This window comes from Corylus avellana, chromosome ca7, assembly GCF_901000735.1.
Source record: "Corylus avellana chromosome ca7, CavTom2PMs-1.0".
Lineage (NCBI taxonomy): Eukaryota > Viridiplantae > Streptophyta > Magnoliopsida > Fagales > Betulaceae > Corylus > Corylus avellana.
The window spans coordinates 17353357-17406082 of NC_081547.1; the positions used below are offsets into that span (position 1 = coordinate 17353357).

The window sequence follows — 52726 nt, forward strand, 5'->3', positions numbered from 1 at the left end:
TGTTGTGCAAATTTATTTAACTCGCAAGTGCACGAATCAATTATAGTTTAATGGATTGCAAGTGCGAGGTCGAACCCACAGAGAATTGTATTTTTGAAAGAACAATTTAAATCTAAACTAATTAAATCCTAACCTAGTTCCAAAAATGTTTGAATTTTGAGTTTTGAAAATTAAAGGATAAACATAAACTAAATAAAATAAGTAAATCTAAGGATAAAGGTACTAAGGTTTGAGAATTCACACTCACCAAATCATAACAACATACTTTATGTTCATCAATATTAATCCGAAGTTCTCACAAATTAAATCATAGATATGTTTTACTATACTTCAAAGAATTAATCAAAACCATCCTATGTATCCATTCATTGACCAAATCACAAAAGGAATCCAAATTAAATTGAAACACCAGATGTATCCGTAGAACAAATCACAAGGGATATCCAATTTTTATGAGTTAAAAGCCAAGCAATCAATCATATGAAATTATCTCAAATCATCAAATGTATCCTTGAATTACAAGAGATATCCAAGAATCACTCCATACAATTGATTAGAAGTAAAACAATTGAAATATAAAACCCAATAAAATCAGAATAATAAAAACTTACATAAAAGTGATGTTGTTCTTCATCGGTGAGGCTTCATCCCCAACCTTAGTTGGAAATTTAGCTCCACATAAAAATAAAATCTAAACCTAAACCTAAGCCCAAAGAAAAAACTAAACTAAAGAATTTTGCTCTCTGGGATTGTCTATCTTTTCTTGAATGCAAAGAAGTCTATTTATAGGCTTAGGGAAGTCCTAGAAGCCCAAGTAAACCTAGATAATTCGGAGGTCTGTCTCCCAGTCAAAATAGAAGTCTGAAATCGGACTAGGATTCGTCCAGATTTGTGTCCTTTAATTGCGGGGCGATTTTGACATAGTAACTGTACGAATTAAGAAAATCCTATTTCACAACAAATTGTAGTATTTTGAGCTAGCTTTCCAATGCCGTTTGAATCACTTCAATCCGATATTTGAACGGAGAGTTATGGTCAAAATACTAAGATATGTGCAGAATCTGAATTTGAATCCGATCCAAAATCTTATTCAATCTGAACTTGAATCTGATTTAACCTTTTCTTGGATTTGGTTAGACTTAACCACATCATCTAGGTCTTCTCAAAGTATGCTTTCTTCCAAACTTCGCATTTTTCCCTTTAAAGCTGCAGTTTTTCTTCAATGACCTACAAAACACTAAAAACACAAAACTAACACAAAATATTAAATAACGACACAGCTAAAGGATTAACTAATATAAATAAAGGGGTCCAAATATGCCATATTTGACACTTATCAAACACCCCCAAACTTACATTTTGCTAGTCCCTTAGCAAAACAAAACAAAAAATAAAATGAAAGCAAGAAACATAAATCCTCTTTCGTGGGAGAGACGATTGCATTTAGCATATGCAACAAGCCTTTTAAACCCCTAGGCATCCCTAGTGGACGAGTGAAGTCTCGTGAGGGCTTAACAGGAATGATACCCACAAACATTGTGCACTATGTTGTTAACAAGAAAGAAGTTTCACATAAACCATGGTTCTTATTCATGAGCAAACTTAAAAAGACAAACACCATCATAACAGTCAAAAGGAAATCCAAAATCAAATTACTCATAAATGGACAATTGAGACCTCATATGTTCTAAAATGTGTAAAGTGTAATTAGCATATAATCATGAAGCTTTCAGTTTAAACTCAAGATAAGTTCCATAAAATTTGTAAAAATCCCTAACAGATGAAACAACCAAGGCAAGATATGCATTTTTTTTTTTTTTTATAGGCTTTGCAATGTCTAACTCCCTTAAGCTTTCTAATTGACTCATGTAACAAGTGTTAGGCCAATGACTCCCAAGCCAGGTGGCTTTAGGGCACTAGATGTAGAACATCCCAAAGGGCTTATTAACTTAAGTCAAAAAGGCTACGAAGTCAGATTAGCCATATCATAAATCAACACTGAACTTCACACCTTTTGACGCGAACACTCGATGCTTAATGAGGCAAGAGGTCCGGTTACTCAGCGGAAAACTCAACTTGATCTTTCTTTTCTTTTTCCTTCTCTTTTTTTATTTATTTTTTTCTTTTTATATCTTGCAAGCCAATGGTTATTCATCAATAGGTCATCCAACAAATCTCAAAGAGAACAAGCTTAAGCTCAAACATCATACCTCACAGAAAACATGCTAATGTGCTCATAAAAATTTATTTCAAAATAAGTGAAATCTCTTTTACCCAAAAATAAGTCAAAGGACTCAAACTTCTAATGACATAATGATGATGTTCAACCCTTTAAGCAAGCTAATGAAATGCAAATCACAGTTATAGTTTAACTCAAACTTGACAACAACATAGCACAATTTTTTTTTTTTTTTTCAATTTTTTTAACACAAAATGACAAATAAAAATAAACAAATAAAAACAAAAATAAATAGACAAAGTGTTTTTCCATACCCCCAAACTTGAATTACACATTGCCCTTAATGTGTAGTATAGAAATACATTACCGGAAATAAAGAAATCTGAGTGTGAACAAGGCTAGGGCGTCCCCCAAACTTAAACACCAAAACACCTGTCAATAAAAACTAACAGCAATATTTTTTTCATAGAAACAATATCAAAAGATTAATTGCTGTTAGAAATAAAAACAAATAAAATTAACATGTAATGAAAAAGGAAAGAAAGAATTTTTGGAGTGAAGTGCAGAAAATAAACTGGAGGAGAAAACTTTACAGTGCTTCCCCCTATCATGCGGATGTCCAACCAATCCCTTCCACCCCTTCTTCTTCAAAACTTCATATCCCTCTAGAAGGATGTTTCGCCATCTTATGTAGAATTTCTTGCTTTGAAGGATCGTCTTAGGAAAGTGGTTCCTAGATTTGTGTGCTTGTGTGCACAAGTACTTGAGTATCTTGACATAAGATGGCTCTTTGAGATATTTAGGCGCTGAAGCTTTGGGCTCTTGATGTATCTCAAGAGGGACAGTGATGCAGGCAGGAGCTTCAGTACTCACTTCCATGTCACTGGGCAGATTAGGATCCATTGGGAGTTCACTATTTTCATGGTGCTCAACTTGCTCAGAGTGCTCAACTTGCTCATCCTTCTCTTCCTCCTCTTTGTTATCTACAATTTTCTCACTCTCAAGTGTGATGGTGACTTGGGCATGCTCATGATAAGAATTTTCAGAATCATCCTCGTCCATCATGTAGTGCCTTTCAGCCATCAGCTGACTTTGAAGCTCTTCTTCCTCTATTCTGTTGAAGTCAGCAACTAGATGACCGATCTGTCCTTCTATCTTGGTCATGGCCTGCTTAAGTTCTTGTATGTCTCTACCATTAGCCATGTTGGAATTCTTCATCTCCTGTACGGCTTGATTGGTGAAACCTTTTAGCTCTTGTATATCTTGGGAATTGCTCAGGGTAGTATTCTTCATATCTTGCTTTATCTCTTTCATGTTCTTATCCATTGATTGCATGAATGCTTTCATCGTGTCTTCTAGTGATGACTGTGGTGCAGGCACTTGAGTGGTAGACTGATAAATAGGAGGTTGAGCTTGATGATCGAACTGTGGATATTCTGAATGATGCAATTCATCAAATTGGTGAGCATAATTTCCTGTAGCCTGAGCTGATCCTGAGAAATCATATTGGTTGCTCCAGTCCAGGTTATAACAATTGAAATTTGAATCAAACCCCGGGCTAGAGAAACTGGTGTTCATTTGTTCATATGAAAAGTTAGATCTAGCTGCTCTGATTTGATCTAATTTGTCCCATAAGTCGTTGAGCTCAGTTCGCAGATCTAGACAATTGTTCTCCTCATGATAAGGATTGAAACAAAATGAACATGGTTTATTTGGGTAAAAATTTTGAGGGTAGTTGGTAGGAGCTGGTGTCCTACAACTAGGAGATGCATTAAAATCATTAAAATGAAAATTCATGCTTCCCCTCACTTTTTAACATGCAGATATCCCACATAAAACATTAACCAATATATATATATATTTTTTTAATTTTAATTTTTTTTTTAAAAAAATAAACTAAAATAACAACTAACACAACAAAAAAAAAAATGAAAACTAAAATTTAAAAACTCACAAAAAAGGACCAAAAATAAATTTTTGGCAAAGATCTACGGAACTGCTGCTTTTGCTATGAGTGCGCTTGATCACGCTGATGTGCGGAAGGTGCTGCGGCAGAACTATAAAACAAGCCAAACAAAACAAAAAACAACAAGAACAATCTTTTTTTTTTTTTTTTTATTAGTAACACGAATAAAACAAAACAAATTGCAGAAAAATAAAATCCTAATTATAACTAGTAGAAGAATAAAACTAATTTAGAAATAAATTGGTTTCAAAAATTGAACAATTCCCCGGCAACGGCGCCAAAAACTTGTTGTGCAAATTTATTTAACTCGCAAGTGCACGAATCGATTGTAGTTTAATGGATTGCAAGTGCGAGGTCGATCCCACAGAGAATTGTATTTTTGAAAGAGCAATTTATATCTAAACTAATTAAATCCTAATCTAGTTCCAAAAGGGTTTTGATTTTTGAGTTTTGAAAATTAAAGGATAAACATAAACTAAATAAAATAAGTAAATCTAAGGATAAAGGTACTAAGGTTTGGGAATTCACACTCACCAAATCATAACAACATACTTTATGTTCATCAATATTAATCCGAAGTTCTCACAAATTAAATCATATATATGTTTTACTATGCTTCAAAGAATTAATCAAAACCATCCCATGTATCCATTCATTGACCAAATCACAAAAGGAATCCAAATTAAATTGAAACACCAGATGTATCCGTAGAACAAATCACAAGGGATATCCAATTTTTATGAGTTAAAAGCCAAGCAATCAATCATATGAAATTATCTCAAATCATCACATGTATCCTTGAATCACAAGAGATATCCAAGAATCACTCCATACAATTGATTAGAAGTAAAACAATTGAAATATAAAACCCAATAAAATCAGAATAATAAAAACTTACATAAAAGTATTGATGTTCTTCATCGGTGAGGCTTCATCCCCAACCTTAGTTGGGAATTTAGCTCCACATAAAAATAAAATCTAAACCTAAACCTAAACCTAAAGAAAAACTAAACAAAAGAATTTTGCTCTATGGGATTGTGTATCTTTTCTTGAATGCAAAGAAGTCTATTTATAGGCTTAGGGAAGTCCTAGAAGCCCAAGTAAACCTAGATAATTCGGAAGGTCTGTCTCCCAGTCAAAATAGAAGTCTGAAATCGGAATAGGATTCGTCCAGATTTGTGTCTCTTAATTGCGGGGCGATTTTGACATAGTAACTCTACGAATTAGGAAAATCCTATTTCACAACGAATTGTAGTATTTTGACTTAGCTTTCCAATACCGTTTGAATCACTTCAATCCGATATTTGAGAAGAAAGTTACAGTCAAAATACTGAGACGTGTACAAAATCTGAATTTGAATCTGATCTTTAATCTGATTTAACCTTTTCCTTGAATTTAGTTGAACTTAACCACATCATCTAGGTCTTCTCAAAATATGCTTTCTTCCAAACTTTGCATTTTTCCCTTTAAAGCTGTAGTTTTTCTTTAATGACCTACAAAACACTAAAAACACAAAACTAACACAAAATATTAAATAACAACACAGCTAAAGGATTAACTAATGTAAATAAAGGGGTCCAAATATACAATATTTGGCACTTATCAATAGGTGATAACGATCATATATGGTTCACACGAGATATTACCCTTCTCAACTAGGTTGGCGCTGTCTCGAGGGATCTGTAATAGAATGCTGGTGCCCCGACCATTGTATGCTACTGTCCATAACACTAGCAGCCTGACCAAGTCCGACCTAGGGTGGCCCACGCTACTATTGATGTTCATCCTATAATGACCTGCCCATTAAGGCTACGCCGATCATGAAATAACCATTGGATCTAAGGCTTATATAACACATACATACAATTTGACCATAAAATCAAGTCTATATAGTAAGCCCATGGCCAATATACCGCACATACCGATGTACCATGTCAATGATGTCATACAATGCATCTTATCAACCAAATATTAAAGCAGTTACCAAGTTATACAAAATATTGGCATGCTCATATCATATGCCTGCTCAGTCAGCTGCCATATCGCACGTGTTTAAGGAAAGTGTTCTTAAGTGTTTACTTACCTCACGCACTCGCTCGAGTCCTCCGACATCACAAATCTCTGCTATAACGGAACACGACACATCATTATGCGCAGTACTAGAGAACTCCTATAAGTATGGTACTAAGTCCTATCTAACAAAAAAGGGTCGTTGAACCCTAATATTGAACACTTGGAGTTAAAGGGCGGATGCCTTGCTTTTTGGTCGACTGCTCAGGCTCGAGAGCGAATGTTCAACTAGTGAGTTAGGTTTCTTGGCCAAAAGCTCCAAACTGTGTTTTGAGGCTTCTATCCAAACTAAGGGTTGATATATCTCATCCTAGGCTACTAAGTAGACACATGAAAAGTACATATCATGTTATCATGCAACTCAAAGCGATAAAAGGAACATTCTTGGCCCTTGTAAGCAAATACGTGTAAGGGCTTGTCAAAACATCTTTAAACTTGTAATACTAGTAACAACAATAAAAACACAAGGGAATGGGTAAGAAGATTACTTAGAAAATGGTAAAAGCACCAAGCTTTCTTTAGAAGATGGCAAAAGCACCAAGCTTTCTTCCTTCTCTCTCTCCAAGTCACTTCTCACACTAAGGTTAGAGTTTTTCTAAGGTTATGGGAGGTTGTGGGTCGAAACCATGGCTTATAGAGGAGCTTGGGGTGTGCCTTGCTTTGAACAAGTGGAGAATGGCTTAAACTGCTTTTCAAGGTGTTAAGGAACGTTCATGTACTATAGGGAGAACGTTTGGGTACTATTATTGTTAAGTGCTAAAATATTCATATTTTTAGCCCTTAACTTATATGTTTTAATCCTTTAGTTTTAGTTAATTTATGTCATTTTAGCTCTTTTATGTGTTTTCCTTGATTTTGTAGTCATTGGAAGAAAAAGAAGCAATCTCAAAAGTTTTGGATTTAAAAGAGCTATTTTGGAATATGGAAGGCTCTAGTAGTGCGATCAATTGTAGGGGAGCTGCGATCAAGCACACTACAGGTGAGGACCACAAAGCGCAAGGCACCCACGATCGAGCGCCAGCACAAAGAGGATTGATCGTACACGGGCTGCAATCAAGAGCACCTGTGCGTGATGGGCAAGTCAGCCGCCAACCATGTTATGGAAAGTGCAACTTTTAGGGGTTTGTAACTTAGTGCGAACTAGGGTTCAAACCCTATGATTTTTAGGGTTTCTAAAGTATTCCTAAGGCTTATAAATAGACCCTTCAGCTTCTAGAATAAACACAATTTCCAAGGAGAAGAATTGGAGCTCTTCAAGTTCAAGTTTCGGTTTTATTCTTTTCCTTTTTTTTATTTTATTTTATGAAGGTGTTTAACATCAAATTTATGTGTAACTAATTTATTTAGTAGGGCTAGATTGAAGCTCTGGTTATGTTTAGTTAATATTCAACATTGGCACCTTTTGTGATGATCATGTTGTGGTATTTAACACAATTAATTCTTGTTTTCATGAATTCCTCATATGTGTGTGCCTAATCAACATAAGCATGTGGTATAGAGTAGTTAGTTAAATCAATTTGGATGACCGAATCCTGGGTTTAACAAAAGTAACAAAAGAAATCCACACTGGGTTCTTGGGTTAATCAACATGGGGAACCGGGAGTAAACACTCATGCCCTAAGCCTCATGTGTTGTATATATATATATATTTTGCAAGCCAATGGTTATTCATCAATAGGTCATCCAACAAATCTCAACGAGAACAAGCTTAAGCTCAAACATCATACCTCACAGAAAACATGCTAATGTGCTCTTAAAAATTTATCTCAAAACAATTGAAATTTCTTTTACCCAAAAATAAGTCAAAGGACTCAGACTCCTAATGACATAATGATGTGTTCAACTCTTTAAGCAATCCAATGAAATGCAAACCATAATCATAGTTTAACTCAAACTTGACAACAACATAGCACAATTTTTTTTTTCTTTTCTTTTTTTTTCTTTTTTATTTTTTATTTTTATATCTTGCAAGCCAATGGTTATTCATCAATAGGTCATCCAACAAATCTCAAAGAGAATAAGCTTAAGCTCAAACATCATATCTCACAGAAAACATGCTAATGTGCTCATAAAAATTTATCTCAAAACAAATGAAATCTCTTTTACCAAAAAATAAGTCAAAGGACTCAGACTCCTAATGACATAATGATGTGTTCAACTCTTTAAGCAATCCAATGAAATGCAAACCATAGTCATAGTTTAACTCAAACTTGACAACAACATAGCACAATTTTTTTTATTTTTCAATTTTTTTTTTTTTAACTCAAAATGACAAATAAAAAAAAATAATAATAAGAACAAAAATAAACAAACAAAGTGTTTTTCCATACTCCCAAACTTGAATTACACATTGCCCTCAATGTGTAGTATAGAAATACATTACCGGAAGTAAAGAAATCTGAGTGTGAACAAGGCCAGGGCATCCCCCAAACTTAAACACCAAAACACCTGTCAACAAAAACTAACAGCAATATTTTTTTTTCATTGAGACAAACATCAAAAGATTAATTGCTGTTAGAAACAAAAACAAATAACATGTAATGAAAAAGGAAAGAAAGAATTTGTGGAGTAAAGTGCAGAAAATAAACTGGAGGAGAAAACCTTACAGCGCTTCCTCCTATCATGCGAATGTCCAACCAATCCCTTCCACCCCTTCTTCTTCAAAACTTATACCCCTCTGGGAGGATGTTTCGCCATCTTATGTAGAATTTCTTGCTTCGAAGGATCTTCTTAAGAAAGTGGTTCCTAGATTTGTGTGCTTGTGTGCACAAATTCTTGAGTATCTTGACAAAAGATGGCTCTTTGAGACATTCAGGCGATGAAGCTTTGGGCTCTTGATATGTCTCAAGAGGGATAGCGATGTAGGCATGAGCTTCAGTACTCACTTCCATGTCACTGGGCAAATCAGGATTTGTTGGGGGCTCACTGTTCTCATTGTGCTCAACTTGCTCCTCTTTCTCTTCCTCCTCTTTGTTATGCACAATTTCCTCACTTTCAAGTGTGATGGTGACTTGGGCATGCTCATGATAAGAATTTTTGGAATCATCCTTATCAATCATATAGTGCCTTTCAGCCCTCAGCTAACTTTGAAGCTCTACTTCTATCTTGGTCATGGCCTGCTTAAGTTCTTGTATGTCTCTGCTGTTAGCCATGTTGGAATTCCTCATCTCCTATATAGCTTGATTAGTGAAATCTTTTAGCTCTTGTATATCTTGAGAATGGTTCATGGTAGTATTCTTCATATCTTGTTTGTTCTTATCCATTGATTACATGAATGCTTTCATCATGTCTTCCAGTGATGACTGTGGTACTTGAGTGGTAGATTGATAAACAGGAGGTTGAGCATGATGATCGAACTGCGGATATTCTGAATGGTGCAATTCATCAAATTGGTGAGCATAAGTTCCTATAGCCCGAGTTGATCCTGAGAAATCAAATTGGTTGCTCCAGTCCAAGTTATAACAATGGAAATTTGAATCAAACCCAGGGCTAGAGAAACTGGTGTTCATTTGTTCATATGAAAAGTTAGATCTAGCTACTCTGATTTGGTCTAATTTGTCCCATAAGTCGTTGAGCTCAGCTCACAGATCTGGACAATTTTTTTCCTCATGATAAGGATTAAAACAATATGAACATAATTTATGTGGGTAAAAATTTTGAGGGTAGTTAATAGGAGCTGGTGTCTTATAACTAGGAGAGTCATTAAAATCATTAAAATGAAAATTCATGCTTCCCCCTCACTTTTTAGCACGCAGATATCCCACATAAAACATTAACCATTTTTTTAAAAAAAAAATAAACTTAAAAAAAAAAAAAAAAAAGACTAACACAAATAAAAAATAAAAATAAAAATAAAAATTGAAAAACTCAAAAAAATGACCAAAAATAAATTTTTGTCTTAAATCTACGTAATTACTACCTTTGCTGTGAGTGCGCTTGATCGCGCTAATGAGTGGAAGGTGCTGCGGCAGAACTGTAAAACAAGCCAAACAAAACAAAAAACAACAAGAAAAATCTTTTTTTTTTTTTTTTTATTAGTAACGCGAATAAAACAAAAAAAATTGCAGAAAAATAAAATCCTAATTATAACTAATAGAAGAATAAAACTAATTTAGAAATAAATTGGTTTAAAAAATTGAACAATTTCCCGGCAACGGCGCCAAAAACTTGTTGTGCAAATTTATTTAACTCGCAAGTTGCACGAATCGATTGTAGTTTAATGGATTGCAAGTGCGAGGTCGAACCCACAGGGAATTATATTTTTGAAAGAGCAATTTAAATCTAAACTAATTAAATTCTAACCTAGTTCCTAAAGGGTTTCGAATATTTTTTTGAAATTAAAAGACAAACATAAACTAATTAAAATAAACTAAGAGATAAAAAATTAAGGTTTGGGAATCAACACTCACTGAATCATAACAACATACTCCATGTTCATTAATATTTATCTGAAGTTCTTACAATTAAACTCTTAGATATGTTTTACTATGCTTCAATAGTTAATCAAAATCATCTCATGTATCCATTCATTGCACAAATCACAAAAGGAATCCAATATCAATTAAATTATCAGATGTATCCGTAAATCACAAAAGATATCCAATTTTAATTGAAACACCAAATGTATCTGTAGAACAAATCACAAGGGATATCCAATTATTTAGGCAAATAAAATCAAGCAATCAATTATGTGAAATTATCTTAAATCATCAAGTGTATCCTTGAATCACAACAAGATATCCAAGAATCATGCCACATATTAAAAAAAAGTAAAACAATTGAAATAATAAACCCAATAAAATCGGATAAATAAAGACTTACATGAAAGTATTGATGTGCTTCATCGGTGAGGCTTCCTCCCCAACCTTAGTTGGGAATTTAGCTCCACATAAAAATAAAACCTAAACTAAAGAAAAACTAAACTAAAAGAAAAGCTATGGATTACATTCTGTCTCTAAAATTGTATCCCAAAACTAGTCTTTGAAATTGTGTCTCTTTTTTTGAATGCAAAGAAGTCTATTTATAGGCTTAGGAAAGTCCTGGAAGCCCCAATAGACCTAGATAATTCGGAGGTCTGTCTCCCAGTCAAAATAAAAGTCTGAAATCGGAATAGGATTCGTCCAGATTTGTGTCCCTTAATTGCGGGGCAATTTTGGCATAGTAACCCTCCGAATTAGGAAAATCTTATTTCATAACGAATTGTAGTAGTTTGAGCTAGTTTTGCAATGCCACTTGAATCACTTCAATCTGACATTTGATCAGAAAGTTATGATCAAAATACTGAGACATATACAGAATCTAAATTTGAATCCAATCCGAAATTTTATCCAATCTGATATTTTCTTGGATTTGGTTAGACTTAACCACATCATCTAGGTCTTCTCAAAGTATGCTTTCTTCCAAACTTTGCATTTTTCCCTTTAAAGCTGTAGTTTTTCTTTAATGACCTACAAAACACTAAAAACACAAAACTAACACAAAACATTAAATAACAACACAACTAAAGGATTAACTAATGTAAATAAAGGGGTTCAAATATGGAATATTTGGTACTTATCAGTCAATTTTCACAAAATTATGCTTTCTTAAATAACAACTTAGTAGACACCCATGCTAAATCCTTTAAGAAATAAAAGAATTAGAGTAGACACCCATACCTAATTCATTGCTTAGGGAAATCAATAACTTAAGGAGTAGACACACATGCCCTTAGGTTGACAAACATTAGAGATACATAACATGATCAAAGCATTAGCATATTGATATATTATCTAAATATAATTAGTGGTGGATGTCAAAGCTCTACCTTTTTATTATCATCAAATCAAAATTCAATCTTTGTCTTGTTTTACTTTTGAAATTAATTTTAAGCAAAATTTAGCAATCGTCGTGGGAATAACCTCGTACTTGCACCTTATACTACTATGTTGACCTCGTGCACTTACGGGTAAAACATACAATTATTTGCCTATTAATTTAGATAGATATTTGTAACAACAATTATATGTTAGATAAAATGGTCCAGGCATATGTTCTGGGGTATTTCCACTGGGTCAAAGACTGGTCAACGAACGCTCGTGTGGTCCCACAGCAAACACTTGTACTTAAGTTAAGGGCAAACGTCCGTGTGGTCCCTAGCGAGTGTTCGGTTAGAGAGTGGGATTTCTAGATTTAGTTTGGAAACTTCTAAGGAATGGGCTACTCACAAGGGGTTTAGATCTTTTATTTTAAAACTATGTTTTATGAAAGCATTAACCGTTTTCGTAGTAAGTCGTTTAATCTTTTAAAATAGGTGTTTTTATCGGGGTATTACAAAATGACTACCTCACTTTCTTATGAGATGTGTTTATCTCTTTACAGATGTATGTTTGTGTCTTCGACTGTGAAATGAGTCACACACAACGCTTGACATGCTTTATACTTGCCATTTCTACAATTGCATTGAGTGTATTGGAAAACCACCATGTTTGTGAAATTCTGTGCATTTTGGTACACCTTGTGATGCCGGGCAAAACTAGGATTGTTCCGACAGTGTATAATAGCAGTAAAAACTAAGAATTGAAGATTGAAAAGGAAATTTAGGAAGAGAGAAAATAACAAATAGGGAAGAGAAAGTCCTTAATTGCCCCAAATAAGCAAACAGAGAAATAACTCTGAAAGACTTAAATTTAATTGATAATATAAATTGTAGATGCCTTTATAAAGGCTAGGCACCTCCTAAATTAACAAGGAAAAGGAAAAGCAAACCTAACTCGAAAAGGAAAAACAAATCCTAATAAGAAAAGGAAAACAAATCCTAATAGGAAAGGAAAAACCTAATCCTTATTTAAAAAAAAGAAATTATAATCCAAATGGAAAAGGGAAAACCCAATCCTTATTCTAAAAGGAAAATTAAAACACAAATGCATAATTAAAATAACAGTTTTCTCAATTTTCTCCTGCATCAGTCTCTCTGGGTTGGAAAGCACCTGCCCTCGAGTTCAAATCATATTTTCCTCGATCTTTCGGATGTCCAATTAATCACTTTCATCCCATACTTCTCAACATCAAAGTAACTTGATACTAGAAGATAAACAATTTGCAAGCCTTCAAAACATGACTTCGAGTATTATATTTGAAGTCACTCGCACCAACTTGAGATAAAATAATCTTCAGAAGCTCATGATTGACTGTCATAAATTCACCATTCGTAAAAATTTTCTAAAAATGATGAATTTTTTCCTGGCCATGAAAATTTAGAGTTTCCTCCAACATGCTGAAACCAACATCAAGATTTTGTTTAGTAAAAGTTGAAAGAAAATTTTCAATCCCAAGAAAATCAACATAATTAATTTTTTCAAGACCCCATTGAGATATTTCACTCTTTGGACTTTCGTCAAACACACGGTGGACATCATTCTCTTCAACAATTTTTATGGTATCAAGAAATAAATTTACCTCCTCCAATAGATCTTCCTCATCAGGATAAATATCATAGATTGCTGGAGAGGCTTAATCTACAGAAAAATCTTCCTCAATAAATTCATTTTCCTCATCCACATAATATGAATTTCGCAGATAGGCTTGAGACTTACTAACAATAGTCAACGAGGTGAGAGTACCAGAAATTTTTGGAAGCTCAACTCTAAAGTCTAAGTCTTCATGCCACTCATCTCGAACACACTGTTCCCAGACCAGAACAGGCGTGTGATACGGGTTCTCGAAAGTGGATTCTAAATTGCAACCGTTAATATCACAATACATCTCCAAGTTTTGCGCCACTAGACGTTGGTTTAACTCAGCAACCTGCCTTTGCAAATCTTCAATCATCACGTCTTGCATACTGTGCTCATGGTAAGGGACTTCCTCCTTCGTAACCTATCCACGTTGACGACGACCACTAGTCATGAAAAACTAATGAAAAAAATTCATCCCAAGAAGACACTAAGCTTTGATACCAACTAACGTCGGGCAGAACTAGGATTGTTCTAACAGCGTATAATAGCAACAGAAACTAAGAAAATAACAAATAAATAAGAGAAAGTCCCTAATTGCCCCAAATAAGCAAACAGATAAATAACTTTGAACGACTTAAATTTAATTGATAATATAAACTAAATTCTTAAAAAATAACAAAGACTAGATGCCTTTATATAGGCTAGGCACCTCCTAAATTAACAAGGAAAAGGAAAAGCAAACCTAACTCGAAAAGGGAAAACAAATCCTTATTAAAAAAAAAAGAAAATATAATCCTAATGGAAAAGGGAAAACCCAATCCTTATTCTCAAAGAAAAATTAAAACACACATGTATAATTTAAATAATAGTTTTCTCAATTTTCTCCTACATCACATTGTGTCATGATTGGTATTATTATTATTATTATTATTATTATTATTATTATTGTCACAAGTGTGTTTTTTAATATCTTTAAAAGGGGCATGTGGTTATTTATGAAAAGCAAAAAAGTTGTTTTTCAAAACATGATTGAGATGTGTCTTTCCTCAATCTTGGTCTTTCTGTCACAAAAGGATGTGTCCTTATTTCAAAACCTTTTTGTGCATGCATTTAGAGCATTCGTCTTGTCTTCCATATTTCTTCATGCTTTTTAAAGTCTAGGTTTGCATTCATTTTTGTTTTTCATTTCCTAAGGGTTGCAAAACTCAATCTTGAAGACTTGATGATCTTTGTTGCTCTTAAATTTGAGTTTGTGTTGTTGTTAGAGAATTGCATTCAATGACATGCTAGTATGCATTAGGTTTTCAATGAGCCTTCATTCTAGCTTATAACTTGCTTCATGTGCATCCATTCCTTGATAATCTCATTTACATGCATTCCTTCCTAGGATGGGTGGTGAGTTCTAGTTTAAGAGGTTGACATACTTAGGGTTGTCTTTACCTAAGTATGTCATTAGTTGTCCACACAAGTATGCAATTGATCATGTTGTAACTATGAGTCTGTGCCTTATTGTTAGAATGTGCTTGAAATTTGCAAATGCCATGTTGTTTGTGATCATTTTTTTGGATTTTTTTATCCATCTCAACCTTGTTTGGATGACATGAATTGGGCATTTGAGTAAAAATGTGTTTCGTTTGACCCATTTGTATTTCTCAAGTGCATAGTTTGAAGCTACCGTACTCTCATGGTTTTGTTTTGTATTCATAGTGTTTGTTTTTACTTGAGCTTGTTATGTCTTGTTTTTCGTATTGGTCTTTTGTTCCTCCTTAAATGTGGAACACTTGCTAGGGAGATGTTGCTTATGTTTAGGAGAATTTACATGATACTTTAGTTCTATTTTTATGACACATGTATGTTTTTATTTGTTGGTTTGTTGTGAGTTTTAAAATGATACTCACAAGCGCACGAGTCATTTGCAATATAGTGTGTGCAAGTGCGAGGTCGATCCATAGGGAATTGCGTTGTAAAAATCAATTTCTATTTAAACTAATCCTATTTTAACCTAGTTCCGAAATTGTGTATTTTTTTGTCGTGCAAAATAACATAAACTAAATGAAATGATTAAATCAAATAAATTAAAAGACTAAGGTTTCCAAATTCACTTCGACAAATCTAAACAACATATTCTCGTATTTGCTCATACAACTGAAAAACTATAAAGCTCAATGTGTTATTTGATGTTTCACAAAAATGTAGATTAAATCATTCAATGAATCCATCATTTAACAAATCACAAAGAATACCCCATTGAATACAAATCATCTAATGTATCTGTTAAATAAACGAATCATAAGGGATATTCAGTTTCAATTGAATGATTCAATGTATCCGTTGATGAAACATATCGAATATCTAATATTTTCACAAATAATAACCAAACATTCAATTAAAAGATATGAATCAACTAATTGAATTGAAATGAAACAACACATTTATTCAATAATCAAAATTGTACGAACAAATAACGAGAATAAAATTGTTTATCATTGGCGAAGCTTCATTTTCAACCTTAGTTGAAAGTTTTAGCCACTCATGATTACAAAAGTCATAATAATATGAATTGAAATCATCAAAAGCATAAAACTTACAAAGAGAAATGTACGTAAAGGCTCAAGAATGACCACAGGTAGAAAATATGCTCTCCATGGCTCCTCCCAACGTATTGTTACAAGAGAAAATAATGCAATATATACTAAAACCTAGGGCTTCGGTGCAGCCATGTCAGCGTGAGTGTGCTTGATCGCACACTAGGTGCGCTTGAGCGCACTCGAGTCTTCAGGTCTTCTGCGGTGCAGCACTTAAGCATTGCGTGTTAGGGCTGATGTTGACGTGCGCTCGATCGTGGTCTTCCTGCACTCGAGCGCAGTTGAGAAATCTTTAACTTCTTTGCAATTTCCCCCTTCAAACCGCAGTTTTCTTTTAACAACTTGCAAAATGCTAAGACACCAAAACTAACAAAAATATCAGAAAATAATAAAGCTAAGGGCTTAACAAATACAAGTTAAGGGGCCTAAACTTACAATATTTGGCACTCATCATGGTTCATTTAATGTTTTCACATGTATCATCCTTGTTGTCGTATTGTTATTTATTTTCTTTCTTCTTGTCCTATATGTTACATTGTTAATATGGGGAGAACCATTGGCTTAGTTCTTTTATATGTCCTTTTGTCCTTCGTGCCAAAATGGGGGAGAGAAATTTTGGAGAGATTATGAGATTGTTACCTTTGACTATTTTTGTTTCCCATGCGTTCAATGAGTTTGTTCAATGTCCATAGAGAACACATATGTTAGACATTCATTCAACCTTTGTCTAGTAGTGGCTTTTTAGGCTTGGGTGAGATTGTAATTGGCTATTGTTCTCCCTATATTTTTGTTGGTTGTCTAATGTTGGATTTTTGTCACCGAATGACCAAAGGGGGAGATTGTTAAATTTTATAAATTGGCCTTATTCGGTGTATCAAAACTTGTCTAGGATATCGTTTCATATCCCAAAGGTTCGGTGTGGAAAAGGTAGTTGATTCAGGGTTCTAGAAGTTTTAGTCATGAAGCCATTATGAAGATGTCATAATGAAGTTGGTCTAAAAGGGTTTTTGAAGCTACTATGAGGTTTCGTCATAAAGCCGTCTTTAACTCCTCATGACAAATTTGGTATGAAGCTATGTATACTTACTATGTGTTTTTGTCATGACGACGTCACTATTCCGTCATAACACAATCTATTGAAAATCCTTCAAGCTTACTGTGTGTTTTCATCATGAAGACATCATCATTCCGTTGTGACAAAATCTGTTCAAGAATTTCTTAAAGCTCACTATAACATTTCGTTATCACAACGTCAGCATCTCATCCTGACGAAAATTTCAAGATCTGAGAAATGCAGAAGAGTTTTTTGTTTTAGGAAAAATTGATAACTAGACATCACCTCGGGGTCTCTTGGAAGTTGTGACATCATCTAGGATGTTTTCAGACATCATTTGGACGTCATGATGAAGTTCTAATATCCCTAGGATGATTATGGACGTCATCATTTCATCATGATGAGTTCCCGATGAAATTAAGTAGTAAGTTTAAGAGGATTTTCGTCATGATGAAATTGTAGTATTTCTGGAACTTGTGAGCGATACAATTTGAACTATGACTTGAATCTCATATTACAGCATATATTATATCTATATTCAATTCATGATAAACTCTCACCTCATAATGCTGCATGTAATTTATAAACAATTGAGTTCATTATTTAATGACACGTAAGTTGTGTGCATTTTTACTCACAAAGTTGTTAGATTTACCCTTGTAATCTTTTCCCTCCATTATGTATAATTGTATTCTTTAGCTAGTTTACCTGAGGATAGATCCAGTGAAAGATCTGGTCATTATGAAGAATTTGCTCATGATCAATTTTTGTGGACTTGGACCCTGTTTGGCTCAAGTCAATGTGAGATGCTGACGAATCTATTCGCCAGGAGATGCCCGAGATCATCTTTATGTTTTATTTGGTTAAACATAGGCCTTAGTTTATTCAAAATAGTTCATACTGATGTGTATTATATTTTGATGACAAGTCTCTGACTAATACATTTGGAGACTTATCCATGTTATGATGCTTTCAATTTCACTTTCGTTGTTATGATTATGGTTTTAAATTATTACTATACACGTCCTATAGTCAAAGTCTTCTATTGCAGTCTCTCTTAAGGTCTGTTTGGGTGTGCGTTTGAGTGGTCTAAAAGTGCGTTTAATACTCAAAAAGTCTATTTGAAGAAAAAAGTACATGTTTGGTAAAACAAATTGAAAGCACTTTTAAGGGTTCAAAAAGCACAAAAATGGCCAACGCTCTTTTGGCAAAAGCTTTAAAATGAAGTTTTTGCCAAAAAAAACTTTTTGACTTAAAAACTCTATTTCTCAATTGCAATTCCAAATAGGCTCTTAGAAGAGGATGAGATCCCTAAGTCTTGTTCTGAAAGGAATAAGGCTAGGAGGCGAACCATTGACTCAATTATTAGTTAATTGATTTCAGTGTGGCATTACAGAGATGGACTGGAAGAGTCTGATCTCATAACATATTACCTTGTGATGAATGCAAATCCTATCACAATACCTGGCAATCAAGTTGATGAAGTTTTTAGATTTCTAGGTGACCTTGACCATGAGGAGGAGAAAGAACATCCTGTTCCGAAAAATTGAATGGGATGAGATTCCGCAAGAAATCACCGATCATACATTTCATGAGCCATCCAATAATTAGGCAACGAATCTTTAAACCTTTATTTTGAGTATTTATTTTAAGAGCATGCATATGTTAACGCTTAGAAATTAGAAATATACAATGACATAAAATAATAGAATAACAATGTAATACCGCTGAATTTTATTTTCTTGATATATATATATATATATATATATATATATATATATATATATATATATATATATATATATGAAATAGGTAATGGGACAAGAGAGGTGTTTTTGTGGTTTAAAAGACAAAGAAGAGCAATTTTGTAAAATAGGAAAGTAGGTATAGGGCTTTTTAGGAAACGCATCCTAGGAAAAAACATAAATAAAAAAGAAAATAAGTTCACACCATTCACATGAATGTTTGAAGTTTGAAGTTTAATGTTTTGAAAGCTTTGTAAAAAAAAGGTGAAAAGCATGAAAGACAAAACAAGCTTTCCAAAGGGGGAGAAACTTCTCATTCCTTGTTGTTAAAATAGGGAGCAAGTAGCAACGCTCCTTGCATGTGTGTGAGAGAGAAAAAGAAATAGAGAAAGGGAAAGAGAAAGAGAAAGAAGAAGAGGAGGAAGAATATAAAGAAAAAGGGAGCAAACCTTCAGGTATTTTCTTTTTTTTTAAAAAAAAAAAAAAAACCAAATATTTATTTTGTGATTTTTGCTTATATGTTATTGTTTTATTGTAAGAATGAAGTGGGGAAATGTTAATCATGGGTCTCTTAGTTTTGTTTAAGTATTATGAAAATAGGGTTGTTAATTAGTGAGATTTGTGGAATGTGATACATGGATCTACTATTTCGAAATTAGGGGAGTGTGAATGTGTTTTATTGTGGATTAATGATGATTTTATAGTTAGAGAGTTGGAGTTTATAAATGTTTTAAACTATCTATTTTTCATATTTTTCAAGAGTATATATACTACTTTTTAAGGTGTTGATATGTAGATGAGTTTAATTTTTGAAGTGTAGTAAAGGAAGCCTTGTCTTTTGAAGGAAAGGTTGGGCCTTAGGTAAAACGATGTGGGCTTTGATGTTTGAATGCCATTTTAAGTATTGGGTTGTGCTTAGAATAGTGCCAGGAATCATTTTAGGCTAAAAATCATGTTAGATGGGCTAAAAATAGGACATTTTGGAGCTTTAGAGTTTTTGTCCATAAGGTTCGATCGACCCAAGCATCAAACGATCGAGAGCTTTATCGAGTGATCAATGGTCGAGTAGAAAGTGCAACATTCTGGTCCAATATTAAGACAATACCACATGATGTATTACTAAGTGGCTCTAATACCATTTGTAATGACTTAAAAAAAAGTGCTAACCACATCTGCTCTATAATCCCAAAAGAACTAAGTTAATTTGAAGCTTCCAATTACTTTTAAAGTCCAGTTTCACCTAATAAATAAGTAATGTGCGACTTATCACTCATAAGAATCTCTTATAAACCATCCATACTCTACATGGGCTACTCATCTTCTCAATATAAAACGGGGGTATTACAAACAAATTTCAATATGCTCATAGCTAATATAATCAACCATATATAAATAAACATATTTCACGAATCAAAACCACAATTTCCAACATATCGTACAAAACACATAAGTGAGTTTTCAATTACCTCAAATTATGAGTAAATACTTACGACACATCTTTGATTCTCTTTACCAAAATAGAGCTTGTCGCACAATTTGTTTGACTTGTACAAAAAAATCATAATTAAACACATAATATCAAGATTACACAATAATTTTCCAGCAACTACTAATTCTTAGGGATAATTACCTTTTTCCCCAATGCACTACCACGCTCCATCAATATACCCCCAGGAACAACCAGCGTTTACTACCCGACCATATCAAACTATCATTTACTTCCCAAAAACCCCATTCCGTTAGTTAACCTCGTTAAAAAAACTTGGGGTAATTACATTTTTCCTCCATCAACTATAACGCATTGTCAATTTTCCCCCATGAACTGCGAACCTTACTGCCCAACCCTATGAGACTACCATTTTCTTCCAAAAATCTCCCTTCCATCAATCAACCACGTTAACTTGGACGAAATATTCTCTTTTAGATGTTAAATCACATTAAAAGACAGAAATACCCCCAAATAAAAACTTAAAACAAAAAATATAAAAATATAAATTAATTTTTTTAAAAAAAAGGTGGCTGTAGGTTCCTTAGGGGAGGGGGTGGCCAGCAAGCCACCTGCAGCCACCCTAAGGTGGTTCGCGTGCCACCCTTGAGGTGGGATGGCTGTCGGGCCACCCCAGATTTGGCTGGGGGTGGCGCAATGGCCACCCCTAGGCCATGGGGATGGCCACGCACCACCCCCAACCACATCTGGGGTGGCGCGTAGCCAGGGTTGACAAAATAAGTACCTAACATGACCCGTTTACAATCTGCGACGACCTGTTACATGATTAACCCATACACAAACACGACCCGTTTAGCTAAACTGGTTAACGGGTATGACACGACTATTACACGGAAAATAGCCGAGTAATCCGACACAACTCGTTTGACTCGTTAAAAATAACCAGGTCATATCGGGTAGACACGTGTCGTTAAAAATAACCGGGTCATATCAGGTAGACACAACCCGACACGTCACCTCTGTGTAGTGAGATAAATAATAAATCTCTATTATTAGGTTTTTGCTGAAACAAATACCACCTGCCGACAAGAGAGAAACTGAGAAGAAAAAGGGCAAGGCGAGCGGAAAGGGTTCCAAGGGCTCGCAGGAGGAAAAATCCATGGCACAGAGCTTCAAGGAGTGGAGCACCTGGACCGTAAAGCAAGCCAAGGTCATCACCCACTACGGATTCATTCCTTTGGTCATCATTATCGGCATGAACTCTCACCCCAAGCCCCACATCTCCCAGCTTTTCAGCCCGGTCTGATCGCTGTTTCTCTATTTTCTGCAGTACCTATATCAGGATTCGGGCTTCCCTTTCATGAGTTTGGGTTTTATGTTATGTTAATGGGGTATGTGTGTTAATGTAATGTTTGGATGCCGAGAAAATCTAGGGAACAGGAAAGAAGTCAGTTTTGAATATTGACTCTTTATTTTAATGCATTTTCCCTTACTACCTGCATCTAAATTCTAATTCTTGATTATGTTTATCATTTATGCGATAAAATAACCTAATTTTTACAACTTGACGAGTAGGTTTTTCTTATAGTAATCGAGCGGCCCGATTATGATCCAAACCCAATAAGGCCAAACTTAATACATGTTTTTTCGTGTCGTGTTCGTATCGGGTTCACAGGTTGTCTCAAAATTGCCAACCCTATATACGACCAACCCCCAACAAGGTCAATGGTGGCCCGAAGGCCACCCCCAACTTAGGGGTGGCCCTCAAGCCACCCCAGAAGCGGTTGGGGTGGCTGTGCGCCACCCACATGGGCCGGGGTGGCAGGGAGCCACCCCTAGCTACCTCTGGGGGTGGCTCGCTGGCCACCCACTCCCCCGATGGGGTGGCTGCCAACCAGTAGCAACCCCTTAAATTTATTTGTTTATTTTTAAAATAACTTTTATATTTTTATATTTTTAATTAAGAATAACATATATCATCATTCTATTGGTGATGACATGATACATTATTGGAATCCGTCAAGTATTTTGAAGAAATTTGATTACAGAGACTAAATTGTTATTTTAGCATACCCCAGATAATCTCTGAATTATTATTATTATTATTTTATATCACATATGGATTTTTAATTTAGCACAACCACATAGACTGATTTTTCATTTATATTTTTTTAATTTAAGTATTTTTTAACTGGCTTTTATGTTTTTATATTCACTTTATATATTTGTTTAATTTTAAGGGTATTATATGTAATTTTTGTACATAAAGTTAGGGTATTTGAGTCATTTCAAGTTTTTTAACATGGTTGACTGAAAAAAGTGGGGTTTTTGTAAAAAAATGGTAGTCCGATAGGCTGGGTAGTAAGGTTGGCAATTCATGGGGGGAAATTGACCGTGCGCTATAGTTGATGGGGAAAAGGTAATTACCCAAAAAAACTTAAAATGACCCAAATACCTTAACTTTCTAAACAAAAATTACATATAATACACTTAAAATGAAACAAACTATATATATATTATTGTATCGGTCCAAGTTTCAAAAAAATCAAAAATCAAAAATCAAAATTGAAAAACCAAAAAATTAAAAAATTTAAAAAAAAATGTTAAAATATTAAAATAAAATAAAAAAGCTTATAAATTAATTTATGAAAATAAAAAAGTCAATATAAAAAACTAAAAAACAATTAAAAAAGACTTAAAAAAATTAAATGCGAAATCAATCCGTGTAGTTGTCGTAAATTAAAAATCCATCTGCGTGATATAATAATAATAATAATAATAATAATAATTCAAAGATTATCAGAATAGTGTAAAATAAAAATTTAGTCCCTATAATCAAATTCTATCAAAAAACTTGACGGATTCTATTTGTGTATCAAGTCATCATCAATACAACGATGATACGTGTCATTTTTAATTAAAAATAAATAAATATATTAAAAATATAAATATATAAATTAGTTTTTTTAAAATAATAATAATAATAATAATAATAATAATAATAATTGATGGTTGGTTGCCAACCAGCAGCCATCCCATTGGGGGAAGGAGTGGCTAGCGAGTATAACGCCTCCAAATCTGACCTTGACCAGCCTGGTAAGGTTACTGGCTATTACCCAAGTTTAGTTAACTGGTAGCTAAATGAGCAACCACCCCTCTAAGCATTATCAGAGTTAATGTATAGGAAGGTGAAATAAATATGAGAAGTCTATTAATCATCAAAGGAACAAGTATAATCTTCAATACATAGACACGGAGCAACTATTAACAACTTACGCAAACCTTATACTAGTGTGAAGATCTTTCTTAAGCAAAGTCTCTGATGGCAACCGTAGCACTCTTTGGTTCTAGAAATAGGTTTCCTACAAGATATAATAACCACGTAAGTCTAAGGACTTAGTAAGTAAATCTCACAGTTAGGTTCAACATGAGCCAGTTATCATTAAGCAGAAATAAATGTGCAATGTTGGTAAACATTTGAAATAGGTGTTGTCTCCATTGATACACCGTAAAAGTCTTGTTCAGTTGATAAAAGATGGTGTACTTCCGGTGGCAACCGCTTAAGTATTTTAATGCAAAAAACTAATGCTTTATAGGTCATAACTATCATATATGGTCTACCTAAGATAATACCCCTTCTCAGTAGAGTTGGCGCTGTCCCGAAGGACTTGTAAAACAATATCGGTGTCCAGACCATTGTACACTATTGTCCATAACACTAGCAACCCGATCAAGTCCGACCTCCGGTGGCCTACACTACTAATGATGTACGTCCTATAATGGCCTGCCTGTTAAGGCTGTGGCGATCACAAAATAACCATTGGATCTAAGGCCCATTTGTCACATCCATACATAATTTGACCAAAGAATCAAAGTCTATATAGTATGCACATGACCATTATACCGCACCTACTGGTGTACCATGTCATACGATGCATCTTATCAATTAGTTATTAAGACAGTTAGCAAGTTATACAAAAACATAGGCATGCTCATATCATACACGTGCTCAATCATTTGACATATTGCACGTTTTGAGGAAAGTGTTCCTAAGTGTCTACTTACCTCATGCGCTCGCTCGAGTCCTCCGAGATCACAAATTCTTACTATAACAAAATGTGACCCATCATTGTAAGCAGTATTAGATAACTCTACAATGTTCTATTTAACGAAAAGAGTTGCTAAAAACCCTAGTATCACATATTTGGACTAAGGGGTGAATGCCTTGCTCTCTAGGCGAGGGAGAGCGTTCGGCTAGAGAGTTAAGACTCTCAGCCAGAAACTCGAAACTGTGTTCTAGGCTTCTATCATGAACTTTGGGTTGATACATCTCTCCCTAAGCTCTAAATAGACATATTCAGGTATAAAACATACTATCATGGAAACTTTAAAGAAAACAAATGCGGATTGAAAGCTTTTCAAAATCATTCTTGGTTTTGTAAGAAAATGGGTGCAAGAGTTTGCAAAGGCATTCTTAAAATGTGTAACACTAAGAAATCAATAATAGCAGCATGAAGAATAAGAAATAAACTACAGATTACCTTGATGATGGCAAAACTTCACCGAGGCTTCCTCCTTCTCTCTCAAAATCACTCCTCACTCTAGGGTTAGGGTTTCTTGGTGTAAGAACAAGTTGAGGTCTTTCTATAGGAGCTTAGGCATGCTTTGAACTGAAAAGGCGGAGAATAGGTTAAAATTGCTTTTCAGAAATGTCAGCAAGCACTCGGGTATTGTTGGGTAAGTGTTCGGGTACTATTACACAATGGGTAAAAGAGTTCAAACGTACATTTGGTTACTGCCTAATGGCTCGAAGACTAGTCAACGAGTGCTCATATGGTCCCATAGCGCGCGCTCGCACCTAAGCCTACATACGCTCGGTGGTCCCCTCCTAGCACGCGTTCATCCAGTGAGGGTGGATTTTTGGGTTTTTGTTTTTTGAAAACATTCACCGTTTTAGTAAGAAATCTCTAACTTTTTAAAACGGGTGTTTTGTTGAGATATTACAGCTAGCCACCCCCTACCCATGAGGGTGGCGTGTGGCTACCCTTAGCCATCTCTAGGGTGGCTCGCGTGCCACCCCTAAGGTGGGGTGGCCTTCGGGCCACCCTTGAATTGGTTGGGGTTGGCCGCTCGTCACACCCATGGCCTAGGGGTGGCCTATAGGCCACCCCACCTCAGGGCTGGCACGTGAGCCACCCAAGGGTGGCCATGCGACACCCTTGTGGGTCGAGGGATGGCAGCTAGCCACCCCTGGCCACCTCTGGGGGTGGCTCGTTGGCCATCCCCTCCCCTAAGGGGGTTGCCACCCCCTATTTTTTATTTAATTTTTTTTTTTAAAGTTTGATATATTTATATTTTTTGTTTTAATTTTTTATTTGGGTGCATTTCTATCTTTTAATGAGATTTAACATCTAAACGAGAATATTACATCCGATTTAACGAGGTTGACTGACGGAATGAGGTTTTTTTATAAAGTGAATGGTAGTTTGATGTGATTGGGTAATAAACGTGGTAGTTCATGGGAAAAAAGGTAATTACCCCTAATTATTATAAAAACTTCTCAGTGATTTGATAAATACCCAAATTAACCAATTCTACTTACCTTCAAGTACAAATTCTAATATCCAAGAATCTCTTCGTATTCCATAATAATTTAAATTTGTTCCTATTCAAATATAAAATTAACATTGTTCCTCTTATTTAATCCAAGTCTCCCTTGCTACAGATTTGTTTGATCCATAGAACACTCATCATATGAAAAATCAATTTAAACCAATTAAAAATCAAAACCTTAATCCCCAATTTTTTGAATAAACAAACCTAAATCTCAATATTCTCAAATTAGTCGAATCCATTACAATTTGAATAAACCCAGAAGTTATTTTAGCCTCTATAACCAAAAATAATACTTCAATTTGGAAATATTAAGATTGAATAATAGAAATCCCCAAATTCGTCACCTTGGAAACCCTAATTTTAAAAATGCTCAACACACCACGATCTAGATAGAATTTCCTCAAATTGACATCACAAACTGAAAAAACACATACCTCTATGTGATCATTTGAAACAAAAAACACAAAATTGACTGGGTCGCTAGTTTCTAACGGGTATGACTCGAATTTGAGTTTTTCAGAGAGTTTCAAAGCCTATTAAGATTAAGTTCAATCAAGATTGTATATAAACATTAAAATCAATTCTCTTAGTTATACAACCATCATGCATAAAGAAAAACCCTAAATTAAAATACAATCAAACCATTGTTACTTGGAGATGGCTATATCAATACCCTATTACAAATTTAGCTGCTCATGGTGGTGCTGGAATGTCCTTCTGTCATGGTAATCTTTTCTTCAACTCTTCAAGCCTCCAAGAAGATTTTTGTGCGAAATGTCTCTATACTAAGCACCCCCTTCTCTTGAGAGGTTTATGACATATTAATAGGGTTTTAGTTGAGCAGACCAATCTTCGCAAAGATGAGTTGAGCAGACCAATCTTCGCCGTAAGGTGTTGTGCGGGACATGCACAACCTTACTCTAGGAGTTAAGCATAGCTAGAAATGTTTATGTGGTAGTCTAACCTTGTTTTGTAGATGAAACAAGTAGTTGCAAGCAAAGCAAGGATTAGCCTTACATTGTAGATGGCACAAATGGCGGCAAACGAAGCGAGGGCATGGGAAAATGTTTCTATAAATCTACTATGTATGAAATGAATATGCTTCAAAAAGAATGATCATAGTAAATGTTTTAAGAGAAATGATTTCAACCGTTAATAATTTTATTTGCATATCAACTGTTCGCAATCACACACTAGCACCAACTTACTTGCTTACTAAGTGGTGAACTGACGCTTACTTTCTCCACCTATAAAACATTTATGTTTTGCAACATAGATCTTTTACAGAGATGCCAATTAGGTTTTATAGTAAGAAAGACCTTGAGGTAGATGCACCCATTTCGAGTAGTGTTATTGATAACACTTGAGAACCCATTGCAAAATCTTGGAGGATGCTTATGGCAAAATAGTACTTTTGGATAATATTATGGATCTAGTGTATTTGTGTATTAAAGTTTAGCATAGATATTTTTTATGAGAATGTGATATAAAATTTAATGATTTAATTTATGTGGTGATTCTTATTAAATGTTCAGGTTGTAGTAATAAACGTTTATATATAGAATGAAAGAAAATTCATGTATTTCCACTATTTCGTTTTCTCTTTTGAGTAGAGATCGCTTGGGATTTATTTTCTTGGTTAATAGGTTTGGGGAGGCACAAATGAGTTAATTACCATTTATTTAATTTTTCAGGGCGTTACAAACATCCTCAAAATGCTTGGAGTAAAATACTGCAATATTGTTCTATGAGATATATTTACCATAGAAATATGAGATCAATAAGAATTCAATTAAAGGTTGAAAATGAATTAAGGAGAATATTGTGCCCTTAAACTTTGATCACATGAAATGATGGGAAAATAATCTCGGAATCTTTGAATAATATACCACAATTTCAACTACAAGTCATCTAATTATCCTTAAAATCTCAGATCAATCAAAGTTCATTTAAGGGTAAAAAACGAATCGAGAAGACAAATTTATATTCAAACTACCATTGGAAGGCTACCATGTGGCAGCATGAGAAAGAAGGGCTGATGTCAACAGGATGACGTCGTCGAAGTGTGGGCTGCATATGATGATGCCATCGTGATAACGTGGCACTTCTAGAGAACGAGTTAGTCACCTGCTGACATGTCATGTGTAGGTCATGTTTGCTAACGTCAATATCAACCCTTGGGCTACAAGATGATGACACATGTCACTCATCCAATAACTCACCAAATTCTATAAAAATCGACCACCCTTCTTCCATTTCACAAATCTTCACTTTAATCTTCTTATTTCTTTTTAGTAGTTCCAAAGAGTTTTGAGAGATTTTGTGAGAATTAAGATTCTCAAGAAGCTGGGAAATCTTCATTTTGAAGATTGGGAGTGTTTTAAGTGGACTTGCTCGATATAATTTATAAACACTAGCTTTAAGTATTTCATAATTTAGAAGTTTAGATATACCATTGTAATGCTCAATTAGCTTTAAATAATTAATTAAATATTTATATGAAGTGGTCATAATTCTTTAGAATAATGTTTAAATATTACAATAAATCATTATAATGCCTAAACAAGTTCAAGAAATATTATAATTGCGCCATTGTAATGGCTGAATATTTTTTTAGGAAATGCTCGAATATAATAATAATACCTTAATAATGCCCGTATAGATATACATGGAAAAGCTACATAGCAGTTGTAATGCTCAAACAATATTATAATATTTTAAGTTAGGACTGACAATTTTTGATTTGACCAACAAACTTGACACAAAATTAGAGGGTTAAGATTTGGCATAAATGGGTTTGGGTTATAAACAGTTTGACCCACTTGACCCAACAGTTAGCCTGCTTGAACCATTTATGAAATTATATATATATATGTTGAAACAGGTCAAATGTGTCAAACAGGTTGTGTTTTGGTCAAAATGAGTCAAATTGGTCGTGTTAGGTTATGTCAAATGGGTTTAAGAAGTCGTATTTGAGTGTAAATTGGTCAAATAGGTCGATCCGTTTGTTACCCAATTATTAAACAAGTCAAGACAGTCGTGTCGGGTCACTCGTGGGTCATATTCGGTTTTAAGGGTCTGGCCTGTTTAGCTAAACTAGTCATGTTCGGGTTTACCCTTATCAGGTTGGCGAGTTAAGCAGGTTGATTCAAACCCGACCCGCCAACCCATTTTCCAAACCTAAGTTTCAATATAACATAGTAATACCAAAAAATTAAGGAGGCTAAATTAATAAAACTAATTTGGTCAAATAATTTAACTATCATTTCCATTAAAAAAATAATAATAATAAAATAAAAAATAAAAAACACCTAGAAAAGAGCATGTTTGCAATATGGATACACATGTAAACACGTATAGTTGTACTGTTCTAATTTTTTTAAGATAAAAAGAAAGTTGGATTAGCTGAAACAAGAAATTGGAGTTTAAGAAAAGAATAAAGGTTAATGTCCAGACACACTATAAATGCAGTGTTAGATAGTTCACCCAACAATATATTCATAGACCGTAAGTATAATACTTACTTACAACTTATTTTAAGAGCATGAGATATATGTTTTAATTGAGCCTTGTTATTTTACAGATAAATATGATTATAGTTTTGATGTTCTTAACATGTGTTAAGACAAGTATTATTTGTAAAGGTTGAGTTTTGGAAGAAAAAAAAAAGGCTTAAGAAATGTCGCGTTATTGCATAATGGTAATAAAGGAAAACAATATTACTATTAGAGTTATCAAAGATTAAAAGTTAATGAGTACTCTTTGGCGAAGTAAGTTTACAATCACTTGGCACCTCTAGTGTGGTCAATCACCCAAGTACCCTACTTTTATGGGGGGCAAAATTTGTAGACTCCATGGAGCAAGTGGGAGATTGATATCTGTCAATAGATTAAGAAGAACAAATAGACAAATGGAACAAAACCATAATTAATGCATTGCAGATTTGATTATAGCATGAGATTTGCTATGTTTTATATGCCATATGAACTGTTTTATTACTTCATATTGTGAGATATGGAGTTATAAGCTATAAAGATAATGCCAAAAAATAAACATAAGATAATTTTGTATATATTATTACAAACTTCTCTACAATGGCTATCTTATCAGCCGTGACTTTTTAGTAGTAAAACCTCTGTTTCGAAAATTATACCAACTATTATCACAAACACATATATAGATTTTTTAAAAAAAGGGGCTCATATTACAAATGTTAGATTTTACTATACTTAGTCGGACTGTGGACTCATATATCTGCCTGTGAAATTATGGTAATTCTATAATGGATGAGGCTAACAGTAGCCTCAATTTCGTTATATACTAACCTATACTTTGTCTATTTTAACTATATATATTTGATTTGCCGCATGTGCCACTTTTGCAAAATAATAACATAGTGTATATTTAAAGTTGTAACAACACAATGTTAATATTTATTTCACTTGGTGTTTATATAGCAGCTTTGGTATATTTATTAAGATGAGATTATGTTATCAAAAGAAAAAAAAATTATGCACTACAAGATTTTTGATGTATTATATTATAGTAGTAGCATCACGTGAAAAATCTAGATGTTTTCTGCTTGTGACTTGGTTAATAAGTCGGGACGTCACAGTCATAGACCAAATAACATATCTATATATGTCATAAAATGATATAGATTAGGTCTACAAGTTAGGAATACCTCAAAAGCTTAGAAACATCATAGAGTCATAGGTAAATTCTCAATGGCTAGGATGAAGACCCTATACCACTAATATAAAAATCTTAGCCAAGATGAAATGAAGAATTTGGTTGAAACCTCTTATGTCATTGACATAAAGATTCATAAAGATAAACCAACAAATAATATTAAAATTGTCTCAAAGGGCCTACATTGAAAAGTTTTAGAGAGATTTAGAATGGAAGACTCTACAACTTTTGTAGCACCACTTATTAAAGAGAAGAAATTCAATAAAGATTAGTATCCCGAAAATGCATTGGAACAAGAGTTGATAAAAAGTATTCTATATGCATTTGTTGTAGGTAGCGAAATGTCATGCACAGGTCTACAGTAAACCTAATATTGGACTGGCAGTAGGAATATGGTGTCTATGCCGAAAGAACCCATGTTTGGAACACTGGAGAGCTGCAAAAAAAAATTATACTGTATTTACAAGGAACCAAGTACTACATCTTAACCTACAGACATACTAACCATTTAGAGGTTCTTGGTTATTCAGATTCAAATTTTGCTAAATGTGTAGATATTAGAAATTATACTTAAGGATATATTTTTCTTATTGATGTATGGCCTATATCCTAGAGATGCAGTAAGTAGACTGTATTTGTTACATTTACCATGGAAATAAAATTTAAACAGCATGCTATGAATTCATTACACAAGCATTAGTGGTTGAGAATTTTGTTGAAGGTCTCAAGATTTTTGACTCTATAGTAAGACCTATCAAGATCTTCTACAATAATTCTACTGTAGTTTTTATGTGGTGTCCAAAGATGGGTTGGCAGTGGATGAATCGAAAGTAGCAACGGTCCGAGATTGACCTCTTCCCACAACGCTACATGAGGTATGCAGCGTCCATGGGTTGGTATCTTTTTATTTGCGTTTTATTCAAAATTTTAGCACCATATTGGCACCGATTACTGAGTGTATGAAGGCGGGAAAATTCTCGTGGGGTGATGCAGCCACTACCACCTTCGAATTGATCAAGGTCAAACTAACCACGGCTCCATTACTAGTCTTTCCAGCCTTTGACTTACCTTTTGAGTTGCATTATGATGCATCAAAGATAGGCATTAGGGCAATACTCAGCTAGAGGGGCAAACCGGTAGCCTATTTCAGTGAGAAATTGAAGAGCTCACAACTCAATTATAGAACCTATGATATTGAGTTCTATGCAGTGGTGCAATCATTGAAACATTGGAGCTCCTACCTCGCCTACAACGACTTTATCTTGTACTCGGACCATAAAGCATTGAAACACCTTAATAGTCAAGATAAGTTGTCATCTCGGCATGCTAAATGGGCTGCCTTTGTACAACAATTCTCCTTCACAATCAAGCACAAATCGGGAGCATTGAACAAAGTGGCCAGCGCCCTCAGCCTGAAAACCACACTACTGACCACCATGACTTCGGAGGAACTTGGTTTTGAATTTTTAAAGGATTCTTTATCTATTTATCTCTTTTTTGGTCCTATTGTGGTGGATATGTTGTCTAGAGTACAGGGAAACTTCGGGCTATATAATGGGTTCCTATTCAAAGGTTCTCAACTATGCATTCACGAGGGTAGTCTGAGATTGAAGATTCTCCAAGAGCGCCATAATGAAGGTCACATGGGGCGGGATAAAACACTACAACTAGTAGTGGACTAGTTCTATTGGCCGAGCATGAAGAAAGAAATGGACCGACTTGTGAAGAGCTGCCAAGTATGTCAAGTGTCCAAGGGATCGGCTACTAATGTCGGGTTGTATATGCCCCTTCCTATTCCGAAAGGGCCATGGACCAATGTGAGTATGGACTTTGTGTTGGGCTTACCCAGGATCCAAAAAGGTAATGACTCCATCTTTGTGGCTGTTGATAGATTCTCTAAGATGATGCATTTCATTGCTTGCAAGAAGACCGCCGATGCGGTGTATGTGGCGCAGTTGTATTTCAAAGAGGTTTACCATCTCCATGGATTACCCTTGTCCATAGTTTCAGATCACAACACAAGATTCCTTAGCCACTTTTGGCGATGTTTATGGCAAATGTCGCACACAAAGCTTGATTTCAATAATGCTTACCATCCACAAACGGATGGACAAACGAAGGTCGTTAACCGATCATTGGGAGCTTTACTTCAGAGCCTTGTAGAGGAGAACCTAAAATCATGGGACCAGAAATTGTTTCAAGCCAAGTTCGCCATCAACTGTTCAACCAACCATAACACCATCTTCAGCCCATTTACCATCATTTATGGGTGCAACCCTTGTGCCCCATTGGACTTGGCACCTATTCCCGATATGAGGCGGACACATGCCACAACTGAAGATCTTATAGCTCAGATACAAAGGGGCCACAAGTTGACCATCAAGAATCAACAGGAATCGAGGGCGAAGTATAAGGCGGATGCGGACAAGAAGCGACATGCCTTAGAGTTTGAAGAAGGAGAGTTCAAGTGGGCTGTTTTGACAAAAGATAGGTTTCCTATTGGGGAATATAGTAAGTTAGCTGCACGCAAGATTAGTCCGATGGAGATTATTGAGAAAATCAACCCGCATGCCTACCGGTTGAAGTTGTCTAGTCACATGAAGACGTCTGATGTCTTCAATGTTAAACATCTTGTTCCGTTTACAGGAGATTCATCGGAAGAGGACGTGAATTCGATGGTGAATTCTCTCCAACCTGGGGAGGATGATGTAGATAGGAGTGCTTGGGATTGCATGAATAAGACCTGAGTAGATGTGAGTGTGGAGACACCCAGAAGAATCAAGACTAGATAACAAACACGCAAGGAAGCTGAAGCCCGTCCGGATGAGGAGAGCATCCGTCCGGACGCCCATGATCCCACGAGCTTCGTCTGAAGCTCGTCTGCCGCAAGTCCGAATGAGGCGCAACCCGAGAGTCCTTTTCTGGAGCTCGTCTACAATCTCATCCGAATGAACACCAACCTGAGAGTCCTCGTTTGAAGCTCATCTGCCGCAAGTCCGGACACCTATGTTAATTTCTGCAATTTACCGTTTTTCTCTTCTGACCGTCCAGATGGCCCTATGTCCTGTCTAGACAGCTAGCATAGCTTTTGTTTAAACCGACTATAATTCTGTTTACTTCTAGGTTTAGGACTCTTGGGGCTATAAATACATGCTTATAACCCTGAGAACGTAGTTTATGTTTTTTATTTGGTTTTCTTCAATAAGAATACTTAGAGTTGAGTTTATTTCCGATTTTCTTTTAAATATTAGATAGCATCTATTGTTTAGAGAAGATTTCTTTGATTTTTATGATAGTCTCACAATCTTAGGAATATTTATCCTTTCTACTTGCTGTTTTTCTTGTCTATCACAATTATGCGTTGCATCAATATTGTACATTGTAATACATTGAATGGATGACACATTTTATAATGGTTTTACAACCATGATTCATGTGTAATATTCTTTATATGAATGAGAGTATTCATGAATGAACTAAAATAAATAAAGTTATTGCCAATATTAAAGAACCCAACTCCATAAGTAGTTAATGTGTCATAAGGTCAAGTGGGAGAATGTAAGAAATTCTCTAATATATTAAAACATGGCCCATATGCCACATGTTTATATTGTTGTTTAATTAAAAACAATTATGGGTGTTCGGTAATTTATTCCAAATAAAGAATTATTTGGGAAATAAAAAATCAAAATTAATTTTTATTTCTTGATGGAAGGAATAATTAAGAAAAAAATATTAATTGAGGATTTATGACCTAGCTATCTAGCCTATAAATAAAGAGTATATACATTCTATCAATAAGGGCAATTAGCTAGCTAGGAATAGGTTAGACAATACCTCTCTCTTAAATTTCTTTCAGGTAATTTATGTTGCTAAGGTTTTTTATCTACTAATTTGCTTGAACAAATATGACTGAAAGTATTCTAAATTTTCTGTTTCATATTCTAATGTATTATTTTATAACTTAACATGCATATTGAACCGTCGTGCTAGACAAATTATAGGAAACAGTTTTTTTCTGTTTATTACTTTTATTTAGTTCAAAAGACAAAATGAAAGGTCAACTTCGATCATTCAGATTAAAGGTTCTTTCATTTCCAAATGACAAACAAATCAAAGGCCTTAAAAGTAAAGAGCAAGGTTGGCTCTCTGGCCTTTGTTGGGACCAAATCGTTTTAAATGAAGTTTACATCCGTATAACTTGAATATGTCTTTCTATCATGAATCTTTTCTCACATCGTATTTGAAATATTATTTGTTTTTTGTTTTTTTTTTTCCTAAAGGAAATTACAATATATATTTTGCTTAAAAATATATGAACAAGTACGTAGTTCAAGTTATGTACCTGAGAAGTTGCTAAGTGTTTTTAAAGTACTTAATTGTCTCATCTGTTGTCTCCTAATTTATATATTGCTTTTCCCTTTTTGGTTTGTTGATTCTCAGTGGCTTTTCTAGCTTTGAATGATATTAATTGTTGCTCTTTTCTCTCTCTCTACCTTCCTTTCTGTGTGAAAGAAGGAAGCTAGAGCTTAATTAGAAATGGAAAAGAAGAAAGAGCTCTTTTCAGACCAAAGGGAAAGAGTCATCCCCCAACATATTCCGGCAAGGAGACCAAAGGGCGGCTTCAAAACCATACCATTCATAATAGGTACATGCATGCAAAAAGAAAAGAAAAAAATAAATTAAAAAATAAAAAAGAAATAAAAAATGATGTTTATATATATAGTTTAATTAGTTGAAGGGTTTATGTTGAAAAAATTAATATATAAAATTGGATGCAATGCAGGAAATGAGGCATTCGAGAGGGTAGCAAGCATAGGGCTGGCGCCAAACATGATAACTTACTTGATGAGAGAGTACAATATAGGATTGGCCCAAGTGACCAACCTACTCTTTTTCTGGTCAGCTGCCTCCAATTTCATGCCTGTCTTGGGGGCTTTCCTCTCTGATTCATATTTGGGTCGCTTCCAAGCCATTGCCTACGGTTCAATTGCCTCTTTCCTGGTATTTCTCTCACTTTTTAAGCACATTTCTTTTCTTCACCATATATATAATATATATTATTTCATGACATGTCTATTACGTGAATAAGTAACCGGGATAGAATTTAGGTTACGAGGGAACCTATACTTTTTAGATTTTGAGGAAATCTAAAAATCGTTTTTCAAACTGAAGGTTTGAGATTAATTTTCTGATTCCTTTCTATTAAAATATCATCCTTCAAATAGGAACATCACAATGACTTAAACTTGGAGTATAACTCCTACACTCACTTAGAGATAAACCCATAGAAAAATAACTAATGCAATACTGACTCTAAAATAAATAACTAGATAATTGAAATACAAATAGACGCATGTTTATCTTTAATCTAAAAATACTGATAACAAAATTAATCTAAATTAATCTTAAATGAAATCTAATATTAGAAAGCCACAGGAAGAAGAAAGCTGCAATCTAATACATTATTATCATTATCCGTCCTTCTCTTCCTATAACAGGAGCTTGAGAGATCTTATTGATTCTAAAATGCAATCTATCTTGTTATTAACCTAGAGGAGATACAAGACAATGTAACAAGATAAGACAATCTGAAAACAAGAATATTGTTTGATAGATAGATGCAAGGGAAGAAAAGAAGTTTGGTTTCAAACGCCACTTCGAACAGGAGAAGTATGCCATGCTAATGTGCCTTGGATTCATATTAAATATAAGTCTACTTTATGACTGTTACTTCCGTAACATTTCTTCCCCTTAAGGAGACCTTGTCCTCAAGGTCTAGAAATTATTTTCTTCCAATGTTGAGATGTAGCCAATGATGTAGCCATGAAGTAGGAGATATGGGCCAGGGACTTGGAGCATTGAAAGTGTTGGGAAAATTGATAATTAATTGGTTACCAATTTTCCACCAGCCCTTTATGCGAAAGACAAGTTTGGAAAAAAAACACACGAGAACACACACCAATCACACACGTACACAAAGAGTTTACGTGGCTCGGCAATATGCCTACGTCCACGGGGCATAATCCGGTCTCCTTCTTTACTATTGAGAAATATTGAGTACAATGGTACAAGCCTGAACCGCTCAAGTTTAATATCCCAAACCCAAGCCCTAAACCCCTTGTACACCCCACTCAACTGTCCCTCTCAAATACCCAGTAAAGAAAAGTCACAAAGTGTTCTCACCAATTTGGATTTTCCGAATCCTCCACTTAACCAAGGACTGCATCTCCTTTTATAGAGGCTTAATCACGGAAAAAAGAGGAGAAACAATTATAATCTAATTGCTACTGAAAAAACGAAACTATCATAAATACAAAGTCTTTTTCATGATGAAAATAAGCATTGCAACCCACATGTTTATCCACACACGTTTTCTCCAAAAATCCAATTTCAGTTGTTCTTGGACTCCTTTTAAAACTAACCTTATCCTCTTATAGATAAATATGACTTGAGCCCACCAACTTGAATATTGATATTTTCCAGCAATTATCTTCACACTTGTTAACAATTTGAGCCATTATCAACAGAAAGTAACCATCACGTCACTCAAAATGAGACCATTTTTGTCTTTTGTAAGCTACGAATGCAAATTGATGATGAATAAGTGGTTGGCAATAGCTAGCATGAAAAGAGAATCTGCAGCTGATCTTGGGATTAAAAAACACAAGAAAGATGGGCATTTGAGGAAAAGAGACCTATGATGGACCAATTTTTTTGACTTGCCGCTACTCTTGTTCTCTTATGTTTTTCACAGATTCCGCTTCCCACGAAATGGTCCTTGAGACCACCTCTTGCTCCTCTTGGTTGCAAAGTAGCATGGTCATTAGTCAACTTCCATCTCCATTTCTTCCACATAAAGTGATCACAACACTTCAAACGCTTGTGTCGTCGCCTGTCTAGGTATGGGTTCTCCGTTTCAGGCGACCTCGCTGGGAAAATGCTGATGGGATGTTGGGCGTGGCGTGTACCGGATTGGCGGCCATGGTGGTTATGATGCATTTTGGTTGCTAACTTCAGCAATTTCTAGTGGATCGTAGATAGCAATGTGGCGGTTCCCTAGTGGGACGAGGCTTGGAAGGTGCGGTGGCTGAGATGCAGATGGCTTTGTGCTGGGACTCTCGGTGGTTCGGTGTGGCTGGTCCCTCATTCTTGGTTGGCTGTTTTTGTGGGCTGCACAATGAATTTTCTCTAGCTGACAATTGGTTTGCTAGATAGGAGCGTGATGGAGATATCAATTTGATAAGGTTGTTGACGTCTTCGGGCACCATTTGTGATTGTTCTGAAAAATGGAACTCACCAAATGTTACGCGAATACGTAATGGAGATAGAATTAAGGTTCTGATGGAACCTAAACCTTTTAGATTTTGAGGAAACCTAAAAATCATTTTTCAAACTCAAGGTTTGGGATTAATTTTCTGATTCCTTTCTATTTAAATATCATCATTTAAATAGGAACATCACAACGACTTAGCCTTGGAGTATAACTCCTATACTCTCTTGAAGATAAACCCGTAGAAAGATAACTAATTCAATACTGAATCTAAAATAAATAACGAAATAATTAAAATACAAATAGACACATGTTTATCTCTAATCTAAAAATACTGATAACAAAACTAATCTAAATTAATCTTAAATGAAATCTAATTCATATTAAATATAAGTCTACTTTATCACTATGTTACTTCCGTAACATTTATGTTACGATCCTAGAGTGTCCCACATGCTTAAGTCTAATATTAACTATGTGTATATATAAGCTCTTTGGCACCCTTCCCTTACAAGCTGGTTTTTAAGGGTGAATCCTACCCAAGGTTTGTAACATTTAGTATCAGAGCTAGCCACCATGTCTAGGGGTTTGGGTCACGAAGGGAGCGACCTTTGGGTTAGATTAAAATATTGATAGGTAAGTGAAGCCACCAAAAGAGAAAGGGCTACCATCGGGTCAGTGTCAATAGAGTGGGCCACCATGGACGTCGGCCACACAAACGTGGTGGTATGTTACGATACTAGTGTCCCACATGGCTTAAGTCTAATCCTAACCATGTGTATATAAGCTCTTGAGCACCCTTTCATTGCAAGCCGATTTTCAATGATGAATTCTACCCAAGGTTTATAACATCCTATAAATTAGAATATATTAATCCTTATTCCTAGAAATCTTTGATTGATTAGGTGCTTAGGTGGTGATGCACATGTAGTGCATTGTAATGGCCAAATGCTTCCGAGGCTGAGCTATACAATAAATAACAATAACCCCTCTTATTGTTATTTCAAAAAACTGTTTTTTTTAATATATATATATTTTATCCTGTCATCATATTAGTTGACAAAAATGTCCAAGAAACAAAAAGTATACATACAAGGAGGAGGGGGGTGGAGAGCCCAACAAATACCAGCCCCCATATAACTTAAAAATTAAAAATTAAAAATTAAAAATAAATAAATAAAAAAACTGGAAATGAGCCAAAGAATTAGTCTGTTTCAAATCATATTTATTAAATAAAGTAAGAAATCAGTCCAATACCGAGTAATGCTACAAATTCCTCTTATGTTACTCTTATACATCTTCCTCTAAGGATGACGTGGATCTTAAAATTCCTTATGATTGATTACTATTAGATTTTGAGCAAATTGTAATTTTAAAAATCACCTTATTTTTTGAGAGACTTGTAGAATTACTCACCAAAAAATTAGTCTGTTTCAAATTATATTTATTTAATAAAGAAAGTAAGAAATGAGTCCAAGAAATAAAACAAGAAAAAAAAGTAAGAAATATTTTATTAATGTTGTAATGTAGGGAATGATACTTTTGTGGTTGACAACCACAATTCCACAAGCAAGGCCTCCCTGGTGCAACCGACGAATCGAAAGCTGCAAAAGTCCGACAGCAGGGCAAATGAGTCTTCTGATGTCGTCCTTTGCCCTTATGTCCATTGGAGCTGGTGGAACCAGGCCATGCTGCTTACCATTTGGAGCAGATCAGTTAGACAGGGGAGACAAATATCCCAAAAATCAGAGGGTTTTGGACAGTTTCTTTGGCTGGTATTATGCCTCTTCAGCACTCTCTATCATGATTGCCCTAACAGGAATCGTCTATATTCAACTTCATTTTGGATGGAAAGTGGGTTTTGGAGTTCCTGTTATTCTTATGCTCTTCTCCATCTTCTTGTTTCTCCTTGCTTCACCCTTTTATGTGAAGCACAAACCCACCAAGAGCTTGTTTACTAGTTTAGCTCAAGTTCTTGTGGCTGCTCTTAGAAAAAGAAAACTCCCACTACGCCCTATGGAATCACACAGGTGGTACCATCACTCTGACTCCAAGCTTGTCGCCCCAACCAAAAAATTATGGTACGTGTTTTAAAATTTTTACGGGAAATTATTAGTGTTAATAATTTGTCTATATTTCTCTTATATTTTCTTACAAATTTAATAGATAAACTATTAGATTTGTGAGGTCCACTATTAACTTATGTGGGATCCACATAAGTCCACAAATATAATGATTGATTTGTAAGATGAAATGAAAAAAAAATATTGACACCAATTAATCATCTCTCTATTTTTAATGTTTAAAAAGTCGTGATATGGGCCGTCTTTTTAAAAACTTTTACAATGCCACTGCTTAATTAGAATTTTATATTAAATCCTAACTAATGATATCAAAATCCCTAAAGCCCCACGGACCTAAACATGGCAAAGGCTTCTTTTCTTTTTTGGATTTTTTTTTTTTTTGCCAACCCTCGATTTTTCATCAGTACTTCTGCAATTTAGGACTACCATCTTTAAGAGGTGAAGTTTTTTTTTTATTTTTTTATTTTTTATTTTTTTAATTAAGAGAAATTCTGTATTTTTATTAGCTTTACATGGGTATATATAAGGGACATTTCACTTATTTACTATATAACTTAACCCTATATCCTAACGTTAGAAGTGACATTGCAAAATTTTGAAATATGAAACCTGACATTGTAACTTTTTAAACTTTAAAAATATGATTAGCGTTAGGGGCAAAGTGAAGTTTCGCTTATATTTTATGAACATATATTCATGATAAACCTTTAATGATTTGATGTGTTATTAGGTTTTTAAATAGAGCGTGCATGATTAGAAATGATGAAGAAGATCAGGTAGCCGCAGCAGATGCATCAGCTTCAGATCCTTGGAGTCTTTGCACAACAGATCAAGTGGAAGAGCTAAAAGCACTTGTGAAGGTGATTCCATTGTGGTCTACAGGAATCATGCTGTCAACAACCCTAAGCCAAAGCTCATTCCCATTGCTCCAAGCCAACTCCATGGATAGACACATCACTCCAACCTCAACCTTCCAAATCCCAGCAGCCTCTTTTGCAATGTTTGCTGTCATAGCCCTCACAACTTGGGTTGCTCTCTACGACCGACTAATCATTCCCTTGGCTTCAAAGCTCAAAGGGAAACCAGTGCGGCTTGATGCAAAGAAAAGGATGGGAATTGGGATATTCCTCTCTTGCATGGCCATGATAGTTTCAGCAATAGTTGAGCATATTCGACGCAGAGAAGCAATCAAAGAAGGGGCTCTGAGCAGTGAAGATGCAGTGCTGGAGATGTCTGCATTGTGGCTTATACCACAATATTCCTTGATAGGGTTAGCAGAAGCCTTCAATGCAGTAGGGCAAATAGAGTTTTATTACACAGAGTTCCCTAAGAGTATGTCAAGCATTGCCACGGCTCTCTTTGGGCTGGGAATGGCTTTTGGGAACTTGTTAGCAAGTGTTGTACTGAGCACTGTTGATCACTTAACTTCAAGAGGAGGAAAAGAGAGCTGGGTTAACTCCAGGAGCATTAACAGGGCTCGCTATGACAATTACTATTGTCTTCTTGCTGTTCTGAGCTTTCTCAATTTGCTTTACTTTCTGCTTTGTAGTTGGAGTTATGGACCTCTTGTTGAACAAGTGACAAAGCCTAAGGATGAAGAGATTGGCTCAGAGGCAATTGGTTAAAGGATCGATGGAGAAGAGATATCAAATTGAATGAAGTTGCAAGTAGAAGATCTAGTCCAATAAGGCCAACAGTCATTTATCATATCATATGAGTACAACTTGTATTTGTTTAGGAATTGAAAATAAAGAGTTCTAAGGGTATTATGTGTTATACTTGTAAATCTATATAAAGAAACTAACTTTCATTCATTAAATAATTAGTCATATTTCATGGAAACTTATATGTATCAAGGCAGTTTAGGATTTGTAGCAAGAGATATGCTATTTCGTATTCTCTTGTCCTTTTGTTTTTCTTTTATGCTATGTGATATTGTTAATCCATCTTTAAATCAATCTTATTTTAAAAAAATTAAAAAAAAAATGCTACAGCATCTGGTGTCATCCTTCTGGGGTCCTTCTGGCTAAGTTGCGTTTTTATAAAAATAAAATAAAACCAAAAAAACCGGTCCTTATAGGGTTGTTAGTTTGTGTTAAGTTACCAATTATCCCAAAAGTTTAAGCTGATAGAAAGATATAAATTTAATCACTTAATCATTACATTAATACTCATTCACATGTGTGGGCTCAAACTCTATTTTAATAGGTGGGGTCCAACATGTAGAATATTTTAATTTAAATAAGGGGTGAATTAACAGAGTCAAGATTTAATCTCAGGACCTTTGGCTCTGAAAACATGTTAAATTACAAGTTTTTCCAAAAGCTTAAGCTGATAGAAAGAAAGAAATTTAATCACTTAATCATTACTTTAATAATTTTCTCTCTCTCACATTCTCTTTCTTGTTTCCCCCTCATCTCTCTTCCTCCAAAAACACAAAAGGTTGCCTTTTGGGTTTCTTTCATGTTCTTCATAATTTATAATTTTTAATGTTCCAACCAAAAAAAAAAAATGATTTTAAAATGAAGTTGATTAAATTTGGTTTCTAAAAATGTAGGTAAATGTTTAATAAACTTGTAGTTAATTTGAATATTGCGAATTTCGTTTTTTACATGCGAAACGTCATTGAAGGACCGGTTTCTTGGTTTAAAAATAGGAAACGCAGACAAACAAGAGATGGATTTAGATTTAGCAACTTTTTGCGTTAATGGAGGAAGAGAGAGCTAGAGAGAGATGGATTTTGAGTTATGGAGGAAGAGAGAAGAGAGAGAAAACTAGTGGTAGATTGACAATACCAATGCCACGTCAACAGATAATGATGGGAGAAAGAGAAGAATAGCATTTCTCTTGTAGAAATATCCTTCCTCTTAGAGGTACTCTAAAGTTCTTGGAATTACCCGACTACCCTAAAAAATCCTTTAAATTACTTTCCTTTTTTCACCCAATTTCCTCTTTCATTAGCCACATATGCTTCACTTAGGCAAGCTCTTAACAGCCTAAAAACAAAAAAAAAAACAAAAGGGTAAAGTCTACTTAATCCCCTCAAACTACCACTCCAATGACAATCTATCCCCTAAACTACCAAAACAATGACAATGTACCCTGAATTTTAACAAAATAACGAAATTACCCTTACTAAAATAAAAATAAAAATACTAAAATTTTTTTTTTTTCAAATTTTTAAGAGTTTTTGTCTTATTCAAAATTCTATAGAGGTAATTTTGTCATTTTGTTAACATTGGATTGGAAGTAAATTGTCAATGGGACGGTAGTTTGAAGGGATTAAGTAGACTTTATCAAAAAAAAAAAAAAAAAAACCAAAACAAAAAAAATCGTCAGTCACTGTTTTATGCACTTTTTTATCTTGGATAAATGACTTGCCAGTATTTCAAGAACTGTTGACATAACATGGCAACAACATTAGGAGACATAACAGACAAGACAAGATGAGCAAGTAGCTTTTACATAACTTGGAGAACAAATCACAATGGCATGAAATATATGATATAAAGTAAACATTTCTACTTCTCTGTATCCCCATTAAATATTTATTTTATTTTCTCTTCACGGTTCTGTAATTGCTATGGGGTTGCTATACATGGCGATGTAGCAGTTGTTTATAATAAATAATAAAAATATGTGGAGACAATATTTTGAAGTTGAGGATAACACATCAGTTTGTAGAGGTTTTGTAGTGAAACTGGTAGTAGCTCTAGCATTTTCCAAACTTCAATTAATCCTTCACTTCCATCCGTAATAAGTATACATTTACTGTTCAACGGCCACCACTTTCTTCAACTCTTTCTTATTCACCTGGAATTAGACATTAGGAAAGTGTAACAAAAGAAGGAACTTTTACACTCCCCTCCATAGCTTTCATGGTAAGAAATAGAGATTAAACGATCAAGTGAAAGCAATTCACCTTCCCCATAGCATTGCGAGGCAGCGAGTCCCAAAGGAGCAATCGAGTTGGTAGCTAGAGAGACAGTGTAATATATTATTAGTCAACGGAATCAAGTTTACTTCTGCACAAGACATTCAGTAAGCTGGCATACCACATGCCTAGCCAATCAAATCCTGTAAAAGAAAACTTATCTCCATGTTTGAAAACAGTGCCAAACACAGCCTTAAAGTCTAGCAACGTGTATCAAACTCAACACAAAGGATTCATATATTAATGGAGAAAGGAGGAATTCCTTTTTAACAAAATTGGAGCTTTGCTCTATATTTCCCTATAGAGGAAGGGAACAAGTGATGGTCATGCTACAATACCTTGTATGGTGCAAGCTTGTCTTTAGCCCAAGTGCGGAGTTCTTCCAAGCTTAGAGCAGGATTTAAATCTTCCTCCCGTTTTCTCTTTGTGTCTGTGTCAGGCACAATAAGCGCACAAACCGCTTCTCCGTAATCTTTGTCTGGTAAGCCCAACACACAACATTCTGCAACAGCTGGATGCTGTACAAGAGAAGTTTATTGTGATTTTCATTATATTTATTGAAACAATTTTCATTTTTTGCCACTTTCATATGTTTTGATCAAGAGTGAAGAATTTTAGAAGAACAAGAATTAAATCATACTGCAAGAAAGGGGATATCAATAACTATACGTAGAGATTAGAGAGGATGAGAAGTACTTGCCTCCAAAATAATTGATTCAATTTCTAATGCAGATAATTTGTATCCACCGACCTTCATAATATCTGCACTTGTACCTGATACACACACAACGCTATTATAGCACAAACACATGTAACAGCTGATTTATGGAACTCTAAAATATGGTTAAGCTTGATACTATATTGTAATTAGCATAAGATAATTGTAAATTTTGGCCCATTTATTTGCAGTGTGAGAGGCAGTTATAATATGAAACTGCAATCAGCCACGTAACACAAAAAAACAATTAAGTTTTTTGACTGGAATTCGCATGATAGTCTTATTCAACAAAGAATGAAACTAGTTTCATTTTTTCCCATAACCACAACAAAAAATGGGTGGAAATGGCTTGCACAGAGTTAAATGGGTAAAATATGTGCTCCATACCAATAATACCAGGTTTATGAACATATACTACACATGGCACATTGCATTGGGACCAAGACAACACATCAAGCATCATTGGATCTTTGGATCTTTGGGCATCATCTACTCCTCTCATTCCTCCAACTACTTAGAAAAAAGAAAAAAAAAAAAAAAAAAAGAACCGTTGGGCCCGTGGGTATTATCCCAGATTGCTATGGTAGGAGTTCAATATAGCTCTATTAAGTGCCTAAACTACTTTGAGATTTAACAATTCTTCTTATGCAATGGGCTTGGGACTCATGGTTAATGGCCTTATCTACTCCGTTTTCTCTAATTCAGAAAAAAAATAAAAAATAAAAAAAAAAATTGTGAAGAAGAAGAAGAAAAGAAGCACCAATGAATCCCAAATTAAAAAGTGTCTCATGCATAATCTCTGAGATAAAAATGAAACGAAAAACATAAATAAAAATACAATGCACAGAGTCTTAATTTCCTTACGTCCCAAAATTATGTAATATCCATCTTCATCCACTTTACCGGCATCTCCAGTCTTGAAGAAGCCACCGTCAATAAATGATTCCTTCGTTACCTATAAAAAAAAAAATCATTACAAAAGAGATCTTGCATGTGTATTCCATATTCCGTATCTATTCCACCGTTATACCAATTCCTGGTCATATGTCCATCCTTTAACCGATAGGAGTAACACCTCACGGATATTCATAGACTAAAACTCTGAGGCGGCATGACACCTAAATGCCATGTGTCACAAAATGATTCATACCCAAATCTAAAGCATTAACTGGACTTATGAACATTGTAGCACATAGGGTATATGATGTCACAATTATCAGATCATGGCTTCCATGAAAAAAAAAAAATGAACCCTGCAGATTTATGAAAGTCATAATATGCATTTATCTATGCAAGTGGCAAGAAATAATCTGGGAAAAACACACAATATAATTCTCCATTTGAGGAAATTTAATATAACCTAGTTTATTATTGTAAAAGACCAACACAATAGCACATACAGAGAAGAGAGAAAGACTTAATTTGAGACAAGATGATGCAAAGTCCTCTAGAACATACAATTTGTTTCCCCATAAAAATATAAATAGGGAGTCATTAAAAATGAAAGTTGTCCCCACCAATAAAGATATAGTTTAAATAACTCTTCCCCCCTGTAGGAATAGAGTGTAGAGGAGAGGCCGATGGTTCAATCCATTGGCTATAAAACTTACCAATCACAAATAAAAGTGAAGTTGTCCCCAAAATAAATGTACTTTGAAAAAAACATCATCAGCTACTGAACAATTACAAAGGAATAATAAATGATGTGCTGAAGATATTACATTATATCAGAAAGTACCTCAGGAAGTTTCCAATACTCCTTAAACAAAGAAGGGCTTTTAACGCAAAGCTCACCCACCCCATCAGTACCATCTCCATTTTCATCTTCTGCCAGAATCTTGATCTATCACAAAGACAGAAATGTTGCTGATGAGAATCCAAGAAAAAAAAGTATCAATGAACATCAATATTCTTTCCAATTAACCTGACTAACCTGAACACCAGGGAATGGCTTCCCAACAGTGCCAGCCTTCCGCATACCATTTAAAGGATTTGATATTGCCATGACAAACTAAAAACATCATACCACAACTTGTAAGAATTATACTTTCTGATTAAACACAGAGTATATGATCCTTCATAGAGTTGATCAAAAAGAGTAAAAAATAGGACCTGAAGTACAATTCACTTACTTCAGTCATGCCATATCTTTCCAAAAGGCAATGTCCAGTGATGGCTTCCCATTGGTGCATGACAGGTTGAGGGAGTGCCGAGGAGCCACACATCTGTGGAAGGGGGAAAAAACAAAAGACGAGTGGAAAAAAGAAGTAAGTTCATCAGTACTTTGACTATGGGAACAACCAGAAGAAATGTAGAGGACAATCCACAAAACAAAAAAAGCAGAAAAACGTTTTACAACTGTAGAAGGTCAATCATCAAACAAAATATTCATGGTTACCCTTTGAACTGAAATTAAGAGTTGCATCTCAAAAAATGTCCTTTTCTACCTACCATAAGTCGCAACTGTCTTGCTGCAGAGGCAGAAGCAGCTTGTAACTCTGGATCCATTGCTACATACCCTTGTATCAATCGAGTATACACAGTTGGAACCTATATAAATCATTTCACCATATCAACACACAACTGTGACAATTTCATTAACGCACACATAAATACTTAATATTAAAACTACATACTAAGAAGAAAAACCTTGTGCATTAGAATCTAATTAAGATTCAATCTATCTTAAAGAGATATAGCTGAATAATAGGCCTACTCTTAGCTCCATACAGAATAAATATGCCTAACAAAATCTGCATAATGCAAGGCATAACCCACTATGGCTAATGTGCTACAAAAAGATAAACTTGCAACTTCAAGAGGTACAATTGAAGGATATTAAAAAATAGGGTTAAATTCATTTTACCCTCTGAAGTTTCAGGAGTTTTTCAATTCGAACCCCAATGTTTAAAAATTGGCAATGTACCCTCCTAATGTTTCAAAAATTTTCAATTCAGACCTTCCTTTACTAATTTCTGTCTAATTAGACGGAAATCATCCCAAATGCGTCTCACGTGAGATTTTGATGCCCTCTATTCTAATTTTGCCCTCATCAAAACCTATGAAATTACGTAATTACCCTCAATTTCATAGGTTTTAATGAGGATAATTGCGTAATTTCATAGGTTTTAATGAGGACAAATTTGGAATAGAGGGCTTCAAAATCTCACGTGAGACGCACGTGGGATGATTTTCGTCCAATTAGACAAAAATTAGTAACGGAGGGTCTGAATTGAAAATTTTTGAAACATTAAGGGGGTACATTGCCAATTTTTAAACATTGGGATTCGAACTGAAAAACCACTGAAACGTCAGGGGGGGTAAAGTAAATTTTCCCCTAAAAAATAAAAAATAAAAAAATAAAAAAATAAAAACCCACCAAGCAGCAGTAACTAATATTTAACATACAATGCCCCTATTCAGGCAAGGGAGTACACCGGGTGTACAGGTACTGTAAAACCTGATCAGTATTTACATATACATGCTTGGGATAAAGACCAGACTTACTCCTGTAAATACAGTTATAGCATCATTTGCCTTGGTGCCATCCACTGGATATGACTCACGCCATCTCTGCCAGATTCCCCTCACACTAAATTTCGGCATAAACTCAACCTTCAATAATAAAATCAGATATGTTACAACGAAAAGTATAGTAACAAAAGTGAAGTTCAATACTTCAGCTGGATGGAAAGTAGAAAACAGTGACTCGGAGGGAAGGAAAAAGAATAAGGAAAAGGCATCAATCATGGATCTAACAGAAACATAAAGTATTACCGTTGAACCCGCATAGAGAGGGGCAAGCAAAGCATTAAAAAGCCCATGAACGTGTATATATAAGTTAAGGATCGCTGCAACACTGAATTTCCAAATCAAGCTTTATACAGCAGCACCAAAGAAGCTAACAAAGGCATACATTCAAGCTACAATCATATGAAGAACTATGGGAGTTTCACTATCTAAATATATATCAAGTATGATGGATATGATGTAATGGTAGGCAGTGCAAAACTTGATCAGCCGGTGCATATTCCCAAGCTTCTGTCAATGTTTGTACCTGAAACTCAAAGTTGCAGCAAAAATCAATCCAAAAAATAAAACATAAATTAAGATAGCATAGGTAAAAAAGAAAATATTGCATAGTTACCAGTAATAGTTTCATTAGCGTGATTTAAGCACAACTTACTCTGGAGTTTGAAAGCATGCATCATCCAGATGCAAAATGTTCAGAGCAAACACTTGGAAGAACAGTTATCGACAATAATAGAATTCTAGTAGAATCATCATCTGCTATATATATATATATATATATATATATACATGACAACCCTGAGGTTTTTCACACAGAGGATATGTAGTTTATCATGGACCAATGGGTTTAAAAGCTTAATTAAAATTCATGAGGTACATGGTGTGCATACCTGTGCAGTGATGCTTTTGTGCGTGTGAACAACTCCTTTAGGTTTACCTGTTGTTCCACTCGTGTATATTATTAATGCCGGATCCTCGCCTGCATCATTGGAAGTGACAAAGTACTGGATAATAAAAATGCTGTCCTTTAACTTTCTGCCCTGCTATTACTATGATCTATAATTTCTCGAAAGGTATATCACCATCTTACTCGAGTTCTCAATATTTCCCTGAAAAAATCCATGTTCATCTATTTCTCCATGTGGTGGATGATCATGTACATCTTTCTGTGAAGAAATACTGGGAACAGGTGGAATTAGAGAAAATCGAGCAGCACATTTTGAAGCAACCTCTTGCAGCAACTCGTGATGATCAAAGGTACTTAGCACCATGGAGACATCCTATAAAAGAAAAGCAGAAGCGTTCAATAAAAACAAGTCCACAATAAAACCCAAAAAACAAAGATACAAAAGAAATATTAATATTTACATTAAATAAATAAATAAGGCATTCCTTGACACACCGAATCATTCATCACATGTAGGAGCTCAGCCTCTGGATAGCTGAGTGCAAGAGGAACTGCAACTCCTCCACTCAACCAGGTCCCTAAGATTCCAGCAACAAACTCAGCTGAAGGTTTGGCCACAATTCCTATTCGAGCTCCACCAAGATGTCCATGTCCTCCCTTGCCATCAACCGAAAGAGAATGATTTTCATGTTTGCAAGTCTGAACAAACCAATAAAGATCCAATCAGTATTAAATATCAAATGAAAGTGGGAATTGATTTAATATTAATTTCTTTAATGGGTTAACTAAAAGAATGTTGCTAAAAAATCAATGAACCAAACCAGGAATTCTTGTACTTCAATTACTAACAAGTGATCAGCATAACAGAATACCTGCATATCTTACAGAATTTCTATAGTGCTTCCAATTCAATATAAAAATCACATACTCAAAGTAATAAAAGTAATTAACTAGTACTCACAATTTTTAAGTCGCTGCTGCTTAAAATATTAGATATCTTCAATGCAGATGAAATGAGTTGTGTGTAACTGTAACTTTGCTGATCAGCTCTAATAGCAACACTATGAAGAGCTGCAGACCCCTGCCTACCAGCTGCTTTGACCACCTCCATAAATGTACCAGAATGTGATGCTGTAGAATAGAACAAAGTGCATTGTTAACATACTTCATGAGATACTTAGCATTCATCTGTTACAACATTGGTTCTTCAAAGACATCAACCCTTGCAACCCAAAACCCCATTACAAGAAAGGGCTTTGTAATGTCTCTATGAGACCCTCCGCATAGTTTCAAGAACATTTGAACCTAGAGACATTGAATAGCTCCAATGTTTATGATAGGATACTGAAACAAGGTCCAGAATGGGATGAATAAAAGTTCTTAGTCATCACGATGATTTGATTGTATAAAATTGGCATTCAGATTTCCCAAATTACACATTTGATCAATCAATGCTTCATGGGATTGTACCTTTAAATGCTATGTAAAACACAATGGAGGCGTTGAATTATCATGTTGGTCCAGTTTCTTATACCGTTACTCATAACTCCATCTTTATCTAATTTAATTATATATGAATAAAAAATAAGGAAAGAAATTAAAAATTTCCTCTCACTATTAATAATTAAACGGAATTGAAACGAATAATGACATTGTTTCATAGGACGGACTCAATTTCTCATATACAGAATAATTTAGATAGCAAAAAGTGAAAAACGAAAAAAATTTGCTTACATACAAGAACATCTAAACAGTAGAACCTATAAGCCAAGCCAAATCACTATATCTTTCACATTCTTAATTCATTTTCTTTGAACAACAGCATCACACATAAACACATGCGTTTACATTCATGATTCATACATATTCTCTCCTTGGTTTCCGAGAAAATGCGTTAGAAAAATTAACAAAACAGAGACCCCCCCAATCATCCCAGGCCAGTTAGTCAGTCATTTCATCGAGCACAACACGAAACACCCAAAACTTTGATTCCATTATATTTTCCCTTCATGTCATACTTTTCTACAGTTTTCCCATCAACCAAGCAGAGAATTCCCACACAAGAGAGCAACACTCACACGAGTAAGGCCGAGCTGAACAGACACAAAACCGAGTGCTCGTCCGCCTGCTTAGAGAGAGAGCAACAAAACGCGAAGACGCTGAAGATAAAGTCAAAGGAGGCCTAAAGAAGTGGCAGCTGAAGGATTTAAATGACGAGAAACTCATTGTGGTAGGTGGGTGGGCGCGTGAGAGTAATAAATAGCGCTGCAAATTTTTGGTTTGTGCGATCTTTTGGGGGTTCAGTGCATGTGGTCGTTGGTTGCGGGTGTTGGGTTCATTAAATCGGCGACGGTTGGGTGGGTTTGTGTGTCTTCAATCTTGAGGAGAGTTTCGTTGCGGAACGGAAGTGAACGTGTTTAAACTAGCTTTTGCCTCTTGGATCTCGGCGACTACGAGGTCTGATTTGTATTATTATGGTTTTAACTTTTAAATGTGAGAATGACTCTTACGGTTTTTTTTTTGTTTTTTTTTTTTTTATTTTATGAAAGTATAATGTGCAATGAAATAGGATGCGAATGAATAGGATAATATCCGATTAGTTATATGTGATGAGTATTTTTGTTTTTTCACTTTTTAAGGGAACAAAAATATTCTTGTAATATAACTAACATGATATTTCTCTAGTTAATTAGTGAAGGAATTCATTTGAATAGAAGAGGATTAGATTTTTTTAAGGGAAAAATATAAAAAAGCCCCCCAAACTACCAGCCGTTTTCGATTTAGCCCCCTAATGTTCCAAAAGTGATAAAGTAGCCCCCTAAACTACCAAACTATTGCATTTTGGCCACTCCGTTAGTCAAAACCGTCAGTTTGGACGGAAACTGCAAAACGACGTCGTTTGTTACAGGTAAGTTACTACAATGCCCTTTTGGGAAAAATATAAAAAAGCCCCCAAACTACCAGCCGTTTTCATTTTAGCCCCCTAATATTCAGAAAGTGATAAAGTAGCCCCCAAACTACCAAACAATTGCAATTTGGCCACTCCGTTATTCATTACCGTCAAATATGATGAAAAATTTAAAACTACATCGTTTTGGCAATGGTAAGTTACCAAAATGCCATTTTTGGAAAAAAAATATCATATTAAAACAAGCAAGCAAAACGGCGCCGTTTTGCTTGAAATTAGGGTTTCCTTACACTTACCAAAATGATGCCACTTTGGTAAGTGTTAGGAATTAAAAGAAAAAACCCTAGACCCCACGCAGGTGACCCACGAAAAAACCCCCAACCCCAGTTTATCTTTCTCCCCAAAACCGCCGGCCACCACGTCGTCTATCTCCGACAGCCTGTAAATCTTACCCATAACTCAATCTTTTTATTGTATTTCATGGTATAGCTGTCGGATCGGTGTTGTTTATCTACGAACGTGATTTTTTTGTTTGATTTCTACAATGGGTAAGAATTTTTCAGTGGCGCTTCGTAGCTAGT

At 34.9% G+C, this 52726-nt stretch overlaps 2 protein-coding genes across 2 annotated transcripts; one reads left to right on the forward strand and one right to left on the reverse strand.

The window, feature by feature from the left end:
* The first annotated feature begins 35329 nt into the window (after positions 1-35329).
* Positions 35330-41772, forward strand: LOC132187942 (protein NRT1/ PTR FAMILY 1.2-like). The gene is made up of 4 exons (XM_059602363.1): positions 35330-35438; positions 35577-35794; positions 39594-40144; positions 40878-41772. Exons 1-4 carry the CDS (start codon positions 35330-35332, stop codon positions 41770-41772), a joined length of 1773 nt encoding a protein of 590 aa, XP_059458346.1.
* Positions 41773-43617: 1845 nt separating this feature from the next.
* On the reverse strand, positions 43618-51688 carry LOC132187310 (probable CoA ligase CCL8). The gene is made up of 17 exons (XM_059601585.1): positions 51316-51688; positions 50199-50368; positions 49733-49936; positions 49421-49610; positions 49221-49309; positions 48786-48856; positions 48577-48628; positions 48307-48414; positions 47251-47349; positions 46932-47024; positions 46733-46810; positions 46538-46642; positions 45664-45754; positions 44782-44855; positions 44420-44599; positions 44070-44123; positions 43618-43960 (listed from the first exon to the last, which is right to left on the reverse strand). The coding sequence occupies exons 1-17, from the start codon at positions 51461-51463 to the stop codon at positions 43916-43918; spliced, it is 1851 nt and encodes a 616-aa protein (XP_059457568.1). The 5' UTR covers positions 51464-51688; the 3' UTR covers positions 43618-43915.
* Positions 51689-52726: the final 1038 nt, after the last annotated feature.

Excerpts from the sequence above, each read along its gene's own strand:
- LOC132187942 (XM_059602363.1), top strand. The coding sequence starts at position 35,330 with ATGGAAAAGAAGAAAGAGCTCTTTTCAGACCAAAGGGAAAGAGTCATC. Across the intron at positions 35,439-35,576 it reads AACCATACCATTCATAATAG|GAAATGAGGCATTCGAGAGG; the intron begins GTACATGCATGC and ends GATGCAATGCAG. Across the intron at positions 35,795-39,593 it reads GTTCAATTGCCTCTTTCCTG|GGAATGATACTTTTGTGGTT; the intron begins GTATTTCTCTCA and ends GTTGTAATGTAG.
- LOC132187310 (XM_059601585.1), bottom strand. The coding sequence starts at position 51,463 with ATGAGTTTCTCGTCATTTAAATCCTTCAGCTGCCACTTCTTTAGGCCT. Across the intron at positions 49,611-49,732 it reads TACATGTGATGAATGATTCG|GATGTCTCCATGGTGCTAAG; the intron begins GTGTGTCAAGGA and ends TTTCTTTTATAG. Across the intron at positions 49,310-49,420 it reads GGGAAATATTGAGAACTCGA|GCGAGGATCCGGCATTAATA; the intron begins GTAAGATGGTGA and ends CCAATGATGCAG.